The 71,056-nt window shown below is 55.8% G+C and overlaps 3 long non-coding RNA genes across 3 annotated transcripts; all 3 read right to left on the reverse strand.

The window, feature by feature from the left end:
* Positions 1 to 27,795: 27,795 nt before the first annotated feature.
* Positions 27,796 to 38,363, reverse strand: LOC135311016 (uncharacterized). The gene is made up of 5 exons (XR_010370917.1): positions 38,273 to 38,363; positions 37,905 to 38,014; positions 32,801 to 32,992; positions 32,433 to 32,542; positions 27,796 to 27,879 (listed from the first exon to the last, which is right to left on the reverse strand). It is a non-coding gene; the product is annotated as an uncharacterized LOC135311016 (long non-coding RNA).
* Positions 38,364 to 38,416: 53 nt separating this feature from the next.
* LOC135311022 (uncharacterized) lies at positions 38,417 to 43,500 on the reverse strand. The gene is made up of 3 exons (XR_010370925.1): positions 43,433 to 43,500; positions 43,065 to 43,174; positions 38,417 to 38,464 (listed from the first exon to the last, which is right to left on the reverse strand). It is a non-coding gene; the product is annotated as an uncharacterized LOC135311022 (long non-coding RNA).
* A 5,316-nt stretch (positions 43,501 to 48,816) lies between these two features.
* LOC135311017 (uncharacterized) lies at positions 48,817 to 59,244 on the reverse strand. Its single transcript, XR_010370918.1, has 3 exons — positions 59,093 to 59,244; positions 58,596 to 58,705; positions 48,817 to 49,032 (listed from the first exon to the last, which is right to left on the reverse strand). It is a non-coding gene; the product is annotated as an uncharacterized LOC135311017 (long non-coding RNA).
* Positions 59,245 to 71,056: the final 11,812 nt, after the last annotated feature.

Below are 71,056 nucleotides of genomic sequence, written 5' to 3' on the forward strand. Positions count from 1 at the left end.
GCCGAGCCCACGACTAGGGCCTCGCCGAGCCCTAGTAACGCTGCCGAGGCACCTGCCCGGCTCCTAAAGAACAAACAGAGCAACCGAGACCCGAGGAAGGTCGGAGACACCCAACACAAAACACACACGCTGCACAATAACGCACACAGCCTGGAACCGCCCTGCCCGCCACACGTTCCCGTCACGTTGAAGAGGAACCTGCTCCTTTTCCCTGCTCCCAAAGGGGACCGCTTCCCAGACAGCCCGCTCCGCTGCACCATCCTTAAAACCCCTCCCTCCCCCAACCCCTTCCTCAGCACCGTTGCCTCAACTTAGCTTTCAAGGGGCCCAGAGTCCCGGTCCACCCATCCTTCAGAAGAACAAGCGCACAGGCAGCCCACTGCATCGGTCCTCCAAGTCCCAGGTGCCTTTTCATCATCTAAACAAAAACAACAAAAATACACACACCGCCCCGTCAGTCAGCATCCCGTCACTCAACAAGGACCTACCCCCGCAACGTCCCCCACCTCACGCGCACCCGGCTGATCCGTGCCCATTCCGGACGAGGACGAACGCCACCCCCTGCGGCCCCTAGAGATACCACAGGACACACAAAGTTACCGTCGCTCTGCCAAAAAAGGAAGAACGAACCACACCAGCCCCGCACCCCTCCCCTCTGCGACCCAGCTCACCTCAAACGCGCATCCAGGCCCAAGGGCAGCCGCCGCACAACCTGCAGAACCAGAGACAAACGCTTCCATTGAGTGGCCGTACGACACCTTGCTCTCAAACAACAGCCTGGCCTTCAACCCCCTCACCTCTCGGACCTCTCGTCGGCACGCGGCGTCTCCCCTCCGAAGCCTGCGGGCGGCACCTGCAAGAACCCAAGCAAAAAAGGACCCGCTCAGGTGCTGCGGGAGTCTCAGGACACCCGCACCAACCGCCCCCATCTCAGACACGCACCTTTCCCTCGACAGCTCACCTGCCTGGCCCCCATCAGATACGGTTGCCATCTTGAGGCTCGCCCACCACCTGCAAGAGCCAAACGCACGTTGCTCACAACCACCTGCAACGCGGCACCTCAGGACGAATCGCTACGCTTCAGCCCACCCGTCACCGCTCACCCTGTGCGATTCCCCTCCGGTGCCCAGATCCCGCTCGGCTCCTCGCACGCGCCCAAAGAAAAATTACCACAATGGGCTCGTAGAGCCAACAGCCACATCTTCCCTCTAGCTACACCACACACCAACTCACCTGCTGACAGCGCCGCCCTCCATCACCCTGCACGACTCCTCCCTCGGCACCTGCCAAACCGATGTCAAACAAGTCACCTGCATGCACGGCCACAGCTGAACCACGACACGGGTCTCGATCGCATGTAGGAACACCCCCTTGAGAGCCCAACTAGGGCGGCTCCTAAACATAAGCACAATACATCAAACATTAAGCCCAGCACACAGACAAACCACAACACCCTTGACATGCTACCTGCTCAGCTAAGACTCCAGCTCCCTCTCCCAGACACCTACGGTTCTTCCCTGGGGGCCCAGCCCACAAAACCCAACAGGAATTACTTCCCTCACCCACCGACAACAGCCACTTGATCCAAGACGGCTGCAAAACTCCTCCCCGCTCAAAGCCTGGGCGCATCCCTAGATGCCAGCACCACCCACCTTGCCCTGACTCTCCATCCCCGGGCAGGGCGGCTCCAAGACACACACAGAACAACGCTACACAGAACGCTACAAGCAATGCACCCCGAAGGATGAGAGGCAGCTCTCGGAGAGAACGACGACACCCAGACGGAAACCCCCGTCCGGCAAGACCGCCTGCGGGACCCCGACGGTGACGTCGGCAGGCCCTACGGCAACACCAGAGAACGCCAACAGCTTCGTGGCCCGTGACAAGAGCTTCCTCTCACAACCGAGACGACAGACGCGCAACCAGCCCAGCTTCAAGACCTAACCGCCTACGGATGCAAGGAAGAAACGCCAGTCCCCAAAAAACTCACAGCCACAGAGCGGCGCCGCTCACGCGGCCGGGAACGACGCCGCCCAAGACGACCGTCCGAGACGCCAAAACGATCCACGCCTGAAGCTTGCGACGCCAAAAGAGAAGCGCCCGATGGGCGCCGAGCCCGTGACTAGGGCCTCGCCGGGCACTACCAACGCTGCCGAGGCACCTGCCCGGCTCCTAAAGAACAAAGAGAACAACCGAGACCCGAGGAAGGTCGGAGACACCCAACACAAAACACACACGCTGCACAATAACGCACACAGCCTGGAACCGCCCTGCCCGCCACACGTTCCCGTCACGTTGAAGAGGAACCTGCTCCTTTTCCCTGCTCCCAAAGGGGACCGCTTCCCAGACAGCCCGCTCCGCTGCACCATCCTTAAAACCCCTCCCTCCCCCAACCCCTTCCTCAGCACCGTTGCCTCAACTTAGCTTTCAAGGGGCCCAGAGTCCCGGTCCACCCATCCTTCAGAAGAACAAGCGCACAGGCAGCCCACTGCATCGGTCCTCCAAGTCCCAGGTGCCTTTTCATCATCTAAACAAAAACAACAAAAATACACACACCGCCCTGTCAGTCAGCATCCCATCACTCAACAAGGACCTACCCCGCAACGTCCCCCACCTCACGCGCACCCGGCTGATCCGTGCCCATTCCGGACGAGGACGAACGCCACCCCCTGCGGCCCCTAGAGATACCACAGGATACACAAAGTTACCGTCACTCTGCCAAAAAAGGAAGAACGAACCACACCAGCCCCGCGCCCCTCCCCTCTGCGACCCAGCTCACCTCAAACGCGCATCCAGGCCCAAGGGCAGCCGCCGCACAACCTGCAGAACCAGAGACAAACGCTTCCATTGAGTGGCCGTACGACAGACACCTTGCTCTCAAACAACAGCCTGGCCTTCAACCCCCTCACCTCTCGGACCTCTCGTCGGCACGCGGCGTCTCCCCTCTGAAGCCTGCGGGCGGCACCTGCAAGAACCCAAGCAAAAAAGGACCCGCTCAGGTGCTGCGGGACTCTCAGGACACCCGCACCAACCCCCCCCATCTCAGACACGCACCTTTCCCTCGACAGCTCACCTGCCTGGCCCCCATCAGATACGGTTGCCATCTTGAGGCTCGCCCACCACCTGCAAGAGCCAAACGCACGTTGCTCACAACCACCTGCAACGCGGCACCTCAGGACGAATCGCTACGCTTCAGCCCACCCGTCACCGCTCACCCTGTGCGATTCCCCTCCGGTGCCCAGATCCCGCTCGGCTCCTCGCACGCGCCCAAAGAAAAATTACCACAATGGGCTCGTAGAGCCAACAGCCACATCTTCCCTCTAGCTACACCACACACCCACTCACCTGCTGACAGCGCCGCCCTCCATCACCCTGCACAACTCCTCCCTCGGCACCTGCCAAACCGATGTCAAACAAGTCACCTGCACGCACGGCCACAGCTGAACCACGACACGGGTCTCGATCGCATGTAGGAACACCCCCTTGAGAGCCCAACTAGGGCGGCTCCTAAACATAAGCACAATACATCAAACATTAAGCCCAGCACACAGACAAACCACAACACCCTTGACATGCTACCTGCTCAGCTAAGACTCCAGCTCCCTCCCCCAGACACCTACGGTTCTTCCCTGGGGGCCCAGCCCACAAAACCCAACAGGAATTACTTCCCTCACCCACCGACAACAGCCACTTGATCCAAGACGGCTGCAAAACTCCTCCCCGCTCAAAGCCTGGGCGCATCCCTAGATGCCAGCACCACCCACCTTGCCCTGACTCTCCATCCCCGGGCAGGGCGGCTCCAAGACACACACAGAACAACGCTACGCAGAACGCTACAGGCAACGCACCCCGAAGGATGAGAGGCAGCTCTCGGAGAGAACGGCGACACCCAGACGGAAACCCCCGTCCGGCAAGACCGCCTGCGGGACCCCGACGGTGACGTCGGCAGGCCCTACGGCAACACCAGAGAACGCCAACAGCTTCGTGGCCCGTGACAAGAGCTTCCTCTCACAACCGAGACGACAGACGCGCAACCAGCCCAGCTTCAAGACCTAACCGCCTACGGATGCAAGGAAGAAACGCCAGTCCCCAAAAAACTCACAGCCACAGAGCGGCGCCGCTCACGCGGCCGGGAACGACGACGCCCAAGACGACCGTCCGAGACGCCAAAACGATCCACGCCTGAAGCTTGCAACGCCAAAAGAGAAGCGCCCGATGGGCGCCGAGCCCACGACTAGGGCCTCGCCGAGCCCTAGTAACGCTGCCGAGGCACCTGCCCGGCTCCTAAAGAACAAAGAGAGCAACCGAGACCCGAGGAAGGTCGGAGACACCCAACACAAAACACACACGCTGCACAATAACGCACACAGCCTGGAACCGCCCTGCCCGCCACACGTTCCCGTCACGTTGAAGAGGAACCTGCTCCTTTTCCCTGCTCCCAAAGGGGACCGCTTCCCAGACAGCCCGCTCCGCTGCACCATCCTTAAAACCCCTCCCTCCCCCAACCCCTTCCTCAGCACCGTTGCCTCAACTTAGCTTTCAAGGGGCCCAGAGTCCCGGTCCACCCATCCTTCAGAAGAACAAGCGCACAGGCAGCCCACTGCATCGGTCCTCCAAGTCCCAGGTGCCTTTTCATCATCTAAACAAAAACAACAAAAATACACACACCGCCCCGTCAGTCAGCATCCCGTCACTCAACAAGGACCTACCCCCGCAACGTCCCCCACCTCACGCGCACCCGGCTGATCCGTGCCCATTCCGGACGAGGACGAACGCCACCCCCTGCGGCCCCTAGAGATACCACAGGACACACAAAGTTACCGTCGCTCTGCCAAAAAAGGAAGAACGAACCACACCAGCCCCGCACCCCTCCCCTCTGCGACCCAGCTCACCTCAAACGCGCATCCAGGCCCAAGGGCAGCCGCCGCACAACCTGCAGAACCAGAGACAAACGCTTCCATTGAGTGGCCGTACGACACCTTGCTCTCAAACAACAGCCTGGCCTTCAACCCCCTCACCTCTCGGACCTCTCGTCGGCACGCGGCGTCTCCCCTCTGAAGCCTGCGGGCGGCACCTGCAAGAACCCAAGCAAAAAAGGACCCGCTCAGGTGCTGCGGGACTCTCAGGACACCCGCACCAACCGCCCCCATCTCAGACACGCACCTTTCCCTCGACAGCTCACCTGCCTGGCCTCCAGCAGATACGGTCGCCACCTTGAGGCTCGCCCACCACCTGCAAGAGCCAAACGCATGTTGCTCACAACCACCTGCAACGCGGCACCTCAGGACGAATCGCTACGCTTCAGCCCACCCGTCACCGCTCGCCCTGTGCGATTCCCCTCCGGTGCCCAGATCCCGCTCGGCTCCTCGCATGCGCCCAAATAAAAATTACCACAATGGGCTCGTAGAGCCAACAGCCACATCTTCCCTCTAGCTACACCACACACCAACTCACCTGCTGACAGCGCCGCCCTCCATCACCCTGCACGACTCCTCCCTCGGCACCTGCCAAACCGATGTCAAACAAGTCACCTGCACGCACGGCCACAGCTGAACCACGACACGGGTCTCGATCGCATGTAGGAACACCCCCTTGAGAGCCCAACTAGGGCGGCTCCTAAACATAAGCACAATACATCAAACATTAAGCCCAGCACACAGACTAGCCAGAACACCCTTGACATGCTACCTGCTCAGCTAAGACTCCAGCTCCCTCCCCCAGACACCTACGGTTCTTCCCTGGGGGCCCACAAAACCCAACAGGATTTCCTCCCCTCACCCACCGACAACAGCCAGTCGATCCAAGACGGCTGCAAAATTCCTTCCCCCCCTCCACCCCCCCCAAAAGCCTGGGCGCATCCCTAGATGCCAGCACCACCCACCTTGCCCTGACTCTCCATCCCCGGGCAGGGCGGCTCCAAGACAAACACAGAACAACGCTACGCAGAACGCTACAAGCAATGCACCCCGAAGGATGAGAGGCAGCTCTCGGAGAGAACGACGACACCCAGATGGAACCCCCCGTCCGGCAAGACCGCCTGCGGGACCCCGACGGTGACGTCGGCAGGCCCTACGGCAACACCAGAGAACGCCAACAGCTTCGTGGCCCGTGACAAGAGCTTCCTCTCACAACCGAGACGACAGACGCGCAACCAGCCCAGCTTCAAGACCTAACCGCCTACGGATGCAAGGAAGAAACGCCAGTCCCCAAAAAACTCACAGCCACAGAGCGGCGCCGCTCACGCGGCCAGGAACGACGCCGCCCAAGACGACCGTCCGAGACGCCAAAACGATCCACGCCTGAAGCTTGCGACGCCAAAAGAGAAGCGCCCGATGGGCGCCGAGCCCACGACTAGGGCCTCGCCGGGCACTACCAACGCTGCCGAGGCACCTGCCCGGCTCCTAAGGAACAAAGAGAGCAACCGAGACCCGAGGAAGGTCGGAGACACCCAACACAAAACACACACGCTGCACAATAACGCACACAGCCTGGAACCGCCCTGCCCGCCACACGTTCCCGTCACGTTGAAGAGGAACCTGCTCCTTTTCCCTGCTCCCAAAGGGGACCGCTTCCCAGACAGCCCGCTCCGCTGCACCATCCTTAAAACCCCTCCCTCCCCCAACCCCTTCCTCAGCACCGTTGCCTCAACTTAGCTTTCAAGGGGCCCAGAGTCCTGGTCCACCCATCCTTCAGAAGAACAAGCGCACAGGCAGCCCACTGCATCGGTCCTCCAAGTCCCAGGTGCCTTTTCATCATCTAAACAAAAACAACAAAAATACACACACCGCCCTGTCAGTCAGCATCCCATCACTCAACAAGGACCTACCCCCGCAACGTCCCCCACCTCACGCGCACCCGGCTGATCCGTGCCCATTCCGGACGAGGACGAACGCCACCCCCTGCGGCCCCTAGAGATACCACAGGACACACAAAGTTACCGTCGCTCTGCCAAAAAAGGAAGAACGAACCACACCAGCCCCGCGCCCCTCCCCTCTGCGACCCAGCTCACCTCAAACGCGCATCCAGGCCCAAGGGCAGCCGCCGCACAACCTGCAGAACCAGAGACAAACGCTTCCATTGAGTGGCCGTACGACACCTTGCTCTCAAACAACAGCCTGGCCTTCAACCCCCTCACCTCTCGGACCTCTCGTCGGCACGCGGCGTCTCCCCTCTGAAGCCTGCGGGCGGCACCTGCAAGAACCCAAGCAAAAAAGGACCCGCTCAGGTGCTGCGGGACTCTCAGGACACCCGCACCAACCGCCCCCATCTCAGACACGCACCTTTCCCTCGACAGCTCACCTGCCTGGCCTCCAGCAGATACGGTCGCCACCTTGAGGCTCGCCCACCACCTGCAAGAGCCAAACGCATGTTGCTCACAACCACCTGCAACGCGACACCTCAGGACGAATCGCTACGCTTCAGCCCACCCGTCACCGCTCGCCCTGTGCGATTCCCCTCCGGTGCCCAGATCCCGCTCGGCTCCTCGCATGCGCCCAAATAAAAATTACCACAATGGGCTCGTAGAGCCAACAGCCACATCTTCCCTCTAGCTACACCACACACCAACTCACCTGCTGACAGCGCCGCCCTCCATCACCCTGCACGACTCCTCCCTCGGCACCTGCCAAACCGATGTCAAACAAGTCACCTGCACGCACGGCCACAGCTGAACCACGACACAGGTCTCGATCGCATGTAGGAACACCCCCTTGAGAGCCCAACTAGGGCGGCTCCTAAACATAAGCACAATACATCAAACATTAAGCCCAGCACACAGACAAACCACAACACCCTTGACATGCTACCTGCTCAGCTAAGACTCCAGCTCCCTCTCCCAGACACCTACGGTTCTTCCCTGGGGGCCCAGCCCACAAAACCCAACAGGAATTACTTCCCTCACCCACCGACAACAGCCACTTGATCCAAGACGGCTGCAAAACTCCTCCCCGCTCAAAGCCTGGGCGCATCCCTAGATGCCAGCACCACCCACCTTGCCCTGACTCTACATCCCCGGGCAGGGCGGCTCCAAGACAAACACAGAACAACGCTACACAGAACGCTACAAGCAATGCACCCCGAAGGATGAGAGGCAGCTCTCGGAGAGAACGGCGACACCCAGACGGAAACCCCCGTCCGGCAAGACCGCCTGCGGGACCCCGACGGTGACGTCGGCAGGCCCTACAGCAACACCAGAGAACGCCAACAGCTTCGTGGCCCGTGACAAGAGCTTCCTCTCACAACCGAGACGACAGACGCGCAACCAGCCCAGCTTCAAGACCTAACCGCCTACGGATGCAAGGAAGAAACGCCAGTCCCCAAAAAACTCACAGCCACAGAGCGGCGCCGCTCACGCAGCCGGGAACGACGACGCCCAAGACGACCGTCCGAGACGCCAAAACGATCCACGCCTGAAGCTTGCAACGCCAAAAGAGAAGCGCCCGATGGGCGCCGAGCCCACGACTAGGGCCTCGCCGGGCCCTACTAACGCTGCCGAGGCACCTGCCCGGCTCCTAAAGAACAAAGAGAGCAACCGAGACCCGAGGAAGGTCGGAGACACCCAACACAAAACACACACGCTGCACAATAACGCACACAGCCTGGAACCGCCCTGCCCGCCACACGTTCCCGTCACGTTGAAGAGGAACCTGCTCCTTTTCCCTGCTCCCAAAGGGGACCGCTTCCCGGACAGCCCGCTCCGCTGCACCATCCTTAAAACCCCTCCCTCCCCCAACCCCTTCCTCAGCACCGTTGCCTCAACTTAGCTTTCAAGGGGCCCAGAGTCTCAGTCCACCCATCCTTCAGAAGAACAAGCGCACAGGCAGCCCACTGCATCGGTCCTCCAAGTCCCAGGTGCCTTTTCATCATCTAAACAAAAACAACAAAAATACACACACCGCCCCATCAGTCAGCATCCCGTCACTCAACAAGGACCTACCCCGCAACGTCCCCCACCTCACGCGCACCCGGCTGATCCGTGCCCATTCCGGACGAGGACGAACGCCATCCCCTGTGGCCCCTAGAGATACCACAGGACACACAAAGTTGCCGTCGCTCTGCCAAAAAAGGAAGAACGAACCACACCAGCCCCGCGCCCCTCCCCTCTGCGACCCAGCTCACCTCAAACGCGCATCCAGGCCCAAGGGCAGCCGCCGCACAACCTGCAGAACCAGAGACAAACGCTTCCATTGAGTGGCCGTACGACAGACACCTTGCTCTCAAACAACAGCCTGGCCTTCAACCCCCTCACCTCTCGGACCTCTCGTCGGCATGCGGCGTCTCCCCTCCGAAGCCTGCGGGCGGCACCTGCAAGAACCCAAGCAAAAAAGGACCCGCTCAGGTGCTGCGGGACTCTCAGGATACCCGCACCAACCGCCCCCATCTCAGACACGCACCTTTCCCTCGACAGCTCACCTGCCTGGCCTCCATCAGATACGGTCGCCACCTTGAGGCTCGCCCACCACCTGCAAGAGCCAAACGCACGTTGCTCACAACCACCTGCAACGCGACCCCTCGGGACGAATCACTACGCTTCAGCCCACCCGTCACCGCTCACCGTAGCCTTCGCTGAGGTCTCATCACCACACTGTGTCTCTCCCACAAAGCCTACATGGAGCATGTGCAAGAACTTAAGGAAGAAGATACATGCTACGATATTACCCACAACAGCAACCTACCCACGCCGAATACCGTTCTCACACATCTTTTCTTTGACAGCTTGCCTGCCCAGCCTCTGTCAGTTCCAGCTGCCACTTTGAGGCTCACCCATCACCTGTAACACACAAGTAACACAGGTCACTTTTACCTTCGCTATCAACACAACACCTCAGAAAGAACCGCTACTTCAGCACACCAATCACCTCTCACCTTGATCCACTCCCCTCCTGTGTCCAGCTCACACTTGGCTCATTCCTTACTGCCTTCTAACCCCCCAAAACACACTGCAGACTCATTCAGCCGTCAGTCACATCTTCCTTCTATATACCACACACCGTCCTACCTTCTTACAGCATTTCCCCAGCTTTCCTCTGTCACCCTGAAGAACTCCTCCGCCGCCTCTGGAAAAAAAGGACATGGTGGAAGTCACCTGGATGCACAGCAATAGCTTAACTGATCCATAGGTCTTGCTCCCATGTAGGAATACCATGTAGAGCCCAACTACCACCTGCCATTAAAGGACATACGTTAACTCAAACATTACACCCTATACACGTACAAACCTGAAGACCGTTAGGATGTACTCTCAGCTAGCACTCTAGCTGCCAGCTACAGTCATCCCCTTAACATCTACAAAATACTACTAAAGTTACTGACCTTTCCCATTGCTTTTGGCTCTCGGCTCTGCACAAGCCTACAGAGGGTTTTACAGAAGTCTATGGATATTAACTATCCACTTGTATCGCTCTTCTTTTCTTAAAGAAACAGCATATATAAATTCCCATACATAAATGCATACAGAACACTCACCCTAACCCCTACCGCATCTTATCAATACTCTTAACAGTTAATGTCAACACCTTCTAGATTACACAAGAGCGTTAATGAAAATAATTTTAAGATTCAATAAAGTTGAGAATTCCAATAATAAAAAGAAACATACTCAAAACTAAAAAGAAAAAAATAACAGAACAACATACTATCAAGCCATCTTACCACACCTGAACCTCCAATGCAGTATTAGATAAGGAAAAACATATAAGTTTAGACACAAATGATCTTTCAAATTTAAATGCCACCAACCCTTATTGAGTTCTAAAAGCCTTACCTCTCACAAGCATCTGCATTTCTTTAAATATCAAAACATACCTATCCAAAAATATTTAAACAGCTCAAAACTTACAATTAAGTGCAGGAACACCAAAGCACCCACACTGGAGAAACCCAGGAGGAAAGTGAGCTCCCTCACCAGAGGCTGTGGCTCATATACCCCGGGCCCTGCCCACCACCCCTCCCACAATCACCTGGGAAAGGGGAGGGGTGAACCACCACAGGGTATAAAGGCAGCTGAAGGAACAGCAGGGAGTTTTCTCGAGTGCTTTATGTTAACAGCATGGAAGAAGACAAAAAGAGTGGTTCTTACTGTAATTGTACTACTATTTGTTTTTCTTCACCTACGTGTATTGCATCAGCAATGTGGCCAGGTAAGAAATTAAACTTCATTTTCCTGGGATGTATACAGGGAAAAACCATGTCTGTCTTAATAATTTATATAGAAGAGCAGCTCCTGGATTATAACAGCACTATTATGACCATTAGTTGTATGTTTTACTTTTCTGTAAAACAGAAGAGTTATACAATTATGGTTCATTTCTAGCAAAACCACACATACTATCTATATACTAGCAGAGCTATAGTCTAGATATGACTGAATGGCAAAGTGAATTAAATCTCTGGCTCAAATGAGATTATTTTCTATAAATCACTGATAATTCAGAGTAATTTTGACACTCTGATTTCCTTAAGACACTGATAGCAGTCTCAAAGGACAAAAATTACAAAAGGGAAATACAGGAATGGTATCAAAAGTTATATGAAGTGTCCTAATGAGCATATAAGCAGCTAAATAAAGAATAAATGGGGAAGTGCAATAAAAACTCATTGAGACGTGTGTTGCTAAAAATAGATCCAGGCTATTGATTCTCCAAGAACCTCGAGAGAAGGTCAGAGCCACCCGTAGACGTTTTTGGGGTACCAGATACCAAAGAGAAACATACTATAAGACAGAAAACAAATTAATTACTGCGGAGTACAAAGATGGCTTTAGGAAAGGTCCTGGCAGAACAAGAGGCGTTGTCACAGGGATAGGAATAGTTTCTAATGGACCAGAGAAACTAAAGCAGTGGTGAGAATGCAGGAAGCTCAAAAGGGAATTGACCAAACTAACAGATATTCTCGGGGGAGCCGGAACAGGGGGGCGGCAAAGAATTAAGAAAAAAGTGATCGGGGTAACAGATACCGACTCAGGAATAGAGCTGGAGGGTAAAGAGGGGTGAAAAGTGCCCTTCTGAGCTAGAACAGGGTCCTGGGCTATCTCTATGAGGGGATGTCTCGTGGGAACTCAGCAAACGGAGCAGAGGAGTCCCGAGGGAGCCCAAGACACCAAAGCAGCCTTGGAGCTGGAGCCTGAGGAGAGTCTAGGAAAGGACTGTGACTAGGATAGAAGATGTCCTGAGGAAGGCAGAGAGACAGAAAAGTATTTGGGGATGTGACAATTACATCCAGAGGGCATCTGAGCTCAGTAAACGCAACGTGAGAAAGCCAGGGAACAAATGGAGGCACAAACAGAAGGAAGAAAGGACAGAATGACTGCTGTGCGCAGCATATACAGACTCGGGAAATCTTCAGATGGTGAGAGAGGGGCGCGAGTGCCGCGGCAAAGCTAAAAGTGCGCAGAATGCGACCTCAAAGGGACCGATAGGTGTGGCGGCACCCTGAGGGGTCGTGGATGAGGCGCAGAGACAAAAGAATGCTCTGGGAAATGAGGATACGGTCTGGAGGGGTGTGACCAAATTACAGATCTCCTCAGGAGCCGGGGACCGGCTGGAGGTACCGTAGTCAGCAGACGGTATGCTAAGAGTGCTCCGAGGCACAAGCAAACCCGAAGACTGGGTTCAGAGATAACAAGGGAAGACCAAAGTCCGCTACTGAGCTAAAACAGGGTTGTGGGACGCAAAGGGGCTCTCTGGACGCACGGCGACTGGGAGCGGAGGGGTCACGAAAGGCTTGCGGGGTAAGAGATTGAAAAGGAGAGTAAATGCTACCAAAATGCTGTGGAGCACAGGGAAGGTCTCGGGAGGCATCCTAGATGGCATAGAAAAGAAAAAGATTGCTCTTTTTTGGGAACAGATGTCTTGGAGAGGTGCGATTGCGACAACAATGTGCTGCTGGGGAACGTCTAAGACGGTGAGGTAAAAGGCCTATGAGGTAGAAGAAGACATTTTAAAAGCTGCGACACTAACAAAAGACAATAAATTATTCAAGTGTTAATACAGCCAATGGATAACATTAGGCAGAGGAGTTAAAAACTGATAGTAAAGAAATAGGGAAAAACATAAAACACCAAAGGCCAAGTGACTTGGAGATGTAGGGGAAAAAAAAAATCAAGTGTGGGATGTTAGAAAAACAAAGAGAAAAATGAAAAGACGGACAGGAAACTGAAACGGGAGCGGAAAGAAAGTTAAAATGCAGCAGTACTAATGAAAGACAAGAAATAATTCTGAGAAACAGCAAAGGGAATAAAAGTAGACAGAATATTTAGGAAGCAAGAGATTAGGAAAAGGAAGGGCAAAAATAGATAGGGACAGCCATCTAAAAGAGACAGCAAATTTTAAAAGCTGTGACACTAAGGGAAGAGAAGAAATAATTTTAAAAAGACAGCAAAGGGAGAAAAATTGGCATAGAAAAGGTTTAAAAAGCAAGGGGGATTATGGAAATAAAGATAAAATTTAAAACATAGGGACAGCAAACGGATGAAGCAAACTGGTGAAGTGATGGTGTTAAGGGAAGACATATACTTGAAAGAAAACAGAGCAAAATAAGCACAGGAAACGGGCTAAAGGAAGAAAGCTAAAAAAGTGACAGGGATTAGGGAAACCTAGAGCAAACTATTAATAATAGGGATGGAAAATAGAAAAATATTATAAAAGCAAAGGTACTGCTACTAAGGACAAGAAATAACTAAAACATAAAGACACCAGATAAAATTGTACAAAATTTTAGAGGAAAATACGATTCAAGAAATGAGGGAAAAAATTAATAGCAGCAACGGTCAAGTAAAATGGAAATGTAGAAAGTAAGTGGAAAAAGCAAGGTCATTAGTGAAATAGAAGAAATAACTTTTTTTAAACTTCCAAAGGAATGAGAGTTAACTTATAAATAACATTTAAAAAGGAAGGACTTATAGGAAAATACAAGAAAAAATTAAAATTAAAACAGAGACGGTAACCTAGAAGGGAGGTAGAAAGGAAATGGAAAAAGCCAGGGCGCTAAAGAGAGATGAGAAATAATTTTGCAAAGACAGCAAAGAGAACTGAGGTTGCTGTAGAAAGAAAGCCTAGCCAGCAGTGCGTATTAGGAAATAAAGACAATCTTATGCAATAAGGACAGTGACCCAAAACAGACGTGCAAAGGAAATGTAAAAAGCGAGAGCGCTATGGAAAACAATTGAGAAGTAACACCGGCGAACGAGACAAAAGTAGGAAAGTTTAAAAGCCGAGGGATTAAGAGACAATAACAACTAAAAAATAGTAATAGAAATAAAAGACAGACATAAAATTTTAAAAGCGATGGTGCTAAGGAAAGAGCTGAAAATGAACAAATGACCACAGTAAAGGTGATAATAGTACACAAAAAGAACAAAAAGAACAAAAAGGGTGGTTAGGGTACCACTGGAAAAAAATTAAAAGGGATTGAATAAGGAGTTCAGCTATCTCAAAGGGGGAAAAGCATTCTTCCTTGGGAATTTGCAGGGCTCGGGGAGGCGGCTTTAAGGGAGACTTGGAGGGGAAGGGATATAGCCAGGCTCACTAAAGAAGAGCCTAGGGGCGGCGTGCCGAGCTCGAGGGTGAAATCAATATCCCACCTTGAGCAGGTCTACCCCGATGCACGCAGCATAGATGCCGTAAGGCGGGAGATAGAAGCTGTTGTGCAGCGGGATAGCTTTGGTTTTCTTGCCGTCGCAGACATCGCAGAATCATAGAACGTTCTGGGTCAGAAGGGACCCACGAGGATTAGAGTCCAACTCCTTTCCCTGCACAGGACAACCCCAAATTCACCCCATGCCTCTGATGGTGTTGCCCTAGTGCTACTTGATTATTGTCAGGTTTGGCGCTGTGCCTGCTTCCCTGGGGAGCCTGTTCCGTGGCCCTCTGAGTGAAAAACCTTTTCCTAATACCCACCCTAAACCTCCCCTGGACCATCCTCCTGCCGTTCCCTCAGGTCCTATTGTTGGTCACCGGAGAAAAATGATCGGCACCTGCGCCTCCTCCACCCCTTGGGAGGAAGCTGCAGAGGGAGATGAGGTCTCCCTGTCTCTAGGCTTAATAAACCAAGTGACTTTAGCTGCTCCTAGTACGGTTTCTCACCAGATGCGGTGGGATGCCTCGTACAATTCGAGTGCTGCGATGGATGGCTCTAATCTCTTACGAAGGGTTAGGCAAGGAAGGAGATGTGGTGGGGTGGCTCTGTACGTTAGGTAGTGTTTTGGCTGTAGAGAGCTCAATGATTGGGAGGATGAGGTTGACGGCTTATGGGTAAGGATGAGGGGAAAGGCCAACAAGGCAGGTATCCAGCTGGGGGTCTGCTGTAGACCACCTGACTGCAATGAAGAAGTAGCTGAAGAATTCTACAGGCAGCTGGCAGAACTCTCCCAGTTGCTACCCCTTATTCTCATGGGGCACTTGAACTTACCAGATGTCTGCTGGAAAGAAAACGCAGCAGAGGAAACTGTCTAGGAGGTTCATGGAGCACGTGGAAGGTAACTTCCTGATGCAGCTGGTAAATGAGCCTACTGGGGAGGTGCCTCGACTGACCTGCTCTTTAGAAACAGAAGGACTGGTGGGAGATGGGGGGGTTGGAAGCCATTTTGCGCCTAGCGACTGCACCCTGATGGAATTCCTGATGCCTGGCAAAATAAGGAAGGGGGGCTGGCAAAATCTATACCGTGGACTTGTGGAGGGCAGGCTTTGGACTCTTCGGGACACTGGTTGAAAGGGTTGCTTGGGAAGAAGTCCTGAAGGGCTAAGGGGTCCTGGAAGGCTGGACGTTGAAGAAGGAAATCTGGAAGGTGCAGAACCAGGTTGTCCCTGTGTGCAGTAAGACAAACGGGCAGGAAGATGACAGGCCTGGCTGAACAGAGAGCTTTTGCGGTGGCTCGGGGGCGAAAGGAGAGTTTACTGCTTTTGAAGAATGGGTAGGCAAGTCAAGAACAGAACACAGAGCTTGTTATGCCAATCGGAGAGCAAACCAGGAAGGCAAAAGCCCAGCTAGAACTCAACTGGCCACTGTTATTAGAGATGACAAAACATGCTTTTACATATATGCTAACAGAAAGAGAGCCAAAGAGAATCTCCAGCCTCTACTGGGGCCGGGGTGGGGAATGCTGCCACTGAGGACTAGACTGAGGTACTTGATGCCTTCTTGGCCTCAGTCTCTAGTAGACTGGCTGTTTATCACCAGGGTAGTAATGGTTCACCTTCAGTGTGCTCACCAGGCATATACAGGATGAGCAGGGGATCAGGCCCAGACACTGCAGGTTCTGCCTGACCAACCCAGTCTCCTTCTATGACCAGGTGACCCACCTAGTGGATGAGGGAAGGGCCGTGGATGTTAGCTACCTGTACTTCAGTAAAGCCTTTGACACTCTCTCCCACAGCATTATCCTGGAGAAGCTGGTGGTTCCTAGCTTGGACAGGTGTACTCCTTGAGTACAAAACTAGCTGGATAGCTGAGCCCAAAGAGTAGTGGTGACAGAGGTTAAACCAAATTTGTGGCTGGTCATGAGCGCTGTTCCCCAGGGGGCAGCTTTAGGGCTAGCCTTGTTCCATGTCTTTATCAATGACCTGAATGAGGGGACAGTGTGCCTTCAGTAAGTTTGCAGATGATACCAAGTTGGGCGGGAGTGTTCATCTGCTTGAGGGTAGGAAGGCTCTGCAGAGGGATCTGGACAGGCTGGACCCATGGCCTGACGTCAACTCTATGAGAATTAACAAGGCTGAGTGCCGGGTCCTGTGCTCGGGTCACAACGACGCCATGCAATGCTACAGGCTTGGGGAAGAGCGGCTGGAAAACTGTGCGGCAGAGAAGGACCCGGGGGTGCTGGTTGACAGCCGGCTGAACGTGAGGCGGTGGTCTGCCTGGGGTGGCAGGGAGGCCGATGGAGTCCTGCCTTGTATCAGAACTGTTGTCAGCCTAAGGCATAGTATATCAGTTCAGTCAAAGGAGGTTTCTAAGTAAATGGATCAGCTTGAAACACAACACATCCTTTACAGCTTAAGTGAGTAGAACACTTAAACACTATTAACAGCTATTTATACTAAAAATCTGATCAAAATGGTACCACACTAAACATTCTTGCTGGTGTTAGAAAAAGCCTCATCCCTTCCTTATGGCACTGCTGCAGGGAGATAACCCTATGAGACTGCAGGGCAATGCTATAGCGTAACAAGAATCTATGCTTACCGATTCACCACCACAGCTACAGCTCTTTCACTGCTGCTGCACATCATGCTTACGCAATGAAGCCCAAAGTGTCAAACCTAAAGGAATAAAATCAGGGGAACACAGCTGCCCCTCTGAAGGCAGGCTGCCCGGGGTGAGGGGGGCAGCTGTGCGTCGGGGCACAGGGCAGCCAGGCAGACCAGATGCCAGCGGCTGACCTGCAAAGGAGTTGTGCGCTGCTGAGCCTTGGGCTTCGTTGGCTTGGCAGCGCCTCGCCTCTGCACTGCCAGGACCCTGCTCTGCTCATCCTGCACAAGCACAAGGCTTCAGCGAGCACGCAACAGGAGAGCAGGGTAAGTGAGGGCATGTCACCAAGAAAAAACCCACACAGGAGAAAACCTCATGCAGGAGGCCCATTTCAGTGGAAGGGAGGTCACAGACACACGCAGAGGGAGGGCGGGGGAGGAGGCGGACACTGCCGGACAGGGGCATGTCTGGGCAGACATGCCATGGGGAACGTGCATGGGGATGACTGACACCAGGGGGTCCCCCCAGGATAATCCACAACAGGCAACTCACCTGGGATAACCTGCAGCAGATGATCCGCTCCAGATAACTGACGCACTGCAGAAAACCCATTCCAGACAAGCCCCAGAAATGCCCTTCCAAATGCAGGTGTTTCACACCTAGTAATCTCCAAATTAGGATTTTCATGGTGTTTTTTTCTTTATAGGGTTGGGTTGGTCAATTATTGCTTTGGGGTGTTGGGTTTTTATGTTATCTTTGGGTTGTGTTGTTTTCCATTTTGCTGGGTTTCTTGGGGATTTGTGGGTTGGGTCCTTTTTTTTTTTCCCCATAATATAAAACTTGGGGTTGTTCTTCAAAAATACTGTATAAAGTGGGGGGGGGGGGTGTGTTTTTGAACCACAAAAATTGGTGATTTTCAGTTTGTTCTGTGGGTTTCTTCATTTGGAGTTTTTTGTAGGGTTTTTTTTGTGGTGTGTGTTTTGTCACTCCCCAGCCCACCTACCTGATGTGCGGAAAGCGGACTCCACAATCTGTAAGATTGTGAAGTAGGTATGTTTATTCAGCACGGGGGGTAGTCCCACCAAATCATGCATGCCTGTGTGATAGTTTGTCTTCCATTTATATAGTAAAGCATTACAGATACATACAATTTCCCAATACGCCTATAGATATGCATGACCTTTCCCCACGTCGTATTAAAATTAGCCAAAAAAGTAGTTTCCATAAATCTTTCCCAACTGAGCTTGCACAGTGCCTCCTCGTGGTGGTGATCGGGGGTAGTAAAGATGAAGGCTGCTGGCTCCTCTTCATCACCGCTAGTAACCTTTTGGTTTTGCGCAGACTCAGTTATCTCGACACTTGTCCAAACTACTGTTTTACCTGGTTCTTTAGACAATTTTCTATCCTTGTCAGGAATTTGTCCTTCGCAAGTGGATTCCAGGCCTCCTTGCTAATTATTTTACACAGCGGCTAGATAAGCGTTCCGCAACAATTAACTTTCAGCTGGATAAGCATTCAGAGATAGAACAGTTAACTTCTGGTTTTGCATCTTAAGAGCCCCTTCCCCCTTTCATACCCCCCAGCCATTTTCTTGCTTTCCAGCTGCACAAATCCACCTGGAGTTGACTCTTCCAGTTTTCTTTTCCCCAAAACTGTTTGGGTTTTTGTTTAGTGTTTTTCTCTTTGCTTTGGTTCCACCACCCCCCACCACTGCAGACCCAGACTCGAAAGGTTTGGGGTTCTTTTGTGCCCTGGCAGCAGCTCCCACTCCGCATATGCGGCCCCATAGGGGAAAATCCCCATTTGGGGGAATCAGGCCCACACTGGGATAGGAAAAGGAGAAGGCGAGAGGGGCAACATTTGAAAGCGCATTTGTATCTTCACTTGATGGGGGGAGTTGAGGGGGGTTGTCAAATTTATAAATCCTGTGTATAAATAGGGTTTCTTTGCATTTTAAAAACCTTAAATAGCATAGACATTTACACTTATGTGTCTACTTACACATCCATATGCTTATGGAATACATATATTTTACACATATCTATTTAGATATGTTTACTCTTGGCTATATTTACACTTACACAGAATAGCTATTTACACATACCTGTTTAGGCTTACATATCAATACATATATAGAACACCTATTTAGACTAGCTATCTGCTTACTTATACTTTTCTGACACTTTCATCTTTTTCAACTTCTCTATTTAGACATCTACTTACAATTACATGTATTTAGACTTATTTATTTCACTATATATATAATCTATATTTAGATTAGACATCTACTTAGACTATGTAACACACAGTAAGTGTAGATGCTCACTCTAGTCAGACTTCCTTCTATTTTTAATTCCTTCATAAATCCTTTTTCTTCATTTTAAACTCCTTTATTTTTTATTTTAAATATATGTAGACAGGCGAGTTACTTTTGTATTTTAAAATCCTGTATCTCAATGTAGAATTCTTTCTATCCTAAAATCCATTTATACATCTATAAAGTAATAATACTTTTCAATATATATAAAATAAGAGGTTTTCTCTAATTCAGTGCCTCACACCCACGTTGGCTTAAAATATTTTTCTTAATACACCCCTGAATTTTCAGGCGTTTTTGGGCTGCAACCCCCCTTTTTGAGGGGGGGAACCCCTAGATGACCCACACACACACTGACCTGCTCCTCTGATGCATTATCAGCTCCCCCAGTGACACTGGGGTGCCCTGCATGACATCATCACCCCCCCAGGACTCCCCCTATTTTATTATAGTAAGGTTGGACTAGGTGATCCCTGAGGTCCCCTCCAACCTGAGATTCTGTGATTCACCCCCAAGAAGGGCACTAAACAAGGGAATCTGCTCCAACCTGCAGCTCATTAAGAGTGTCATTTGCAAAGGTACACACACCCACTCCCCAAAAAAAGGGGAGCTCTGCTAAAATCTAAAAGGTGGGGCAGCCCCCCCAGCCCCTGTCCGCAGGCTAGCGGCCATCCCACGGCAAAGCAGGAGCGTGCCAGAGGACAGTGTCATGTCTCTCTCGGGCTCTGCTCGGCCATGCTCCCCCTCTGGGACGGGCTCCCCGGGGCGACAAACAGCCCCAACTCTCCCCACCAGGCAGCCCTCGCGGCCGCACCTGCGGGGCACCCGCTGGAGACAGAGCCGGGAGCCCCCAGGCAGAGGGATGGCCCCTTACCTTCACCACGCTTAACGACCAGCAGGCAAACCCGGGCCGGGGGGCATCTCTTGAGCATCACGAGACACTGAGAAGACATCTGAAAAACAGAAATCCCAAACTATATTTCAGCACGTGAATAAAATAGCACAGAAGAAAATGGAGGAACTCAGTCAGCACAAGGGATAGGAAGGAAATTGAGCCGCAGCAAGATTCTGGGCAAACGGGTCATGTCAAAACACAACACCTCCTTTAAAAGCTAGAGGGACTGGAACACTTGAAAACGGTATTAAGACTAACCGATACCATTTTGAACAGATTCTTCGCGTAACACTGAACGCTCTGGCTGGTGCTGGAAAACGTCTCATCCCTTCCTTACGGCACCGCTGCGGGGAGATAACCCTGTGAGGCTGCGGGGCAAAGTTGTACCGGAACCGGAACCTCCGCTTACAGATCCACCGCAGCAGCTACAGCCCTCGCCCTGCCGCCGCACGTCTTGCTGCCTGGCTCCATGAAGCCTGAAGCGAAGCGTGTCAAACTTGAAAGAGTAACGTAAAAAATTAAGAATAAATCTCAGTAATGCACTTTGTGCTGAGAAGGCGGGCGCGTGTTTACGCACATCCAATATGAGCGTCTAGGCTCTGAAAGCTTTCCATTTTCCTTCTGCGTTCATTTAACTCACACAGCCGTTCACACCCGCCATAAGATTATCTATCTCCAAAATACACAGCAGCAACGTGACTGGGGGGTTTTGGCGTGTTATGGAGTCGGGAGGGACGTCCGCCCAGCTGCCCCGCCCAAGAGATGCTGCTGAACTGCCAGGGAAACGCGCATCGAAAGCGAGACTGAAATAAAATACTTAAGAGCGCTCCCTCAAAATACTGGTGGGAAAAAACCGCCCCCACCCCAACATTCAGTCGCCCCTCACTAAATATTTACAACAAATACCTACCTGCTTAATTACACCTAATAAATCGTACGCTACATCTGCTTGGCAGTTACAGCTGAAACAGCGCAAGTCACATTGTTAATCAGACGATGTTAGCTTTTTTTAAACTTTCATTTATGACAGAGGAATCGGTGAGTGAAGAGATCCCCAATACAGTTTTACTTTTTTGCGGAAAAAAATAATACTACAACAAAAAACCACACAAATCAAATCCCCAGTGTTGCAATACATAGGGGAACCACATTTTTATGGTATCTCGACTGTTACAACTGAGAACCCAAGCACTACCAATGCCATCAACATTTGGAGTATGTGCTGTGCTTGGATCTCCGCAAGGACCATTGATTTTTTTATCTTAAAAAAAAAAAAAGCAGTACTTCGCAAGTCTTGTGCTGATGAGTTCTACTGACAAAGACATTGTCTCTAAGATGCACTCTGATGGCAAGTTCATAGAATGCAACCTCACTGAGTAAGAAATATCTCAATTTTTCAAGATCTCTTCCTAACAAAAGTCACACTGTGGGGCTTTCAGATGGGCCAGATTATGAATCCTTTCACAACAAGAAACACACCAGCTAACCAGGATATTCTTGCAGTGGCCAGGTGCCTCTTCATCATGTAAAAAAGAAAAAAACCCAGAGCCAGCAATAAGTATCACACGGGTCAACACAGATCTCTTCCAGAGCACCCCCCTCATCAAAACGAACATGCCCATCGGCTCACCTGCTCTGCACAGGTTCCAGCATCACACCCCGTTTCCGTCATCGCTTGTGGCACCAAATGTATCAACACACAGTAAACTACCGTTACGCTCGTGAGAAATCACCGCCCCGTGACTTCCTCGTTACTACCCAGCTCGCTTCTAATGCTCATACACCGTTCCAAAGACAGCCCACGTGTTACCTACAAAACTGAAGAGCTCGACGATGGACCACAGCATTCTCTGGTCTCAGATGCTGGCCGCTGCCCCACCTTCTCAGACCTCTCATAGGCACGCGGCAGCACCGCTCCGAGCCTGCCAGCGGCACCTGCAAAAAGCCAAGCGAAAAGGCACCTCCCGAGATGCTGCCCGATGCCACAGCCTGCCCGCACCGATCCCCGTCTCGCACCCCTTTCCCTCGACAGCCTCCCTCCCAGCCTACGCCACTTCCAGGTGCCGTGTCCAGCTCGCCCGCCGTCCGTAACACCCAAACAACACGCATTGCTTATAACTTCCCCAGCAACACAACACCTCAGAAAAGAGCTGCTACTTCAGCCCACCAATCACCACTCGCCTTGCTCGACTTGCCTCCTTTGCTCATTGCTACGCTACTTCAAACCCAAAACAAAAGACAAACGCAAGGAGCAACGGAGTCATAGAGCCATCGGTCACATCTTCCCTCTATATACACCACGCACCACCTCACCCGCTTACATCGGTCCCCTCAGTTCCCCTCCGTCGCCCTGCACGACTCGTCCCTCGGCATCTCCAAAACCAATACCAAACAAGTCGCCTGGTTGCACAGCAGTACCTTAACGGTTCCTGAAGACCGGCTATAACCTGCCATTAAAACAAACATATGACATCAAACATGAAGCCCTACGCACGTACAAGCTTGAACACCCTGCAGAGGTAATCTGCTCAGCTGAACTCTAGCTGCCTCTCCCAGATAGCTACGGTCACGGCCTCCGAGCCCACAAAATGTCACGGTGATTACGGTCCTCGCCCGCTGAGGAGGGCCACTCAATCCGAGATGACGGTACAACCTTTCCCCCAACAGCCTTGGCACAGCAACAGATGAACCCTAAGCTCTCATCGCTGTGCCACCTACCCGACTCTACAGGGCCAGCAAGGCGGTCCGAGACAAACTCAAACGCACACACCAACGCTATGAGAAACGCTACAAACTGCGCGCCTCCGAGACGAGAGAACGCTCTCGGCAAACAGAGAGACAACTGGACGGAAGAGCTCGTCCAGCAACAAGACCTGCGGAACCCTGACAGTGACGCAAGGAGGCCCTAACGCGATCCAAAAAGATTAGAAGAGCGTCAGGGCCCGTGACAAGAAGTTCCTCTCAAAACTGAGACGAAGGGTGCACAAGAAGCCCGGCTACAAGACCTAAGAATGTAAGGATGCAGGAAAGAAATTACACTCCTTGAAAATGGACAGCGACAGAGCAGAGCTGTTCACGCATCTGGGAACGACGCCGCAGACAACTGCCCAGAAACTCCTCAAACAACAGAGCGATCCACACTTTAAACTGTAACACGCAAAAAAAGAAGCACCCAAAGGGCGCCTGCCCCACAATTAGAACCTTGCCAGCCCCTCGGGATAGTGCTGTGCTCCTGAGAGTAAAGAGAACATCGTGACCTGAGAAAGGTCTAAGACGCCGAACACACACCACACAAACTACACAACACATGCAGCCCAGAACAGCCCTGCCCAGCACAAACTAGCACCATGCTGAAGAGGAACTCGCTCCCCTTACCTGCCCAAAGGGGACTGCTTCCTGGACAGCCCTCGCCCCTAGGGTACCTTTAAAACCCCTTCCTGCCATGGCCAACCCTGTCCCCACCCTACCCCGACCCCTTCCCCAGCACCCCTGCCTCAACTTAGCTTTCAGAGGGCCAGGAAGCTCAATCCATCCTCAAGAAGGAAGAGCACAGTCAGACCACTGGATTTGTCCTGCAGTCCCAGGTGCCTCCTCATCATCCAAAAAAAAAACCCCACACACAACCAAAAAAAAGGCTGGAGAGTGCTGTCGATCAGCATCACATCACAGACACTTCCCACAGCATTCCCCTCCTTACTCTACAGCAAGTCCAGAAAAGGCCACCACTGCTTTTAGAGGGCCTGGACACTCAATCCATCCTCAACAAGAAAAACACCAGCAGCCCACTAGATCAATCCTGCAGTTGCCAGGTGCCTCTTCACTCTCAGAAAAAAAAAAAACCAAACTCCCAACCCACAGACAACAAACAGTGCTGTCAGTCAGCAACACATCAGTCAACACGGACCTTTCCCATATCATCCCCACCTCACATATAGCCCGGGGTTCCGCTCAGCTGCTCTATGCCCCTTCCAGACTTAGACAGTTGTCATCACTTGCAGCCCCTAGAGATACCGTAAGACACAAAATCACCGCTCTCCCTGCAAGAAGTCACCAGCCCCATGCTCCTCCTCACTGCAACCCAGCTCACCTGAAATGCTCCTCAAATACCCTTCACTTGCATCTTCCCTTTAATCCTGCATAGGGACCTGCTGCCTTAGTGTGCTCTACTCAGCTCTCCTCTATCACACTGCACAGGTCAGACCAAAGGGAGGGCCAGAGGAGGAGGAGGAGGAGGACAACGAGCAGGTGCACAAGGGCAGGCAGAGGAAGAGGAGGAGGGGCCCGAGGAGGAAGATAGAGGGCCCAAGAGCAGGCCTGAGGGTGGGCTGAGGAGGAGGGGGAGGGGCCAGAGGGTGGGCCGATGAGGACAAGGAGGAGCCCAAGGGTGGGCACATGAGGACGAGAAGCAAGAAAAGGAGGAAGATAGCAGGGCCCAGGGCGAGCACAGGACAGTAGGAGGAGAGAAAAGCAGCATCCAGCTGAACGGGGCGGGGGGGGCGTGTGTGCGTGTAGTGAGAAGGCACGAGGCAGGGAACAGGACGGCCAGAGAAGGACAGGGAGCCTGACGGAGGTGGAGATAAAAGCAGCAGAGAGAGGGGAAGAGAGGCAGCAGAAAGAGGGGGGAAGAGCAGGACACAGACCAACAAAGAAGGAAGAGGAGCAGGCTGGAGACGCACAAAGAACCTGGGGCAGGCAGCACGACAGCGAGGGAGGAAAGAAGAATAGGGGCAGGAAGCTGGACCGAGCGCGATGGAGACAGACAAGACAAGCGACAAGAACAGGGCAGAAAGGGAAGAATGAAGCCACGGGGACAGGGAGCCGAGACAGCCAACAACGGAGGGAAGGGGCCGGGGAGGGAACACCACAAAACAAACCATGGGGCTACGTGGTACAGAGCACGAGAAGGCAGAGAATTAAGAATTAGGGACAGGGAGCCAGAGAAACAACAACAAAAAAAAACACCCAAAACAAAGGGAGATGGGGAGCAAAAGGAATCGCAATGCGTACAGAAAGGAGAGAGAAACAATTCTAAAACAGGGTCACGGGGAAGCCAGAGACAGCAAGATGGAGAAAGGACAAAAGCTACAGGCTACAGGGCAGAGAGGGAAGAATTAATGAATAGACACAGAGAGCTGGGCAGAAAGAGATGGAGAAAGGCTGAAGATCACACGGCCAACAGGGAAGAGAGAAGAGAGGGAGGAATTTTCAAAACAGGGGCAAGAAGCCAGAGAGAGGGAGAGAGGCGCAACAATAAAATGGGGACAAGCCACAGGGCGGCGAGGAGGGAATCGATGAATAAGAACAGGAGACCAAAGAGAACACAATGTAGAATGGAAAAAAGGAACAGCGGCCTACAGGGAAGGAGGAATTAAAGATCAGGCACTGGGAGGCAGACAGAGACACATGAAGAAACAAGTAGGAAAAAAAAAAAACAAAAAAACACACAACGGCAATGGGCTACAAAGACAGACAGAGAGGGAAGAAATAAAACATAGCAGCAAGGAGCTGGACAGAGAGAGATGAGGACAAACAAATAGCACGGGTCTACGTGACAGAGAACGTGGAATTAGAACACAGAGAGGGGGAGCTGGACAGAGAGAGAGGCCGAGAGAAAAATCTAGACGGGCTACGGCGGGCAGAGGCAGGAATTAAAACCTAGGGACAGGGAGCTGGACAGAGAGAGACAGAGATCACAGGGAACAGCGGCGGGTGCAGGAAGAACAGGAATTCGAGAATAGGGAAAGGGAGCTGGACAGAGAAGAACTCAGGCAGGCAAGTAACAGTAGCAGGGTACAGAGCAGAGCAGACGAACTAAAAAGCGCGGCGGGAGCGTTGAGGCAGACAGAGAGAGATTAAGAAAAAAGTCACGGGCTACGTGGCAAAGCAGGAGGAACTCAGAAACGGGGATGGCAACCAAGGGAGAGTGAGCTGGTGAAGGATAACGGGTATTCAAAGTGAGGGACGGGGAGCTGGGAAAAGCGAGGCAGAGAAAAACAGAATCACAGAGAGAATCACACAAAGCCAAAAAAGAAGAAACTGAACAACAGGAACAGGTGTAACCAAAGCGATGAAATCAACCAACCAGAGACGGTGTTCCATTACGGGAACACGGAGCGTACGAATCAGCGCATCTGTCGATCTGCATTTTAGTCCCTAGGCGATCGTTAATGTCAGCAGAACAACAGACAACGTGCTTCTGTCAGAAAAGGATGACAAAACGCGGTTTCGTGTAGCGCACTGAGAAAACTAGCCAAGACTGCCAAGATTAAGAGCCAAGAAGGTAAAAGGCAATTCTGGCAGGGGGAGATCGCGACCACCGACTCACGGACCACCACCGAGCCTGCGCAGTGATTTACATACGGAACGAGCCAGTTTGTACCGATCAGTAGACAGGACGATAATGAATATGTATGAATACGTAAAATTTTGATCTACAAATTCTACGGGAAAGGTGTGTGAGGTACGCACGCCAGGAGAAGCGATCCCCCGTGCATCTGGCGCCGTGAATAAAGAACGCCTGCTCTTTAATACTAAATCGGCGTTGAGGAGTTGTTTCCGATTTTACCGCGTTTTTCGGTAACACACGGAGTCAGACCAAGAGGGCCAGAGAAAGACAAAATACCGACAGGCTACAGAACAGAGCAGGAGGAATAAAAAAATAAAAACGGAGCCAGAGCCAGGCAGAGAGAGGCGGAGAAAGAAAAAGTAGCCACAGGCTACAGGACAGAGAGAGGGAGGCCTGAAAAGACGGGGAGGCAGGGAGCCACTCAGAGCGAGATGGAGAAAGAAGGGGCGGGGGGGCGCCAAAAAAAAAAAAAAAAAAAATTTTGCAGCAGGTAAGGAAAGAGAGGGGGCCAGGGGGGAGAGACAGGGAGGGCCCAGGACGCACAAGAGAGGCAACGGGGCCCCAGTGGCCCAGGACTCACCGCGACTCTCGCTCTCAGCGCTGCTGGCACAATTTAGCCGTTCAGATGCTTCTTTCCCCTCCTCTCCGCCCTGCCTCTTCTGCAGCTCCAGACTCTAGGCCGTTCTCCACCTAAAGAGGATACATGGGTGTCTTACCGCTCTTACGAGATGAGGCTTCCTAGGCACGTAGCCTAGCTCGCTCGTGCACTACACGCCCGTACCCAACTCCCGGTTACGCGTACAGACCCTGCGGTGCACGTTGGTGGCCTGGCCCGCTGCGGGCTACGAAGGGGGATCCTCCCTCCCTCACCTGCAGGGACAGGCTCTCTCTTGCCTGCGGCAGGAAGGCAGCTGGCAGCCAGAGCGCCTTCAGTTTCTTCTGCTTTACCTTTCGTTGGCGTCTCCAGCTTCAGCCGAGGCAGCTCCTGTCCACAGCCGGGAAGGGCTCTGTGTGTCCCTTTTCGCCCCCGCGCTGCGAGGATGGCAACGCCGGGCAGAGAGAAGCCACGCAAGCCTGAGACGGCTGCAGTCAACGGCATCCCCGGGGGAAGGACAGACAACCACGTCCTCAGCACGGTCTCTGGGAGAGGGAAAGAAGAAACAGCGACCGTCATTACCGTCGATCGACCCTGGCCAAAGCCCCTCCTTGCGCAGGGGCTTCTGGACACACCGCCCCTTCCCCGCGCTACTGCTAAGGGCCCCTGCGCCGAGGGGGAATCCAGTGCGCTCGAGGGCCGGCTCGCTGCCTTCACGACAGGGCCTGGGGGCGGCCAAGGGCTACGCAGCACGCTTCAGGGGAGGTGCCGGGGCTGGGGGCAGGCGCACGGGGCAAGGGGGGGGGGCCAGGGGAGGCTGAGCGGGAGCTCCGGTGAGCCGGGGAGGCGGCGGCCATCATCTGCGCCCTGGGCAGGGGGAAAAGGTCCTCCTCCTTTCCCTCTTCCCTTCTGTCAGCTCCCGGGGAACTCACCGCTTCTCGGGGAGCGGCCGCACCTGGAAGCCCCCAGAAATCAACACGAATCCAACCCCAAAAATACACCGCGCCTACCGTACGCGGCACGGCCGCCCGGCACCCGAGCGCCGGAACACCGCGCCTCCCGCCGCGCCCCGGTGAGCCACGTGACAGGGCCGGCAGCCACTGCGCCAGGACTACAGCTCCCGCCATGCTCTGCGCCACAACACGGCCGCCCGGCAGCCCCCCGCCGCAAGGACTACAGCTCCCGGCATGCTCTGCGCCACAACATGGCCGCCCGGCAGCCGCGCGCCACAAGGACTACAGCTCCCGGCACGCTCTGCGCCACAACATGGCCGCCCGCCCAGCCGCCACACGCACCACCACAGCTCCCGCCACGCCGCGAGCCCGCCCTCCCCGCTCTCTCACCCTGCGGGGCACCGTCCCTCCCGCCGATGCACCCGGAAGCCCCACCGAGCCCTCAGCACAGCCTCGCTCTCCCCACCGCCCGCTCCGACCCGCCGCTGCCCCGCCGCAGCCCTCCTCGGGGCTTGACCCGGCACGCAGCAGCCCCCCACCCAGCCCCCACTCACCTCCTCCCTCGCTACACTCGCAGCCCGCTGACGCTCGGCCACAGCTCCGCTCCGCTCCGCCCTCGGCTCACACTGGCCCCCCGGAGCAGGGCACCACCCCTTTTCCAGGGAGGAGCCGGCACCGCCAGCCCCACTGCCCGCACCTGGGGCTCCTCCAGCCAGACCCCGCCCACAGCTGAGGCGCAGCAGCAACGGGGGGCCCCCTCCCCTCACCCCCACAGTGCACCACCTCCTCCCCCGGGCTCCATCACAGCCCCTTGCCCCACGCCAAGGGAGCGCAAACGCAGCCCTCAGGCCAAAGGAGAGGGCAGGTGTTTGTGCAGGCGCGCACGTAACAAGTCCCAGGAGCGATTCGTGGCTCAGGGTCCCCAACGCTCCCCCTGCCCCAAGGCCACCTCGGCCGCCGTTGCCGCAGCCGCACGGAGCTGGTGGTGGCTGGGATAGTGCTCATTTTCTCCACAGTAGCTAGGAAGGGATACGTTTTGGATTTATGCTCAAAACACCGTTAATAATGTAGAGATGTTTTGGTTCTTGCTGAGCACTGCTTCCACAGTCAGGGCCTCTTCTGGTTCTCTCAGTGCCCCACCAGCAAGTAGGCTGGGACAGCTGGGAAAGCTTTCCCAGCTAACTGACCAAAGGGATATTCCATACCATTTGACATCATGCTCAGCACACGCAGCTGGGGGAAGAAGGGGGAGTCCTTGGGGCGGGGGGGGGGGGGGGGGGGGGGGCTACGGCATTTCTCTCCCTAAGTAACCATGACACATGACAGAGCCCTGCTTTCCCAGAGGTGGCTCAACACCTGCCCGCCGAAAAGGAGGAGTGAATTCATTCCTTGCTTTGCTTCCACGCACAGCTTTTGCTTTACCTATTAAACAGTCTTGATCTCAGCCCATGATTTTTCTCACTTTTACCCTTCCAGCTCTCTCCCCCAGCCCACTGAGGGTGGAGCGAGCAAGCAGCTCCCTGGTGCAGAGTTGCCAGCTGGGGCTAAACCACGGCACGCGCTTGTCCGCGTTTGGCAGGGAAGGGACCGTCCGTCGCCTGGCTCCTGGAGCGACAGGCTGCTGGGCAGAGGGGGGGGCCACCAAAGGTGAGGAGCAGGGCACAGGACAGTAGGAAGAGAGAAGAGAAGAGCGGCAGCCGGCTGGACGGGGGCGGGGGGGCGTGTGTGCGTGTAGTGAGAAGGCACGAGGCAGGGAACAGGACGGCCAGAGAAGGACAGGGAGCCTGACGGAGGTGGAGATACAAGCAGCAGAGAGAGGGGAAGAGAGGCAGCAGAAAGAGGGGGGAAGAGCAGGACACAGACCAACAAAGAAGGAAGAGGAGCAGGCTGGAGACGCACAAAGAACCTGGGGCAGGCAGCACGACAGCGAGGGAGGAAAGAAGAATAGGGGCAGGAAGCTGGACCGAGCGCGATGGAGACAGACAAGACAAGCGACAAGAACAGGGCAGAAAGGGAAGAATGAAGCCACGGGGACAGGGAGCCGAGACAGCCAACAACGGAGGGAAGGGGCCGGGGAGGGAACACCACAAAACAAACCATGGGGCTACGTGGTACAGAGCACGAGAAGGCAGAGAATTAAGAATTAGGGACAGGGAGCCAGAGAAACAACAACAAAAAAAAACACCCAAAACAAAGGGAGATGGGGAGCAAAAGGAATCGCAATGCGTACAGAAAGGAGAGAGAAACAATTCTAAAACAGGGTCACGGGGAAGCCAGAGACAGCAAGATGGAGAAAGGACAAAAGCTACAGGCTACAGGGCAGAGAGGGAAGAATTAATGAATAGACACAGAGAGCTGGGCAGAAAGAGATGGAGAAAGGCTGAAGATCACACGGCCAACAGGGAAGAGAGAAGAGAGGGAGGAATTTTCAAAACAGGGGCAAGAAGCCAGAGAGAGGGAGAGAGGCGCAACAATAAAATGGGGACAGGCCACAGGGCGGCGAGGAGGGAATCGATGAATAAGAACAGGAGACCAAAGAGAACACAATGTAGAATGGAAAAAAGGAACAGCGGCCTACAGGGAAGGAGGAATTAAAGATCAGGCACTGGGAGGCAGACAGAGACACATGAAGAAACAAGTAGGAAAAAAAAAAAAAAAAAACACACAACGGCAATGGGCTACAAAGACAGACAGAGAGGGAAGAAATAAAACATAGCAGCAAGGAGCTGGACAGAGAGAGATGAGGACAAACAAATAGCACGGGTCTACGTGACAGAGAACGTGGAATTAGAACACAGAGAGGGGGAGCTGGACAGAGAGAGAGGCCGAGAGAAAAATCTAGACGGGCTACGGCGGGCAGAGGCAGGAATTAAAACCTAGGGACAGGGAGCTGGACAGAGAGAGACAGAGATCACAGGGAACAGCGGCGGGTGCAGGAAGAACAGGAATTCAAGAATAGGGAAAGGGAGCTGGACAGAGAAGAACTCAGGCAGGCAAGTAACAGTAGCAGGGTACAGAGCAGAGCAGACGAACTAAAAAGCGCGGCGGGAGCGTTGAGGCAGACAGAGAGAGATTAAGAAAAAAGTCACGGGCTACGTGGCAAAGCAGGAGGAACTCAGAAACGGGGATGGCAACCAAGGGAGAGTGAGCTGGTGAAGGATAACGGGTATTCAAAGTGAGGGACGGGGAGCTGGGAAAAGCGAGGCAGAGAAAAACAGAATCACAGAGAGAATCACACAAAGCCAAAAAAGAAGAAACTGAACAACAGGAACAGGTGTAACCAAAGCGATGAAATCAACCAACCAGAGACGGTGTTCCATTACGGGAACACGGAGCGTACGAATCAGCGCATCTGTCGATCTGCATTTTAGTCCCTAGGCGATCGTTAATGTCAGCAGAACAACAGACAACGTGCTTCTGTCAGAAAAGGATGACAAAACGCGGTTTCGTGTAGCGGACTGAGAAAACTAGCCAAGACTGCCAAGATTAAGAGCCAAGAAGGTAAAAGGCAATTCTGGCAGGGGGAGATCGCGACCACCGACTCACGGACCACCACCGAGCCTGCGCAGTGATTTACATACGGAACGAGCCAGTTTGTACCGATCAGTAGACAGGACGATAATGAATATGTATGAATACGTAAAATTTTGATCTACAAATTCTACGGGAAAGGTGTGTGAGGTACGCACGCCAGGAGAAGCGATCCCCCGTGCATCTGGCGCCGTGAATAAAGAACGCCTGCTCTTTAATACTAAATCGGCGTTGAGGAGTTGTTTCCGATTTTACCGCGTTTTTCGGTAACACACGGAGTCAGACCAAGAGGGCCAGAGAAAGACAAATACCGACAGGCTACAGAACAGAGCAGGAGGAATAAAAAAATAAAAACGGAGCCAGAGCCAGGCAGAGAGAGGCGGAGAAAGAACAAGTAGCCACAGGCTACAGGACAGAGAGAGGGAGGCCTGAAAAGACGGGGAGGCAGGGAGCCACTCAGAGCGAGATGGAGAAAGAAGGGGCGGGGGGGCGCCAAAAAAAAAAAAAAAAAAATTTTGCAGCAGGTAAGGAAAGAGAGGGGGCCAGGGGGGAGAGACAGGGAGGGCCCAGGACGCACAAGAGAGGCAACGGGGCCCCAGTGGCCCAGGACTCACCGCGACTCTCGCTCTCAGCGCTGCTGGCACAATTTAGCCGTTCAGATGCTTCTTTCCCCTCCTCTCCGCCCTGCCTCTTCTGCAGCTCCAGACTCTAGGCCGTCCTCCACCTAAAGAGGATACATGGGTGTCTTACCGCTCTTACGAGATGAGGCTTCCTAGGCACGTAGCCTAGCTCGCTCGTGCACTACACGCCCGTACCCAACTCCCGGTTACGCGTACAGACCCTGCGGTGCACGTTGGTGGCCTGGCCCGCTGCGGGCTACGAAGGGGGATCCTCCCTCCCTCACCTGCAGGGACAGGCTCTCTCTTGCCTGCGGCAGGAAGGCAGCTGGCAGCCAGAGCGCCTTCAGTTTCTTCTGCTTTACCTTTCGTTGGCGTCTCCAGCTTCAGCCGAGGCAGCTCCTGTCCACAGCCGGGAAGGGCTCTGTGTGTCCCTTTTCGCCCCCGCGCTGCGAGGATGGCAACACCGGGCAGAGAGAAGCCACGCGAGCCTGAGACGGCTGCAGTCAACGGCATCCCCGGGGGAAGGACAGACAACCACGTCCTCAGCACGGTCTCTGGGAGAGGGAAAGAAGAAACAGCGACCGTCATTACCGTCGATCGACCCTGGCCAAAGCCCCTCCTTGCGCAGGGGCTTCTGGACACACCGCCCCTTCCCCGCGCTACTGCTAAGGGCCCCTGCGCCGAGGGGGAATCCAGTGCGCTCGAGGGCCGGCTCGCTGCCTTCACGACAGGGCCTGGGGGCGGCCAAGGGCTACGCAGCACGCTTCAGGGGAGGTGCCGGGGCTGGGGGCAGGCGCACGGGGCAAGGGGGGGCCAGGGGAGGCTGAGCGGGAGCTCCGGTGAGCCGGGGAGGCGGCGGCCATCATCTGCGCCCTGGGCAGGGGGAAAAGGTCCTCCTCCTTTCCCTCTTCCCTTCTGTCAGCTCCCGGGGAACTCACCGCTTCTCGGGGAGCGGCCGCACCTGGAAGCCCCCAGAAATCAACACGAATCCAACCCCAAAAATACACCGCGCCTACCGTACGCGGCACGGCCGCCCGGCACCCGAGCGCCGGAACACCGCGCCTCCCGCCGCGCCCCGGTGAGCCACGTGACAGGGCCGGCAGCCACTGCGCCAGGACTACCGCTCCCGGCACGCTCTGCGCCACAACACGGCCGCCCGGCAGCCCCCCGCCGCAAGGACTACAGCTCCCGGCATGCTCTGCGCCACAACACGGCCGCCCGGCAGCCCCCCGCCGCAAGGACTACAGCTCCCGGCATGCTCTGCGCCACAACACGGCCGCACGGCAGCCCCCCGCCACAAGGACTACAGCTCCCGGCATGCTCTGCGCCACAACACGGCCGCACGGCAGCCCCCCGCCGCAAGGACTACAGCTCCCGGCATGCTCTGCGCCACAACACGGCCGCCCGGCAGCCCCCCGCCGCAAGGACTACAGCTCCCGGCACGCTCTGCGCCACAACACGGCCGCCCGGCAGCCCCCCACCACAAGGACTACAGCTCCCGGCACGCTCTGCGCCACAACACGGCCGCCCGGCAGCCCCCCGCCGCAAGGACTACAGCTCCCGGCATGCTCTGCGCCACAACATGGCCGCCCGGCAGCCGCGCGCCACAAGGACTACAGCTCCCGGCACGCTCTGCGCCACAACATGGCCGCCCGCCCAGCCGGCAGACGCACCACCACAGCTCCCGCCACACCGCGAGCCCGCCCTCCCCGCTCTCTCACCCTGCGGGGCACCGTCCCTCCCGCCGATGCACCCGGAAGCCCCACCGAGCCCTCAGCACAGCCTCGCTCTCCCCACCGCCCGCTCCGACCCGCCGCTGCCCCGCCGCAGCCCTCCTCGGGGCTTGACCCGGCACGCAGCGGCCCCCCACCCAGCCCCCGCTCACCTCCTCCCTCGCTACACTCGCAGCCCGCTGACGCTCGGCCACAGCTCCGCTCCGCTCCGCCCTCGGCTCACACTGGCCCCCCGGAGCAGGGCACCACCCCTTTTCCAGGGAGGAGCCGGCACCGCCAGCCCCACTGCCCGCACCTGGGGCTCCTCCAGCCAGACCCCGCCCACAGCTGAGGCGCAGCAGCAACGGGGGGCCCCCTCCCCTCACCCCCACAGTGCACCACCTCCTCCCCCGGGCTCCATCACAGCCCCTTGCCCCACGCCAAGGGAGCGCAAACGCAGCCCTCAGGCCAAAGGAGAGGGCAGCTGTTGGTGCAGGCGCGCACGTAACAAGTCCCAGGAGCGATTCGTGGCTCAGGGTCCCCAACGCTCCCCCTGCCCCAAGGCCACCTCGGCCGCCGTTGCCGCAGCCGCACGGAGCTGGTGGTGGCTGGGATAGTGCTCATTTTCTCCACAGTAGCTAGGAAGGGATACGTTTTGGATTTATGCTCAAAACACCGTTAATAATGTAGAGATGTTTTGGTTCTTGCTGAGCACTGCTTCCACAGTCAGGGCCTCTTCTGGTTCTCTCAGTGCCCCACCAGCAAGTAGGCTGGGACAGCTGGGAAAGCTTTCCCAGCTAACTGACCAAAGGGATATTCCATACCATTTGACATCATGCTCAGCACACGCAGCTGGGGGAAGAAGGGGGAGTCCTTGGGGGGGGGGGGGGGCTACGGCATTTCTCTCCCTAAGTAACCATGACACATGACAGAGCCCTGCTTTCCCAGAGGTGGCTCAACACCTGCCCGCCGAAAAGGAGGAGTGAATTCATTCCTTGCTTTGCTTCCACGCACAGCTTTTGCTTTACCTATTAAACAGTCTTGATCTCAGCCCATGATTTTTCTCACTTTTACCCTTCCAGCTCTCTCCCCCAGCCCACTGAGGGTGGAGCGAGCAAGCAGCTCCCTGGTGCAGAGTTGCCAGCTGGGGCTAAACCACGGCACGCGCTTGTCCGCGTTTGGCAGGAAAGGGACCGTCCGTCGCCCGGCTCCTGGAGCGACGGGCTGCTGGGCAGAGGGGGAGGCCGCCAAAGGTGAGGAGCAGGGCACAGGACAGTAGGAAGAGAGAAGAGAAGAGCGGCAGCCGGCTGGACGGGGGCGGGGGGGCGTGTGTGCGTGTAGTGAGAAGGCACGAGGCAGGGAACAGGACGGCCAGAGAAGGACAGGGAGCCTGACGGAGGTGGAGATACAAGCAGCAGAGAGAGGGGAAGAGAGGCAGCAGAAAGAGGGGGGAAGAGCAGGACACAGACCAACAAAGAAGGAAGAGGAGCAGGCTGGAGACGCACAAAGAACCTGGGGCAGGCAGCACGACAGCGAGGGAGGAAAGAAGAATAGGGGCAGGAAGCTGGACCGAGCGCGATGGAGACAGACAAGACAAGCGACAAGAACAGGGCAGAAAGGGAAGAATGAAGCCACGGGGACAGGGAGCCGAGACAGCCAACAACGGAGGGAAAGGGCCGGGGAGGGAACACCACAAAACAAACCATGGGGCTACGTGGTACAGAGCACGAGAAGGCAGAGAATTAAGAATTAGGGACAGGGAGCCAGAGAAACAACAACAAAAAAAAACACCCAAAACAAAGGGAGATGGGGAGCAAAAGGAATCGCAATGCGTACAGAAAGGAGAGAGAAACAATTCTAAAACAGGGTCACGGGGAAGCCAGAGACAGCAAGATGGAGAAAGGACAAAAGCTACAGGCTACAGGGCAGAGAGGGAAGAATTAATGAATAGACACAGAGAGCTGGGCAGAAAGAGATGGAGAAAGGCTGAAGATCACACGGCCAACAGGGAAGAGAGAAGAGAGGGAGGAATTTTCAAAACAGGGGCAAGAAGCCAGAGAGAGGGAGAGAGGCGCAACAATAAAATGGGGACAGGCCACAGGGCGGCGAGGAGGGAATCGATGAATAAGAACAGGAGACCAAAGAGAACACAATGTAGAATGGAAAAAAGGAACAGCGGCCTACAGGGAAGGAGGAATTAAAGATCAGGCACTGGGAGGCAGACAGAGACACATGAAGAAACAAGTAGGAAAAAAAAAAAAAAAAAACACACAACGGCAATGGGCTACAAAGACAGACAGAGAGGGAAGAAATAAAACATAGCAGCAAGGAGCTGGACAGAGAGAGATGAGGACAAACAAATAGCACGGGTCTACGTGACAGAGAACGTGGAATTAGAACACAGAGAGGGGGAGCTGGACAGAGAGAGAGGCCGAGAGAAAAATCTAGACGGGCTACGGCGGGCAGAGGCAGGAATTAAAACCTAGGGACAGGGAGCTGGACAGAGGGAGACGGAGATCACAGGGAACAGCGGCGGGTGCAGGAAGAACAGGAATTCAAGAATAGGGAAAGGGAGCTGGACAGAGAAGAACTCAGGCAGGCAAGTAACAGTAGCAGGGTACAGAGCAGAGCAGACGAACTAAAAAGCGCGGCGGGAGCGTTGAGGCAGACAGAGAGAGATTAAGAAAAAAGTCACGGGCTACGTGGCAAAGCAGGAGGAACTCAGAAACGGGGATGGCAACCAAGGGAGAGTGAGCTGGTGAAGGATAACGGGTATTCAAAGTGAGGGACGGGGAGCTGGGAAAAGCGAGGCAGAGAAAAACAGAATCACAGAGAGAATCACACAAAGCCAAAAAAGAAGAAACTGAACAACAGGAACAGGTGTAACCAAAGCGATGAAATCAACCAACCAGAGACGGTGTTCCATTACGGGAACACGGAGCGTACGAATCAGCGCATCTGTCGATCTGCATTTTAGTCCCTAGGCGATCGTTAATGTCAGCAGAACAACAGACAACGTGCTTCTGTCAGAAAAGGATGACAAAACGCGGTTTCGTGTAGCGGACTGAGAAAACTAGCCAAGACTGCCAAGATTAAGAGCCAAGAAGGTAAAAGGCAATTCTGGCAGGGGGAGATCGCGACCACCGACTCACGGACCACCACCGAGCCTGCGCAGTGATTTACATACGGAACGAGCCAGTTTGTACCGATCAGTAGACAGGACGATAATGAATATGTATGAATACGTAAAATTTTGATCTACAAATTCTACGGGAAAGGTGTGTGAGGTACGCACGCCAGGAGAAGCGATCCCCCGTGCATCTGGCGCCGTGAATAAAGAACGCCTGCTCTTTAATACTAAATCGGCGTTGAGGAGTTGTTTCCGATTTTACCGCGTTTTTCGGTAACACACGGAGTCAGACCAAGAGGGCCAGAGAAAGACAAATACCGACAGGCTACAGAACAGAGCAGGAGGAATAAAAAAATAAAAACGGAGCCAGAGCCAGGCAGAGAGAGGCGGAGAAAGAACAAGTAGCCACAGGCTACAGGACAGAGAGAGGGAGGCCTGAAAAGACGGGGAGGCAGGGGAGCCACTCAGAGCGAGATGGAGAAAGAAGGGGCGGGGGGGCGCCAAAAAAAAAAAAAAAAAAAAATTTTGCAGCAGGTAAGGAAAGAGAGGGGGCCAGGGGGGAGAGACAGGGAGGGCCCAGGACGCACAAGAGAGGCAACGGGGCCCCAGTGGCCCAGGACTCACCGCGACTCTCGCTCTCAGCGCTGCTGGCACAATTTAGCCGTTCAGATGCTTCTTTCCCCTCCTCTCCGCCCTGCCTCTTCTGCAGCTCCAGACTCTAGGCCGTTCTCCACCTAAAGAGGATACATGGGTGTCTTACCGCTCTTACGAGATGAGGCTTCCTAGGCACGTAGCCTAGCTCGCTCGTGCACTACACGCCCGTACCCAACTCCCGGTTACGCGTACAGACCCTGCGGTGCACGTTGGTGGCCTGGCCCGCTGCGGGCTACGAAGGGGGATCCTCCCTCCCTCACCTGCAGGGACAGGCTCTCTCTTGCCTGCGGCAGGAAGGCAGCTGGCAGCCAGAGCGCCTTCAGTTTCTTCTGCTTTACCTTTCGTTGGCGTCTCCAGCTTCAGCCGAGGCAGCTCCTGTCCACAGCCGGGAAGGGCTCTGTGTGTCCCTTTTCGCCCCCGCGCTGCGAGGATGGCAACGCCGGGCAGAGAGAAGCCACGCAAGCCTGAGACGGCTGCAGTCAACGGCATCCCCGGGGGAAGGACAGACAACCACGTCCTCAGCACGGTCTCTGGGAGAGGGAAAGAAGAAACAGCGACCGTCATTACCGTCGATCGACCCTGGCCAAAGCCCCTCCTTGCGCAGGGGCTTCTGGACACACCGCCCCTTCCCCGCGCTACTGCTAAGGGCCCCTGCGCCGAGGGGGAATCCAGTGCGCTCGAGGGCCGGCTCGCTGCCTTCACGACAGGGCCTGGGGGCGGCCAAGGGCTACGCAGCACGCTTCAGGGGAGGTGCCGGGGCTGGGGGCAGGCGCACGGGGCAAGGGGGGGCCAGGGGAGGCTGAGCGGGAGCTCCGGTGAGCCGGGGAGGCGGCGGCCATCATCTGCGCCCTGGGCAGGGGGAAAAGGTCCTCCTCCTTTCCCTCTTCCCTTCTGTCAGCTCCCGGGGAACTCACCGCTTCTCGGGGAGCGGCCGCACCTGGAAGCCCCCAGAAATCAACACGAATCCAACCCCAAAAATACACCGCGCCTACCGTACGCGGCACGGCCGCCCGGCACCCGAGCGCCGGAACACCGCGCCTCCCGCCGCGCCCCGGCGAGCCACGTGACAGGGCCGGCAGCCACTGCGCCAGGACTACAGCTCCCGGCACGCTCTGCGCCACAACACGGCCGCCCGGCAGCCCCCCGCCACAAGGACTACAGCTCCCGGCATGCTCTGCGCCACAACACGGCCGCCCGGCAGCCCCCCGCCGCAAGGACTACAGCTCCCGGCACGCTCTGCGCCACAACACGGCCGCCCGGCAGCCCCCCGCCGCAAGGACTACAGCTCCCGGCACGCTCTGCGCCACAACATGGCCGCCCGCCCAGCCGCCACACGCACCACCACAGCTCCCGCCACGCCGCGAGCCCGCCCTCCCCGCTCTCTCACCCTGCGGGGCACCGTCCCTCCCGCCGATGCACCCGGAAGCCCCACCGAGCCCTCAGCACAGCCTCGCTCTCCCCACCGCCCGCTCCGACCCGCCGCTGCCCCGCCGCAGCCCTCCTCGGGGCTTGACCCGGCACGCAGCGGCCCCCCACCCAGCCCCCGCTCACCTCCTCCCTCGCTACACTCGCAGCCCGCTGACGCTCGGCCACAGCTCCGCTCCGCCCCGCCCTCGGCTCGCACTGGCCCCCCGGAGCAGGGCACCACCCCTTTTCCAGGGAGGAGCCGGCACCGCCAGCCCCACTGCCCGCACCTGGGGCTCCTCCAGCCAGACCCCGCCCACAGCTGAGGCGCAGCAGCAACGGGGGGCCCCCTCCCCTCACCCCCACAGTGCACCACCTCCTCCCCCGGGCTCCATCACAGACCCTTGCCCCACGCCAAGGGAGCGCAAACGCAGCCCTCAGGCCAAAGGAGAGGGCAGGTGTTGGTGCAGGCGCGCACGTAACAAGTCCCAGGAGCGATTCGTGGCTCAGGGTCCCCAACGCTCCCCCTGCCCCAAGGCCACCTCGGCCGCCGTTGCCGCAGCCGCACGGAGCTGGTGGTGGCTGGGATAGTGCTCATTTTCTCCACAGTAGCTAGGAAGGGATACGTTTTGGATTTATGCTCAAAACCCCGTTAATAATGTAGAGATGTTTTGGTTCTTGCTGAGCACTGCTTCCACAGTCAGGGCCTCTTCTGGTTCTCTCAGTGCCCCACCAGCAAGTAGGCTGGGACAGCTGGGAAAGCTTTCCCAGCTAACTGACCAAAGGGATATTCCATACCATTTGACATCATGCTCAGCACACGCAGCTGGGGGAAGAAGGGGGAGTCCTTGGGGGGGGGGGGGCTACGGCATTTCTCTCCCTAAGTAACCATGACACATGACAGAGCCCTGCTTTCCCAGAGGTGGCTCAACACCTGCCCGCCGAAAAGGAGGAGTGAATTAATTCCTTGCTTTGCTTCCACGCACAGCTTTTGCTTTACCTATTAAACAGTCTTGATCTCAGCCCATGATTTTTCTCACTTTTACCCTTCCAGCTCTCTCCCCCAGCCCACTGAGGGTGGAGCGAGCAAGCAGCTCCCTGGTGCAGAGTTGCCAGCTGGGGCTAAACCACGGCACGCGCTTGTCCGCGTTTGGCAGGAAAGGGACCGTCCGTCGCCCGGCTCCTGGAGCGACGGGCTGCTGGGCAGAGGGGGAGGCCGCCAAAGGTGAGGAGCAGGGCACAGGACAGTAGGAAGAGAGAAGAGAAGAGCGGCAGCCGGCTGGACGGGGGCGGGGGGGCGTGTGTGCGTGTAGTGAGAAGGCACGAGGCAGGGAACAGGACGGCCAGAGAAGGACAGGGAGCCTGACGGAGGTGGAGATACAAGCAGCAGAGAGAGGGGAAGAGAGGCAGCAGAAAGAGGGGGGAAGAGCAGGACACAGACCAACAAAGAAGGAAGAGGAGCAGGCTGGAGACGCACAAAGAACCTGGGGCAGGCAGCACGACAGCGAGGGAGGAAAGAAGAATAGGGGCAGGAAGCTGGACCGAGCGCGATGGAGACAGACAAGACAAGCGACAAGAACTGGGCAGAAAGGGAAGAATGAAGCCACGGGGACAGGGAGCCGAGACAGCCAACAACGGAGGGAAGGGGCCGGGGAGGGAACACCACAAAACAAACCATGGGGCTACGTGGTACAGAGCACGAGACGGCAGAGAATTAAGAATTAGGGACAGGGAGCCAGAGAAACAACAACAAAAAAAAACACCCAAAACAAAGGGAGATGGGGAGCAAAAGGAATCGCAATGCGTACAGAAAGGAGAGAGAAACAATTCTAAAACAGGGTCACGGGGAAGCCAGAGACAGCAAGATGGAGAAAGGACAAAAGCTACAGGCTACAGGGCAGAGAGGGAAGAATTAATGAATAGACACAGAGAGCTGGGCAGAAAGAGATGGAGAAAGGCTGAAGATCACACGGCCAACAGGGAAGAGAGAAGAGAGGGAGGAATTTTCAAAACAGGGGCAAGAAGCCAGAGAGAGGGAGAGAGGCGCAACAATAAAATGGGGACAGGCCACAGGGCGGCGAGGAGGGAATCGATGAATAAGAACAGGAGACCAAAGAGAACACAATGTAGAATGGAAAAAAGGAACAGCGGCCTACAGGGAAGGAGGAATTAAAGATCAGGCACTGGGAGGCAGACAGAGACACATGAAGAAACAAGTAGGAAAAAAAAAAAAAAAAACCACACAACGGCAATGGGCTACAAAGACAGACAGAGAGGGAAGAAATAAAACATAGCAGCAAGGAGCTGGACAGAGAGAGATGAGGACAAACAAATAGCACGGGTCTACGTGACAGAGAACGTGGAATTAGAACACAGAGAGGGGGAGCTGGACAGAGAGAGAGGCCGAGAGAAAAATCTAGACGGGCTACGGCGGGCAGAGGCAGGAATTAAAACCTAGGGACAGGGAGCTGGACAGAGAGAGACAGAGATCACAGGGAACAGCGGCGGGTGCAGGAAGAACAGGAATTCAAGAATAGGGAAAGGGAGCTGGACAGAGAAGAACTCAGGCAGGCAAGTAACAGTAGCAGGGTACAGAGCAGAGCAGACGAACTAAAAAGCGCGGCGGGAGCGTTGAGGCAGACAGAGAGAGATTAAGAAAAAAGTCACGGGCTACGTGGCAAAGCAGGAGGAACTCAGAAACGGGGATGGCAACCAAGGGAGAGTGAGCTGGTGAAGGATAACGGGTATTCAAAGTGAGGGACGGGGAGCTGGGAAAAGCGAGGCAGAGAAAAACAGAATCACAGAGAGAATCACACAAAGCCAAAAAAGAAGAAACTGAACAACAGGAACAGGTGTAACCAAAGCGATGAAATCAACCAACCAGAGACGGTGTTCCATTACGGGAACACGGAGCGTACGAATCAGCGCATCTGTCGATCTGCATTTTAGTCCCTAGGCGATCGTTAATGTCAGCAGAACAACAGACAACGTGCTTCTGTCAGAAAAGGATGACAAAACGCGGTTTCGTGTAGCGGACTGAGAAAACTAGCCAAGACTGCCAAGATTAAGAGCCAAGAAGGTAAAAGGCAATTCTGGCAGGGGGAGATCGCGACCACCGACTCACGGACCACCACCGAGCCTGCGCAGTGATTTACATACGGAACGAGCCAGTTTGTACCGATCAGTAGACAGGACGATAATGAATATGTATGAATACGTAAAATTTTGATCTACAAATTCTACGGGAAAGGTGTGTGAGGTACGCACGCCAGGAGAAGCGATCCCCCGTGCATCTGGCGCCGTGAATAAAGAACGCCTGCTCTTTAATACTAAATCGGCGTTGAGGAGTTGTTTCCGATTTTACCGCGTTTTTCGGTAACACACGGAGTCAGACCAAGAGGGCCAGAGAAAGACAAAATACCGACAGGCTACAGAACAGAGCAGGAGGAATAAAAAAATAAAAACGGAGCCAGAGCCAGGCAGAGAGAGGCGGAGAAAGAACAAGTAGCCACAGGCTACAGGACAGAGAGAGGGAGGCCTGAAAAGACGGGGAGGCAGGGAGCCACTCAGAGCGAGATGGAGAAAGAAGGGGCGGGGGGGCGCCAAAAAAAAAAAAAAAAAAAAATTTTGCAGCAGGTAAGGAAAGAGAGGGGGCCAGGGGGGAGAGACAGGGAGGGCCCAGGACGCACAAGAGAGGCAACGGGGCCCCAGTGGCCCAGGACTCACCGCGACTCTCGCTCTCAGCGCTGCTGGCACAATTTAGCCGTTCAGATGCTTCTTTCCCCTCCTCTCCGCCCTGCCTCTTCTGCAGCTCCAGACTCTAGGCCGTTCTCCACCTAAAGAGGATACATGGGTGTCTTACCGCTCTTACGAGATGAGGCTTCCTAGGCACGTAGCCTAGCTCGCTCGTGCACTACACGCCCGTACCCAACTCCCGGTTACGCGTACAGACCCTGCGGTGCACGTTGGTGGCCTGGCCCGCTGCGGGCTACGAAGGGGGATCCTCCCTCCCTCACCTGCAGGGACAGGCTCTCTCTTGCCTGCGGCAGGAAGGCAGCTGGCAGCCAGAGCGCCTTCAGTTTCTTCTGCTTTACCTTTCGTTGGCGTCTCCAGCTTCAGCCGAGGCAGCTCCTGTCCACAGCCGGGAAGGGCTCTGTGTGTCCCTTTTCGCCCCCGCGCTGCGAGGATGGCAACGCCGGGCAGAGAGAAGCCACGCAAGCCTGAGACGGCTGCAGTCAACGGCATCCCCGGGGGAAGGACAGACAACCACGTCCTCAGCACGGTCTCTGGGAGAGGGAAAGAAGAAACAGCGACCGTCATTACCGTCGATCGACCCTGGCCAAAGCCCCTCCTTGCGCAGGGGCTTCTGGACACACCGCCCCTTCCCCGCGCTACTGCTAAGGGCCCCTGCGCCGAGGGGGAATCCAGTGCGCTCGAGGGCCGGCTCGCTGCCTTCACGACAGGGCCTGGGGGCGGCCAAGGGCTACGCAGCACGCTTCAGGGGAGGTGCCGGGGCTGGGGGCAGGCGCACGGGGCAAGGGGGGGCCAGGGGAGGCTGAGCGGGAGCTCCGGTGAGCCGGGGAGGCGGCGGCCATCATCTGCGCCCTGGGCAGGGGGAAAAGGTCCTCCTCCTTTCCCTCTTCCCTTCTGTCAGCTCCCGGGGAACTCACCGCTTCTCGGGGAGCGGCCGCACCTGGAAGCCCCCAGAAATCAACACGAATCCAACCCCAAAAATACACCGCGCCTACCGTACGCGGCACGGCCGCCCGGCACCCGAGCGCCGGAACACCGCGCCTCCCGCCGCGCCCCGGCGAGCCACGTGACAGGGCCGGCAGCCACTGCGCCAGGACTACCGCTCCCGGCACGCTCTGCGCCACAACACGGCCGCCCGGCAGCCCCCCGCCGCAAGGACTACAGCTCCCGGCACGCTCTGCGCCACAACACGGCCGCCCGGCAGCCCCCCGTCACAAGGACTACAGCTCCCGGCATGCTCTGCGCCACAACACGGCCGCCCGGCAGCCCCCCGCCGCAAGGACTACAGCTCCCGGCACGCTCTGCGCCACAACATGGCCGCCCGGCAGCCCCCCGCCGCAAGGACTACAGCTCCCGGCACGCTCTGCGCCACAACATGGCCGCCCGGCAGCCCCCCGCCGCAAGGACTACAGCTCCCGGCACGCTCTGCGCCACAACATGGCCGCCCGGCAGCCCCCCGCCGCAAGGACTACAGCTCCCGGCACGCTCTGCGCCACAACACGGCCGCCCGGCAGCCCCCCGCCGCAAGGACTACAGCTCCCGCCATGCTCTGCGCCACAACATGGCCGCCCGCCCAGCCGCCACACGCACCACCACAGCTCCCGCCACGCCGCGAGCCCGCCCTCCCCGCTCTCTCACCCTGCGGGGCACCGCCCCTCCCGCCGATGCACCCGGAAGCCCCACCGAGCCCTCAGCACAGCCTCGCTCTCCCCACCGCCCGCTCCGACCCGCCGCTGCCCCGCCGCAGCCCTCCTCGGGGCTTGACCCGGCACGCAGCGGCCCCCCACCCAGCCCCCGCTCACCTCCTCCCTCGCTACACTCGCAGCCCGCTGACGCTCGGCCACAGCTCCGCCCCGCCCCGCCCTCGGCTCACACTGGCCCCCCGGAGCAGGGCACCACCCCTTTTCCAGGGAGGAGCCGGCACCGCCAGCCCCACTGCCCGCACCTGGGGCTCCTCCAGCCAGACCCCGCCCACAGCTGAGGCGCAGCAGCAACGGGGGGCCCCCTCCCCTCACCCCCACAGTGCACCACCTCCTCCCCCGGGCTCCATCACAGCCCCTTGCCCCACGCCAAGGGAGCGCAAACGCAGCCCTCAGGCCAAAGGAGAGGGCAGGTGTTGGTGCAGGCGCGCACGTAACAAGTCCCAGGAGCGATTCGTGGCTCAGGGTCCCCAACGCTCCCCCTGCCCCAAGGCCACCTCGGCCGCCGTTGCCGCAGCCGCACGGAGCTGGTGGTGGCTGGGATAGTGCTCATTTTCTCCACAGTAGCTAGGAAGGGATACGTTTTGGATTTATGCTCAAAACCCCGTTAATAATGTAGAGATGTTTTGGTTCTTGCTGAGCACTGCTTCCACAGTCAGGGCCTCTTCTGGTTCTCTCAGTGCCCCACCAGCAAGTAGGCTGGGACAGCTGGGAAAGCTTTCCCAGCTAACTGACCAAAGGGATATTCCATACCATTTGACATCATGCTCAGCACACGCAGCTGGGGGAAGAAGGGGGAGTCCTTGGGGGGGGGGGGGCTACGGCATTTCTCTCCCTAAGTAACCATGACACATGACAGAGCCCTGCTTTCCCAGAGGTGGCTCAACACCTGCCCGCCGAAAAGGAGGAGTGAATTCATTCCTTGCTTTGCTTCCACGCACAGCTTTTGCTTTACCTATTAAACAGTCTTGATCTCAGCCCATGATTTTTCTCACTTTTACCCTTCCAGCTCTCTCCCCCAGCCCACTGAGGGTGGAGCGAGCAAGCAGCTCCCTGGTGCAGAGTTGCCAGCTGGGGCTAAACCACGGCACGCGCTTGTCCGCGTTTGGCAGGAAAGGGACCGTCCGTCGCCTGGCTCCTGGAGCGACGGGCTGCTGGGCAGAGGGGGAGGCCACCAAAGGTGAGGAGCAGGGCACAGGACAGTAGGAAGAGAGAAGAGAAGAGCGGCAGCCAGCTGGACGGGGGCGGGGGGGCGTGTGTGCGTGTAGTGAGAAGGCACGAGGCAGGGAACAGGACGGCCAGAGAAGGACAGGGAGCCTGACGGAGGTGGAGATACAAGCAGCAGAGAGAGGGGAAGAGAGGCAGCAGAAAGAGGGGGGAAGAGCAGGACACAGACCAACAAAGAAGGAAGAGGAGCAGGCTGGAGACGCACAAAGAACCTGGGGCAGGCAGCACGACAGCGAGGGAGGAAAGAAGAATAGGGGCAGGAAGCTGGACCGAGCGCGATGGAGACAGACAAGACAAGCGACAAGAACTGGGCAGAAAGGGAAGAATGAAGCCACGGGGACAGGGAGCCGAGACAGCCAACAACGGAGGGAAGGGGCCGGGGAGGGAACACCACAAAACAAACCATGGGGCTACGTGGTACAGAGCACGAGACGGCAGAGAATTAAGAATTAGGGACAGGGAGCCAGAGAAACAACAACAAAAAAAAACACCCAAAACAAAGGGAGATGGGGAGCAAAAGGAATCGCAATGCGTACAGAAAGGAGAGAGAAACAATTCTAAAACAGGGTCACGGGGAAGCCAGAGACAGCAAGATGGAGAAAGGACAAAAGCTACAGGCTACAGGGCAGAGAGGGAAGAATTAATGAATAGACACAGAGAGCTGGGCAGAAAGAGATGGAGAAAGGCTGAAGATCACACGGCCAACAGGGAAGAGAGAAGAGAGGGAGGAATTTTCAAAACAGGGGCAAGAAGCCAGAGAGAGGGAGAGAGGCGCAACAATAAAATGGGGACAGGCCACAGGGCGGCGAGGAGGGAATCGATGAATAAGAACAGGAGACCAAAGAGAACACAATGTAGAATGGAAAAAAGGAACAGCGGCCTACAGGGAAGGAGGAATTAAAGATCAGGCACTGGGAGGCAGACAGAGACACATGAAGAAACAAGTAGGAAAAAAAAAAAAAAAAACCACACAACGGCAATGGGCTACAAAGACAGACAGAGAGGGAAGAAATAAAACATAGCAGCAAGGAGCTGGACAGAGAGAGATGAGGACAAACAAATAGCACGGGTCTACGTGACAGAGAACGTGGAATTAGAACACAGAGAGGGGGAGCTGGACAGAGAGAGAGGCCGAGAGAAAAATCTAGACGGGCTACGGCGGGCAGAGGCAGGAATTAAAACCTAGGGACAGGGAGCTGGACAGAGAGAGACAGAGATCACAGGGAACAGCGGCGGGTGCAGGAAGAACAGGAATTCAAGAATAGGGAAAGGGAGCTGGACAGAGAAGAACTCAGGCAGGCAAGTAACAGTAGCAGGGTACAGAGCAGAGCAGACGAACTAAAAAGCGCGGCGGGAGCGTTGAGGCAGACAGAGAGAGATTAAGAAAAAAGTCACGGGCTACGTGGCAAAGCAGGAGGAACTCAGAAACGGGGATGGCAACCAAGGGAGAGTGAGCTGGTGAAGGATAACGGGTATTCAAAGTGAGGGACGGGGAGCTGGGAAAAGCGAGGCAGAGAAAAACAGAATCACAGAGAGAATCACACAAAGCCAAAAAAGAAGAAACTGAACAACAGGAACAGGTGTAACCAAAGCGATGAAATCAACCAACCAGAGACGGTGTTCCATTACGGGAACACGGAGCGTACGAATCAGCGCATCTGTCGATCTGCATTTTAGTCCCTAGGCGATCGTTAATGTCAGCAGAACAACAGACAACGTGCTTCTGTCAGAAAAGGATGACAAAACGCGGTTTCGTGTAGCGCACTGAGAAAACTAGCCAAGACTGCCAAGATTAAGAGCCAAGAAGGTAAAAGGCAATTCTGGCAGGGGGAGATCGCGACCACCGACTCACGGACCACCACCGAGCCTGCGCAGTGATTTACATACGGAACGAGCCAGTTTGTACCGATCAGTAGACAGGACGATAATGAATATGTATGAATACGTAAAATTTTGATCTACAAATTCTACGGGAAAGGTGTGTGAGGTACGCACGCCAGGAGAAGCGATCCCCCGTGCATCTGGCGCCGTGAATAAAGAACGCCTGCTCTTTAATACTAAATCGGCGTTGAGGAGTTGTTTCCGATTTTACCGCGTTTTTCGGTAACACACGGAGTCAGACCAAGAGGGCCAGAGAAAGACAAAATACCGACAGGCTACAGAACAGAGCAGGAGGAATAAAAAAATAAAAACGGAGCCAGAGCCAGGCAGAGAGAGGCGGAGAAAGAACAAGTAGCCACAGGCTACAGGACAGAGAGAGGGAGGCCTGAAAAGACGGGGAGGCAGGGAGCCACTCAGAGCGAGATGGAGAAAGAAGGGGCGGGGGGGCGCCAAAAAAAAAAAAAAAAAAAAATTTTGCAGCAGGTAAGGAAAGAGAGGGGGCCAGGGGGGAGAGACAGGGAGGGCCCAGGACGCACAAGAGAGGCAACGGGGCCCCAGTGGCCCAGGACTCACCGCGACTCTCGCTCTCAGCGCTGCTGGCACAATTTAGCCGTTCAGATGCTTCTTTCCCCTCCTCTCCGCCCTGCCTCTTCTGCAGCTCCAGACTCTAGGCCATCCTCCACCTAAAGAGGATACACGGGTGTCTTACCGCTCTTACGAGATGAGGCTTCCTAGGCACGTAGCCTAGCTCGCTCGTGCACTACACGCCCGTACCCAACTCCCGGTTACGCGTACAGACCCTGCGGTGCACGTTGGTGGCCTGGCCCGCTGCGGGCTACGAAGGGGGATCCTCCCTCCCTCACCTGCAGGGACAGGCTCTCTCTTGCCTGCGGCAGGAAGGCAGCTGGCAGCCAGAGCGCCTTCAGTTTCTTCTGCTTTACCTTTCGTTGGCGTCTCCAGCTTCAGCCGAGGCAGCTCCTGTCCACAGCCGGGAAGGGCTCTGTGTGTCCCTTTTCGCCCCCGCGCTGCGAGGATGGCAACGCCGGGCAGAGAGAAGCCACGCAAGCCTGAGACGGCTGCAGTCAACGGCATCCCCGGGGGAAGGACAGACAACCACGTCCTCAGCACGGTCTCTGGGAGAGGGAAAGAAGAAACAGCGACCGTCATTACCGTCGATCGACCCTGGCCAAAGCCCCTCCTTGCGCAGGGGCTTCTGGACACACCGCCCCTTCCCCGCGCTACTGCTAAGGGCCCCTGCGCCGAGGGGGAATCCAGTGCGCTCGAGGGCCGGCTCGCTGCCTTCACGACAGGGCCTGGGGGCGGCCAAGGGCTACGCAGCACGCTTCAGGGGAGGTGCCGGGGCTGGGGGCAGGCGCACGGGGCAAGGGGGGGCCAGGGGAGGCTGAGCGGGAGCTCCGGTGAGCCGGGGAGGCGGCGGCCATCATCTGCGCCCTGGGCAGGGGGAAAAGGTCCTCCTCCTTTCCCTCTTCCCTTCTGTCAGCTCCCGGGGAACTCACCGCTTCTCGGGGAGCGGCCGCACCTGGAAGCCCCCAGAAATCAACACGAATCCAACCCCAAAAATACACCGCGCCTACCGTACGCGGCACGGCCGCCCGGCACCCGAGCGCCGGAACACCGCGCCTCCCGCCGCGCCCCGGCGAGCCACGTGACAGGGCCGGCAGCCACTGCGCCAGGACTACAGCTCCCGGCACGCTCTGCGGCACAACACGGCCGCCCGGCAGCCCCCCGCCGCAAGGACTACAGCTCCCGGCATGCTCTGCGCCACAACATGGCCGCCCGGCAGCCCCCCGCCGCAAGGACTACAGCTCCCGGCACGCTCTGCGCCACAACATGGCCGCCCGCCCAGCCGCCACACGCACCACCACAGCTCCCGCCACGCCGCGAGCCCGCCCTCCCCGCTCTCTCACCCTGCGGGGCACCGTCCCTCCCGCCGATGCACCCGGAAGCCCCACCGAGCCCTCAGCACAGCCTCGCTCTCCCCACCGCCCGCTCCGACCCGCCGCTGCCCCGCCGCAGCCCTCCTCGGGGCTTGACCCGGCACGCAGCGGCCCCCCACCCAGCCCCCGCTCACCTCCTCCCTCGCTACACTCGCAGCCCGCTGACGCTCGGCCACAGCTCCGCTCCCCTCCGCCCTCGGCTCACACTGGCCCCCCGGAGCAGGGCACCACCCCTTTTCCAGGGAGGAGCCGGCACCGCCAGCCCCACTGCCCGCACCTGGGGCTCCTCCAGCCAGACCCCGCCCACAGCTGAGGCGCAGCAGCAACGGGGGGCCCCCTCCCCTCACCCCCACAGTGCACCACCTCCTCCCCCGGGCTCCATCACAGCCCCTTGCCCCACGCCAAGGGAGCGCAAACGCAGCCCTCAGGCCAAAGGAGAGGGCAGGTGTTGGTGCAGGCGCGCACGTAACAAGTCCCAGGAGCGATTCGTGGCTCAGGGTCCCCAACGCTCCCCCTGCCCCAAGGCCACCTCGGCCGCCGTTGCCGCAGCCGCACGGAGCTGGTGGTGGCTGGGATAGTGCTCATTTTCTCCACAGTAGCTAGGAAGGGATACGTTTTGGATTTATGCTCAAAACACCGTTAATAATGTAGAGATGTTTTGGTTCTTGCTGAGCACTGCTTCCACAGTCAGGGCCTCTTCTGGTTCTCTCAGTGCCCCACCAGCAAGTAGGCTGGGACAGCTGGGAAAGCTTTCCCAGCTAACTGACCAAAGGGATATTCCATACCATTTGACATCATGCTCAGCACACGCAGCTGGGGGAAGAAGGGGGAGTCCTTGGGGGGGGGGGGGCTACGGCATTTCTCTCCCTAAGTAACCATGACACATGACAGAGCCCTGCTTTCCCAGAGGTGGCTCAACACCTGCCCGCCGAAAAGGAGGAGTGAATTAATTCCTTGCTTTGCTTCCACGCACAGCTTTTGCTTTACCTATTAAACAGTCTTGATCTCAGCCCATGATTTTTCTCACTTTTACCCTTCCAGCTCTCTCCCCCAGCCCACTGAGGGTGGAGCGAGCAAGCAGCTCCCTGGTGCAGAGTTGCCAGCTGGGGCTAAACCACGGCACGCGCTTGTCCGCGTTTGGCAGGAAAGGGACCGTCCGTCGCCCGGCTCCTGGAGCGACGGGCTGCTGGGCAGAGGGGGAGGCCGCCAAAGGTGAGGAGCAGGGCACAGGACATTAGGAAGAGAGAAGAGAAGAGAAGAGCGGCAGCCGGCTGGACGGGGGCGGGGGGGCGTGTGTGCGTGTAGTGAGAAGGCACGAGGCAGGGAACAGGACGGCCAGAGAAGGACAGGGAGCCTGACGGAGGTGGAGATACAAGCAGCAGAGAGAGGGGAAGAGAGGCAGCAGAAAGAGGGGGGAAGAGCAGGACACAGACCAACAAAGAAGGAAGAGGAGCAGGCTGGAGACGCACAAAGAACCTGGGGCAGGCAGCACGACAGCGAGGGAGGAAAGAAGAATAGGGGCAGGAAGCTGGACCGAGCGCGATGGAGACAGACAAGACAAGCGACAAGAACAGGGCAGAAAGGGAAGAATGAAGCCACGGGGACAGGGAGCCGAGACAGCCAACAACGGAGGGAAGGGGCCGGGGAGGGAACACCACAAAACAAACCATGGGGCTACGTGGTACAGAGCACGAGACGGCAGAGAATTAAGAATTAGGGACAGGGAGCCAGAGAAACAACAACAAAAAAAAACACCCAAAACAAAGGGAGATGGGGAGCAAAAGGAATCGCAATGCGTACAGAAAGGAGAGAGAAACAATTCTAAAACAGGGTCACGGGGAAGCCAGAGACAGCAAGATGGAGAAAGGACAAAAGCTACAGGCTACAGGGCAGAGAGGGAAGAATTAATGAATAGACACAGAGAGCTGGGCAGAAAGAGATGGAGAAAGGCTGAAGATCACACGGCCAACAGGGAAGAGAGAAGAGAGGGAGGAATTTTCAAAACAGGGGCAAGAAGCCAGAGAGAGGGAGAGAGGCGCAACAATAAAATGGGGACAGGCCACAGGGCGGCGAGGAGGGAATCGATGAATAAGAACAGGAGACCAAAGAGAACACGATGTAGAATGGAAAAAAGGAACAGCGGCCTACAGGGAAGGAGGAATTAAAGATCAGGCACTGGGAGGCAGACAGAGACACATGAAGAAACAAGTAGGAAAAAAAAAAAAAACACACAACGGCAATGGGCTACAAAGACAGACAGAGAGGGAAGAAATAAAACATAGCAGCAAGGAGCTGGACAGAGAGAGATGAGGACAAACAAATAGCACGGGTCTACGTGACAGAGAACGTGGAATTAGAACACAGAGAGGGGGAGCTGGACAGAGAGAGAGGCCGAGAGAAAAATCTAGACGGGCTACGGCGGGCAGAGGCAGGAATTAAAACCTAGGGACAGGGAGCTGGACAGAGAGAGACAGAGATCACAGGGAACAGCGGCGGGTGCAGGAAGAACAGGAATTCAAGAATAGGGAAAGGGAGCTGGACAGAGAAGAACTCAGGCAGGCAAGTAACAGTAGCAGGGTACAGAGCAGAGCAGACGAACTAAAAAGCGCGGCGGGAGCGTTGAGGCAGACAGAGAGAGATTAAGAAAAAAGTCACGGGCTACGTGGCAAAGCAGGAGGAACTCAGAAACGGGGATGGCAACCAAGGGAGAGTGAGCTGGTGAAGGATAACGGGTATTCAAAGTGAGGGACGGGGAGCTGGGAAAAGCGAGGCAGAGAAAAACAGAATCACAGAGAGAATCACACAAAGCCAAAAAAGAAGAAACTGAACAACAGGAACAGGTGTAACCAAAGCGATGAAATCAACCAACCAGAGACGGTGTTCCATTACGGGAACACGGAGCGTACGAATCAGCGCATCTGTCGATCTGCATTTTAGTCCCTAGGCGATCGTTAATGTCAGCAGAACAACAGACAACGTGCTTCTGTCAGAAAAGGATGACAAAACGCGGTTTCGTGTAGCGCACTGAGAAAACTAGCCAAGACTGCCAAGATTAAGAGCCAAGAAGGTAAAAGGCAATTCTGGCAGGGGGAGATCGCGACCACCGACTCACGGACCACCACCGAGCCTGCGCAGTGATTTACATACGGAACGAGCAAGTTTGTACCAATCAGTAGACAGGACGATAATGAATATGTATGAATACGTAAAATTTTGATCTACAAATTCTACGGGAAAGGTGTGTGAGGTACGCACGCCAGGAGAAGCGATCCCCCGTGCATCTGGCGCCGTGAATAAAGAACGCCTGCTCTTTAATACTAGATTGGTGTTGAATAGATATTTCCGATTTTACCGTGTTTTTTGGTAACAGTTTTGGCACCCCAGATGGGAACCTGCTTTTGAATCTCGACGGATCCGCAGGACCGTGGGACCTGCAGTCAGCCCCAAGGAATTCTTGGGGAGAGCTTCCGATCCCCAGGCCAGAGAATTCTGAGAAAGATCCCCTGGACTGAAGTAAACAAGGCATTCGTTTAAGAAGAAACTTAGGTAGAATAATATGTGGCGTTAGCTTCCCACATAGGACAGGATAGTGGGTTTGAGTCCCACAGGCCTGCCCGTAAGGCGCGGCGAAAGCCACGCAGGGTTGGGGCCAAGAGGTACCTCGGTTGGTAAGTCTCTGCTAGGCGAAAGCCTGTGGAGCAGGACCCGAGGGTAGGGGGGTCTTCAACAGGGGGTTGAAGTCTCCAGGGATATCTAGCAGGGGGCTACAGATCCCAGTGGCGGATTCCCAGTGAGACCTCTAACGGGGGTTGGAGTCCCTCTGACTACTATTTGTGATAGTGCACTATCACAACTGCTAGTCGACTGGGAGATGGGAGCATTTCTGAGTAAGAAACCTATCCCACAGAGAACACCTTTGGGATGTACTTTGAAGCACTGGAAAGACATCGGGGGTGATGACCCACTAACTCGGAAACCATTAATTGAATATTGCAATCATTGGTGCCCAACGTATCAATTGGAAGGTGGGCACGAATGGCCAGAACAGGAGACATTGCAATATCATACCATCTTGCAATTAATGTTGTTTTGTAAAAAGGGAAGGCAAATGGGAAGAAGTGGCATATGTTGATTTGTTCTTTACACTGTGGAATCATCCAGCGTGGCAGAAACAGCGTGAGATATGTCCACAGGATTCTACAGCAATGTTTCTGAAAAGAGGAAAATGTGGTGAGAACTTGAAGTGTTGCTCTACTTGTGATACTGGATACTTCACTTGATGGAACTGACAAGAAAATAGTATTGAATACAGCCAGAAGGCAGGTGCAGGGAGCACATGCTAACAGGAATTTACAGAGAACAACGAATAAGAATTTTCCATCTACAAATCCCGAGTGGGACCCTAATCAGCCAGGACCCAGGGGAATGTTGACTAGATGTCAGAGACAGATGTTATTTGGAGTAAGACATGCAATGCCAAAAGCCATAAGTTTTGACCCATTTATTAAGTGAGACAAGAATTAAAGGAGTCCCCTTCAGCCTTTATGGAAAGACTGAAGGTGACCACCAGAAAATATACTCATTTGAACCCAGAAAAACACAGAAAAAGCAATTCAGTTGGTCTCTATATTCATAAGACAATCAGCCCCAGATTGGGGGGGGTGGGGGGGGGAGTAAAAAAACCTTCAGAAACTAGAAGAACCTGAATCCAGAGATCTGGGTAAAATGCTTGAAGTAGCTTGGCATGAAGGAGACCAGAGGAATCAACCCTAGCTGAACACCTGGTTACACTGAAGCTAGGGAATGAAGAAATAGAATTTTTGGTAGATACGGGAGCCACTTCTTTGGTATTGAATACACGTAAAGAGAAAGTTGATCATAAACCAGTAGGTGTTGTTAGTGCGACAGGGCAAAGAAAAATTAGCCTTTCTTAGAGCCATTAAAGTTTGAATTGGAGAAGCAATGGGCAACTCACCAGTTTCTGTATATGCCTGAATGTCCACTGCCTCTGTTATGATGAGATCTATTAAGTAAATTAGATGCTCAAGTAACTTTTAAAGATGGAGAGATTAAATTACTAATACCAGAACAGAATCAAAAGCCACAGAGGCGAGAGCGTTTATGTTACAGGATTCCTCCAGGGAGGAACAGGTTCCCGAAGAAGTGGAAAACGTAGTAATTCCTTTGGTTTGAGCGAGCGGAGCTCCGGAGCGACCTAAGCGGGCAGAGCCGGTAAAAGTAACCTTAAAGCCTGGAGCCAAGCCGGTAAGGCAAAAACAATACCGTATTAAGCGAGAGGCTCGAAAAGGATTAGAGAAGTTAATTATAAATTTGTTTCAGAATATGAGCTCTTAGTAGAATGTGAATCAGAATATAGTACTCCTGTGCCGCCAGTAAAGAAATCTAGAGGCAAAGAGTATTAGCTGGTTCACGATTTAAGGGCTATATCTCAGGTGGTCCAAGATCTACATCCGGTAGTAGCTAATCCATACACTTTACTGACCTCTTTTAAAGGAGGAGCATAAATGGTTTACTGTACTAGATTTGAAGGATGCCTTCTTTTGCATACCTCCAGGCATAAAAAGTCAAAGCCTATTTGCTTTGGAATGGGAAAGCCCCACCACAGAATGAAAGACACAGCTAACATGGACCGTACTTCCACAAGGATTTAAAATTAGTCCTACGATATTTGGGACTCAGCTGGCAAGAAAAAAAATTAGAAATATAGAAATGTATAGAAAAAACAGAACCCAGGGAGAGGCATACTGTTACAGAATGCAGACGACATTCTGATAGTGGCAGAAAGTAAAGAATAATGTTTTGAAATTTTTAAATTTTCTGGGCCAAGGAAGATGCGGAGTTTCCAGAAACAAAACCCAAATAGGAGAAGAAGCAGCCATTTATTTAGGATTTGAAATATCTCAGAGACAAAGACAATTAGAAAGTGAAAAGAAAGAAACTATTTGTCAAATTCCCGAACCTTGCGGCCCGAAGGAACTGAGAGCTTTTCTGAAAATAGTGAAATAGCGTCAGCTCTGGATTCTGAACTACAGACTGTATGTAAAACCATTATATGAGGCACTGAAAGAATCAAAGGATAAATATTTAACCTGGACGCCCGGATGCCAAACGGCATTCAAAGAACTGAAAAGAGCCTCAGTGATGGCCCCTGCATTAGGCCTACCCGATTTCGCTAAACCTTTTGAGCTGTTTGTCCACGAAAGACAACATTTAGCCCTTGGAGTGCTGACACAGCGACTGGGAACCTGGAAGAGACCCGTGGGCTACTTCTCCAAACAACTCGACCACGTGAGTAAAAGATGGCCTGGATGTTTACGGGCAGTGGCAACAGCAGCGCTGCCGATCCAGGAAGCCCCAAAGTTAACAATGGGACAAAAGATGACAGTATGTGTCCCGCACATAGCGGTGACTGTTTTAGAACAAAAGGGGGGTCGTTGGCTATCCCTTAGCAGAATGTTGAAATATCAAGTTGTTCTGTTAGAACAAGACCATGTGGAATCGAAGACTACTGCTATACTGAATCCTGTATGTTTTTAACAACAGAAAACCTTACGGACAATTTCGAACACGATCGCTTGCTAACTATTGAACAAGTCTATTCCAGCAGACCAGGCCTGAGACACAAACCTCTGGGAAAATCCTGATCTGGAGTTGTTTACAGATGGAAGCAGCTCTGGGCGAGAAGAGAATGGCCGGATATGCTGTCGTTATCACCGCCGAGGGAATGGAGTCAGGGGCGCTGCCTGCGAACACCTCAGCACAGAAAGCAGTATTGGTAGCGTTGAAGCGAGCTCTGCGAATGGCAGAAGGACGAAGGATAAATATCTAGACTGATTCCAAACATGCATTTGGTGTGATCCACGATCATGGAGCTACTGGGAAGGAAAAAGGACTGCCATCAGCCCAAGAATCATTGATACAGCATAAAGAAGACATTCTCCAACTTCCGGAAGACGTGCAGAAACCAAAAGAAGTGGCGGTAAAGCGTTGCAAAGCTCATCGATTCGGCCAGACGGCTGTAAACATAAGCAAACGATTGACAGATAAAGCTGCAAAGAGGACTGCAGAGCAAGGTATCCTTGCACTAGTACCAGTAAAACAGATCGGAATTCCAAAGTTGAAACCGAGATTATTATAATAAATTGGATGAGCAATTAGCAGAACAATTGGAAGCATCACAAAACACAGAGAGATGGTAGGTAACACCAGAAAAACAAGTAATAATAATAACAACCCCACAAGTTATGACAGAACTTGCAAAAGAAAAGCATGAGCAAACACATTAGGGTGTAGATGCTACGGTTTTGAGTTTAAAAGCATCTGTAGCGTGTGTAGGCATGACAAGAATAATTAAACCCATGGTAGCTAAGTGTCCAATCTGTCCTAGAAATAATCCCCTGAACCAAAGGAAACCACCTTTAGGAGTAACAAAACAAAAAATTCTCGCGGAAATTATTAGCAAATTAAGTTCTCTGAGTTACCCAGACAAAATAGATATAGCAGTATTTGTTAGTGATGATGGACAAATTTTCTAGTTGGCCAGAAGCTTTCTCGTGCTGCACCAACAAAGCTAGAGTAGTAGTTAAAATGTTGCTGAAAGAAATAATACCAAGATTTAGAGTGCCAACAGGAATGTCCTCTGGGAGAGGACCACATTTTTTTGCAGAGGTAGTTCAACAAATTAATAAAATTTTGGGTATAAAATGGAACCTGCATATGCCCTAGAGACCACAATCAAGTGAAAACTTTGAGAAGATGAACCAAACACTGAACTGACATAGTGGAATATTATTGATCTAAGATGGAAGTATTGAGAAAATGATTATTTCAAAACTTCCAAAGGGGGGAAATGTAACCAAAGCGATGAAATCAACCAACCAGAGACGGTGTTCCATTACGGGAACACGGAGCGTACGAATCAGCGCATCTGTCGATCTGCATTTTAGTCCCTAGGCGATCGTTAATGTCAGCAGAACAACAGACAACGTGCTTCTGTCAGAAAAGGATGACAAAACGCGGTTTCGTGTAGCGCACTGAGAAAACTAGCCAAGACTGCCAAGATTAAGAGCCAAGAAGGTAAAAGGCAATTCTGGCAGGGGGAGATCGCGACCACCGACTCACGGACCACCACCGAGCCTGCGCAGTGATTTACATACGGAACGAGCCAGTTTGTACCGATCAGTAGACAGGACGATAATGAATATGTATGAATACGTAAAATTTTGATCTACAAATTCTACGGGAAAGGTGTGTGAGGTACGCACGCCAGGAGAAGCGATCCCCCGTGCATCTGGCGCCGTGAATAAAGAACGCCTGCTCTTTAATACTAAATCGGCGTTGAGGAGTTGTTTCCGATTTTACCGCGTTTTTCGGTAACACACAGAGTCAGACCAAGAGGGCCAGAGAAAGACAAAATACCGACAGGCTACAGGACAGAGCAGGAGGAATAAAAAAATAAAAATGGAGCCAGAGCCAGGCAGAGAGAGGCGGAGAAAGAACAAGTAGCCACAGGCTACAGGACAGAGAGAGGGAGGACTGAAAAGACGGGGAGGCAGGGAGCCACTCAGAGCGAGATGGAGAAAGAGGGGGGGGGGTGCAAAAAAAAAAACTAAAAAAAATTTTGCAGCAGGTAAGGAAAGAGAGGGGGCCGGGGGAGAGACAGGGAGGGCCCAGGATGCACAAGAGAGGCAACGGGGCCCCAGTGGCCCAGGACTCACCGCGACTCTCGCTCTCAGCGCTGCTGGCACAATTTAGCCGTTCAGATGCTTCTTTCCCCTCCTCTCCGCCCTGCCTCTTCTGCAGCTCCAGACTCTAGGCCGTCCTCCACCTGAAGAGAATACAAGGGTGTCTCACAGCTCTTACGAGATGAGGCTTCCTAGGCACGTAGCGTAGCCTAGCTCGCTCGTGCCGGAGCTGGGGGCAGGAGCACGGGGCAAGGGGGGCCAGGGGAGGCTGAGGGGGAGCTCTGGTGAGCTGGGGAGTCGGCTATCTTCTGCACCCTGGGCAGGGGGAAAAGGTCATCCTCCTCCTCCTCCTCCTTTCCCTCTTCCCTTCTATCAGCTCCCGGGTAACTCCTGGGGCTGCCCTCACCCGCTCGCCTTTAGCATACCAGAAGCCTGCCTCGGCAGGTCGTTTGAAGCTTCCCATCCCACCAGCCCCAGTAGTGCAGGCACACAAGGAGACACCCCTGCACCCACCAAAGGGGCTCGCTCACCTCGCCGGCAGCCCTAGGCCTCACCCGACACAGGGAATCGTGTCCGACACACCACCACGCTGCAGCAGGAGCGGAGGAGGCCTTTCCTTACCAGGAAGCAGCAACGAGCACGGCGGCATCACCTCGCAGGCACCGCAGCATCGCAGGGCTGTCACCTGCGGAGAGAGCAATGGGGATCACAGGGACGCCACCGCGCGTGCGCGGCTCCCGGGCTCAGTACCCAACTCTGGTCGCTGGGCAGCAGCATTATCTGAATTACTCTTCTCGATTAATACCATCCAGAAACCGTAACTTGGCTGCATCCACAGAGCTTCTATTCCTCTGCACCTTTCCCCCTCGCAGCCCCAGCAGCACCGTTCATTGCCTCTGCACCAAACAGCAAAGCGTCTCGAGCATTTCAGTCCTTTCCTCTCGACTGCTTAAAAAAATCTGGTGCTTGCTACTGTCCATGCCACTGCCCGCCCCCCCCCATGCCCGAGGGAGGAGAAGCAGCACAGCAAACCTGGGGAACAAGGTTGGGTCCCCCACCCCCGCAGAATAAGCCCCAGGAACTGCTTGTAGGCATGTGGCATCAGGGTTGTGATAGGGTTTTGTTTTGGTTTTCTTTTTTTTCCCTGCCTTCTTTACATAATGTATTAATTGGGGTTGCTTTTCCAAACTACTGAGTTCTGTGGGGACTTTTTGTGCTTTTACCCTACAAAAAATGGTCATTTTCACTTTCGGTTTTGTGCATGAGAATGGTTGGTGGGTGCTTTTAGGTGGTTGTTCCTTCCCCACCACCACCCTTTTTTTCCCTTTCCAGCTGCACAAATCCAGCTGGAGTTGGCTTTCCCAGAAGCCCCAAGTTGTTTTCTTTCCACCAGAATTCTTTCTGTTTTTTTCACCCCCCATTGCAGACCCAGAGTCAGGGGGTTTGAGGTATTTTTGTGCCCAGGCAGCAGCTCCCAGGCTGCATAAGCAGCCCCACAGGGGGAAGTCCCCGTTTGAGGGAATCGGCCCCAAATTGGGATGGGAAAGTGAAGACAAGGGAAAAAAAAACCTGAATAACCTGAAAAAGAACACCTACTCCAGCCCACCAAGCACCGGTCACCTTGCCTGACTCACCTCCAGGGCCCAGATCACGCTCGGCTCATCGCTTAGCGCCCTCAGATCACAAAAAAAAAGAGTAAAACCCATAATGGAGCCCTATAGCCATCAGTCACATCTTCCCTCCCGTACTACACAGACTCACCTTCTTCCAGCGCTCCCCTGGGCTCTCCTCCGTTGCCCTGCACGACTCATCCACCTGCACCTGGAAAAACAGTGTTACTGAACAAGTCACCTGGAGGCACAGCAACAGCTTAACCATTCCACAGCTCTTGCGCCCCCGTAGGAATACCATCTAGAGCCCAACTACAGCCTGCCGTTAAAGGAAATGCGTTAAATCAAACGTTAAGCCCTCGCACGTACAAGCCGGAACAGCAAACCCACGGCACGCTCGCGCACCCAGGGCGCAGCCCGACGGAGGTCCACGGGCACCTCGCCGGTCTGATGCGGAGCCGCCCAGCATCCCTGAGAGCACAGCTGCAGGCGCAACAGCAGTGTCACCTACACCCATCTCAGCGCGCAGCGCTTCTGAAGCTTTAAGCTGAAAGCCCTACCTTGACCCTTGGCCACACTAGAAGCGAGCCGTGGCTAGGACTCCACAGAAACACAGCAACACAAATTGCACACCCACAGCGGCGACAGCCTTGCAGCTATTTAGACCAGGAACAACAGAGAAAAGTAAAACAGCTTCATCACCCGCACAGGAAAAGCAGCAGACGGAGACAAAGGGTCAGCATTCACAGCCCTTACAGAACACAGGCGTTCTCTCTCCTTCCACTCCTAAACCCATCCCCACTTAGGTCTAAATATCGCAGCCCTGCTGGGGCAATATCGAGAGCGGGGAACAAGAGCCCTGCCGCCGGCCGTTTGTGCGGCAGGACACAAAAACAGAGGGACATGTTTTGCCACACACAACCCTGAATCTCCTGAAAATTTATGTTTACCAAAAATAGCCATTTGGAACATATTCCCAAAAACATTCGGCAATGAAACGCTTACGTGCTTGACACCCGCACATTTTTGGGGAACTTGCTATTTGCTTCCTGGTTTTGCTGGTCTTCCCTCAGAAGTTCTACCTGCAGCCAAGTTATTCCCACCCGCCCGACCGGTTCAACCATTCACCTTCCTGGTATTACCAGCACATTGACACAGGCGAGGAACTTAACTGCTCTTCTAAAACTATCCAAATGACAATCACAGCCCTGAAAGAGGAGTGGAAGAGAAGAAAAGGAGAGATCAGGCAGCAAAGATGCCCTGCAGGCTGCTGCCAGCCAACACTGCACTCTTTTGTTAAAGCCACCCCACCCCCCCAAACGCAAAAAAAAAGCCCCATGACTTTGTGGAGTGCGGTTTTTTTTTCTTTTCCGCAGTCCTTCTGGAGCTCATCCCTGTCTCAGCATCTTGTCTTGTCAGAGCATGAAGATGCAGATGATCTGTATCCCGACGACATCTGCATGGGATGAATACATTTTCAGAAATAGACCAGATCTGTGAGACTCCTGTCACCTTTGTGGTTTTAATAATCATAACTCAATTTTGTCGACTGACACACTTGTGAGAACTAACTTTGAAACTTAGCCTCTCCTTGGGGAAAAAAACGTGTTAGACACCAAATGAAACTGATTCAGAGCTCCGAACCACGATGGAGCCGATAGAGCTGCTGTGACTTAGTTTGTATGATTAATTAATTGGTTAATAACTATCCTAAGCAGCACAGAAAGAAGAGCTGGACCCAAAGAGGGTGCGCTACGCTGGATCCAAAAAGCACCCTTCCTCCAGAGACCCGCCTCAGGTGGCGAGTTCGCTCTGGTGCATGCCGGCCTCCCGAACTTCGGGGTCCGATGTGACCGGACCCCCACCTCCGGGGAGGGTCCGCGTACCCTGCCCAACCCCTGCTTTCCCCTGCAGCCCCCAATGCCCCCACCCCACCCCAACCCCCCAGCCTGCACAAGCAGCCAAACCGGCTTCTGCTTTTGGCCCCCAAACCAGCTCACTTTGGGACCGTTTCTGAGCCAAAAAGCCCAGCTGCTGAGCCTGTTCTCAAGTCCCAAAAATGCAGCACTCGACCTCTGCTCCTCAGTCCCAAACCACACGACTTAGTCCCCTCGGTCAGGCCCTCAAAACGCACGACTCGATCTGTTTCAGGGCCCCGGCGTCAGCCACAGGAGCCTGCTCTCACGGCCCAGGAACAGAAGAGCTGCGCTCTCCCCGCTCAGGGACCAAACCAGCTGAGCCTGGCTGCGTCCCGGCCCCCTCCGCAGTCCCCACGGGCAACGCTCAGGGCCGCGGAGAGCGCAGCCACCCCGCAGCCCCGCACCCCCACGGCCCACGCGGGCACTGTCGGGGAGGCCTCGGGAACTGAACTGCGCGGGCCCGGCCCCGCACCCCGGCGGGGCAGCCCAGCGCCGGCCCGGCAGCGCTTTCCTCCTGCTCTCGCAGGCCTCGTTTCCCCGGCACCGCCGGGCCCGCACCCCAACCCCACAGGGGGCCGGGCCCAGCCCGCCTCCAGCAAACCGCGGCGGCAGCAGCCGGGGTCCCTGCCTGCCTCGCGGGCAAGGGGGGACCCGCCCGGCACCGCAGGGGCCCCCGCCGGGGTCGCCGCCGCCGCCCGACCCCGACGAGGAGCAGCCGAGAGCCGGGTGGGGCTGCCCCTACTTCCCCACGGCCGGGCACGGGCTCGGCCCCAAAACCCAACCACCGACCCACGACAGCGCTCGGCCCGGGGCCGCTGCTGCCCGCAACCCCCCCCCCCCCCGGGGACTCCGCGGACCGGGAGACCCCACAGCCGAAACCCGCCGACCCACAGCGCGCCCAGCCACGCACGCGGCTCCTCACCTGCCCCCCGGCGCGGCTCCGGCTGCCCCACGGCCCGGCACGGAGCCGAACCCGGCCACCGGACCATCCGCCGCCCCCCCGCAACCCCCGGACGCTCCGGGCCGGTTCTCGTCCCTTTTCGCTCCGACGCCTCGAGCCGAGCCGGCCCCGCTCCTCCGAGCTACCGGCGGTGCCCGCTCTGCTGCTCGGGGCCGGGCCCTGTTCTCACCCAGCCGCGAGAAGCCGCCCCGGGGTCTCCTCGGTGCGTCCAGCCCCGTGCCGTGCCGGAGCGGGGAGAGCCGGGTACGAGCGCGGAGCCCTGGGGCAGGGGTTGCCCCAGTGCCGCCGACGGTGTGGGGGTGTGTGTCGTCGTCCCCCGCCCCACGCGGGGGGCGCACACACGGTACACCCGCGGGCAGGGGCATCCCCGGGGAGCCGTGCGGCCGGGCTGCGCCGTAGGAGGGGAAGGTGATGTTGGTTTCCCATTTTCCCCGCAGCCTGATCCTCCCCCCTCCCCCGTACTGAGTTGCCCCCCCCGCCCACCCCTTCCCGCGCGTTACAGCCCGCGAAAAAGCTTTTAACAACCCCATCGACAACACTCCCTTTATCCCTCTTCCAGCAGCAGCAGCAGCGAGAGATTAAGCCAACTGCAGCAGAGAGGAGGAAGGCAAGGAGAGCCTTTTCAAGCAAGGGCAGGACAAAAATGCACGGCGTGGACAGGCACAGGAGAGGCTGCGTTATCTGGAAAGCACAACACCTACCCAAGGGCAGAAAATAAGGAACGAATCGTTTGCAAGGAGCTGCAGCAGACAGATCACCTTTTTCTTTATTGCTCTCCTGCCCTTTGTTATCCAAAGCGATAGGCTTCACCACCGGGCAGAAAATAGCTGCCTAGATTTACACGGACAACCAGAAACAATCAAGCCACCCAGGAAAAAGTTCACAGCAGAGGTATAACACATCAGCAGCTAAAACATTTGTTACGCAGGCACAACCAGGCACTAAACAAAGGCTTTCCAACATTGGAGATCTAGAACAGGTAGACATTAGCACAGAAGCGCAAGGGGCTCCGTCACCCTGCGCAAATCTCCCCGTGCCTACACACGCACACGTTCAGAAGTTTTTTATCAGAAAACGCCTGACTGAGCCATTTGCCACAGTCACGAGACTCACGACATGACACACGAGGTGGGCCCAGAGTTTTAAGGCAAAAATACCTCCCCCGCCCCCCACCCGAGATCTTTCAGGCTCCAGACCTGCCATCTCCCCGCACCAAACCTCCCCGGCCAAAGGGTTTCAGGTGGCCCAAAACACAGTACACAGAAAATAAACGGGGAAAGCCCTACATTGTGCAAAAGCGAACGATGCCCGACCAGGGCTTCTCTGCGGGGCCCGAGCTCGGCACGGAGCCCCCCCCCGGCACGAGCCCGGCCCCGGGGCCGGCACGGAGGAGCCAGCCCCCCCCCGGCACGAGCCCGGCACGGAGGAGCCAGCACCCCCCCGGCACGAGCCCGGCCCCGGGGCCGGCACGGAGGAGCCAGCCCCCTCCTCCCCCGCCCGGCCCCGGGGCCGGCGCGACGGAGCTCCCCCCGCCCGGCACCGAGCCCGGCCCGGGCCGGCGACGGAGGCCCCCCCCGCCCGGCCCAGGGTCGGGCCCGCACGGAGCCCCCCCCACCCCCGGCCCACACGGAGCCCCCACCGCTGCCCGAACTCACCCACCAGCGCTCTCCGGCCCCCGGCTACGGCCGCGCTGCTCTCTCAGGCGGCTGCCGCAGACGAGGATCGGGAGCCGCCAGGCCTCCAGGAGTCCCGAGGGGATGCCGGCCACCGCAGGGGATGGCTGCCTGCGGCCGGACTGCCGCGGCGCTCCCCGCCCAGCTCCGAGCAGTCTCCGCCGGCCACGGGCTTCCCACGCCGGGCCGCAGAGGGGCCCCGGCACCGCAAAGAGACCCCTCGCGACCCGGCCGCCCCACGCACCTCTCCCACCTCCGCTCCGCCGCGCACGCGCCACCGGAAGCCCGGGCCCCGCGGGGCGGCCCTTAGAGGGCGGCCGGAAGGACCGGCCCCCACCGGCCCCGCCCCCGCGCCGGACCGCCCCCGCGCCCAGCCGGTGAGCGCCAGCGCCCCCTGCTGGCCGGGCCGCGCTCAGCTCGCGAGGGCGCCGAGGGCCGGGCGGGGCGGGACGCGCCGGCTCGGGGCCGGCTCCTTTCGGGGCGAGCGGGCGAGCGAGAGACCCCTGCGGGCCCCGGTCACGGCCGGGCAGAGCCGCGCGCCCTCCGGGAGCGGCTGAACGGGGCTGCCGCTCGTGACACGTACCGAGCCGTCCGCGACGGGAGCGAGCAGAGGAGGAAGGGGCCGGCGGCCGCGGGGCCCTGCCCGCAGGCACGGGGGGGGGGTGCGGGCTGGGGCCCGTGGGGCCGCCCTGCTGGGCCGCTGCCCTGCGCCGCACCGCGCTGGGGGCTGGGGCCCGACCGGCGCCGGGGGACCGGGGGCAGCCACGAGCAGGGGGCCTGAGCTTAGCCACGGCCTGCAAAACACCCCGCAGCGTGAGACGCTGCGAGGCCAAGGTGGTCCTTGGCAATGGGGGCGCCTGGGCTCGGCCTCCGCCGTACCCGTCCTGGGTCTGCGTGGCGTTCCAGGGGAACGGTGTTCTCCTTGTGCGGAAGGTGGGCTGGCCGTTCGGCCGTGCCCCGGCCGTTACCGATACTGCCAGAGGCGCTCGCACGCTCTGGCCCGTTACTGCTGCGGTACCGCGCCGTAGCCGAAAGAAGAGGTGTTGTGTTTTCTCACAGAAAAGCCTCCTACGGTCAGTGGAAGAAATAACCTCCTTCCGTGGCACTGACTCTTTTCGTCCAGTCCATAGCCGGCTTTCAGCTTTTGTCTTTACAGCATTCAGTTTGCTTTCTGCCAAGCTTTCTACCTGCTGTGAAACATTTGGATGTTTTTTTCCTGTTGCTTTTTTTCCCCCCTACTTGCTCCACAACTCCCACACCAACCACCCAGCGCGGCTCGCCTTTCAGCCCCCAGACCCAGGAGCCTTGCCCTGGGACGGCCCGTACATGTCAGCAGAGTTGTTCCAGCTCTCACCCTGTCCCTACCCAGCTGAGGACGTCTGTGTCCGTGGCAGACACCCAGACACTGCCCCTGCAGCGTGGCAGTCCCCTGCCCCGTCAGTGAAAACTGCGGCAATATCGGCTAAGTTTAAAAGCGTCGGCAGGAGGTGCAGAATACGTAAATAAAGCGGCGGTTGGCTGCCGGGTACGGGTGCGATATAAATACATTTTGTTTACAGGCCTTCGTGCCTATTCAGCGTTGAACGGCACCGCAGCCCACCCACCCCGGGGCTCACGGGGCTCGGAGAAGGGTCTCTCCAAGGGCACAACCTAAGGCAGCGCAGGAAGCCCAGCTGCCACGCTCCCAGTCGCTACGGGACGCTTGCTTACAGCTACACCGACGAGGGTGCGGATGAGGCTGGAACTAGCAGAAATGCTGACTCTTCTGGCCTTTTATTTGCGGAAGGCACAGCGCGCGAGCCTCGGCGGCTCACAGGAGAAGCGTGCGGCGCTGCCGGACTCTCATTCTCAGCTCACGTACTACTGCCAAAGCTCCTGCCCTGTGCTGTGCCAGATGCCGGCTGGCGTGAGCACCTGGGCTCCTGAGGGACCCCCTTGTCCTGAGAGCCAGAGGTACTCGCTTCCCTTTGCATGAGGCCTGTAGGAGATAGACCCTGCAATTTAAAAAATCTGTATCAAACGTGGCAGACTCAAAGGGGGGCATTTTAAAAAAGGCAGGTTTGTTTTCTTTTTTAACTTTACGATCTACAGCCTAGCAAAGAGCTCCCTTTCAGTGTCAGTCGCTTGGCCTTCTCCCCTACTGACGAGGTCCCAGCCTCCCGGTGAGATCTCGCTGGAGATATTCTCAGTTTCCCTCAGGTACGGGGCTGCCCTGGCCCGAGGCCAGCGAAGAAGCTGACTTTGCCCGTGCCTGAATCAGCAACACGTCCAGCAGGCGACTTGCAGAGCCCAGGGAACCCTCGTAAAGAGGTCTGGGGGTGGGCCGCGCCACATCTGCGGCATCGGCCGTGGGAAAGGACCGGCGCAGTAAAGCAGGTGGGTGAAACCGCGGTCCGCGCCAGTACGTGCTGCTGCCTGGGGCATGGCTTTGCTGCAGGTCAAGTCAGATGCTCTCTGTAAGAGTCAGTCAGGGCAAAGGCCGCAGCAGATGTCTTTTCTGCTCATTTTAACAAAGGCTGGACGGAGCCCATAGAGGAAGGCACTACGCGTCTTGCTGGGTCTGTTTGCCTGCCTTCTCGTAAGCCGTCGCGGAAACTTGCACGAGCAAAGCCTGTGCAAGCTGATGACAGCCACGCACGGTTGAAGAGGGAGCAGACGGTGAGAGCAGAGGTGCGCGCTCAGGCTGTGCGCTGGAAGCTAATGCTAATGCTGCAAAATAAAGAGTGGATTTTCTTTTTTGGGTTTAGGTGAGCGCTAAACATGACATGTGCGTGTGTGCGTGTGTCTCTCGCAGGTTTTTGTCATACACCCCACCCCCCCGCCCCAAAAAAACCACCCGCACATGCCACGCGTTAAACAGTGGTTTTCCATTGTACTTAGACGTGCTTACATAGGTGTGTTGGTTTTTTTCTTTTTTAATGCAGAAACAGCAATACGATAGATTTAATACAGCTAGCAATTAGATGGGTGTAGCTTTAGAGCATCGGCTGTTTACAAAGCAACTGCACACCTTCTTTAACTCACAGTTTAAACAGGTAAACTTGCAGTGCATCACACGTGCTTTGTACAGTCACGGTCCACACGGCAGGCCAGATGCTTCCCCCTGCCTTGTCCTTGTTCCCCCGACTCCGACGGGACCGCCGAGGCCACCCTGGGGACAGCGCCGCTTTCTAGCAGCTGGGTTGCTTGCCTGGACGCCCCACAGACAAACAGTCATTTCCCCACTGAACCTCTTCTCAAATATTTTCCTAGCCCTGCAGGCCCCAGGTCCTTTGGTTCATATTTCCTTTTTTCCGGGCTTGATGCACAGGACCGACGATTTCCAGAAACAGAAACAGAGGCTGATTCAGTCCAGGCTAAACATTCTCTGACCTAAACCAAACTGCCTTCGAAGAGATAGCTGTACTGTAGGCACCACCTCGGGAACAGAAGTTGCCCTGTCATTAAAAAAAAAAAAAAAAAAAAAGCAGGAAAACAAGGCGTTTCAGGCTGAGGAGGCTGAACGGTGTGCTGGGGGCGGTGGGGGGCTGGAAAGAAACAGTTCAGACGATTAGAGCGAGCTTGGCGTTGCAAAGCGTGCCATTATTTTTAATTCGGCAGTCAGAAGAAAATAGATTCTGACACTGATTTCCTGCGTGCTGCGGGAGTTCTCTCCTCAGCATTCCTGTGCACCATTTTACTTTTGTGTCCCGTCCGCTTCGCTTTTGCGCTGTAGCTCTCCGGTTCTAGCTACGCTTCCCACCACCCCCATTACGCTTTGACAAGCCCAGCTCTCACTGTGCTTCCCTTCCCTTCCCTTCCCGTATGCGCGTGCAGGGAAAAGCCCGCGCGTCTGCCACTACAGGACACGCTCTGGGGGGCAGGAGAGATGACGACGCTCCCTGACAGAGGACACAGCTGAGGGGCGGTCCGCCGGGGCTGGGGAGATGGCAGCACCTTCCCTCAGCTGCCCCATCCGAGCACAGGTGCAGGTGCGCACTGAGGAGAGACAAGCAGGCAGGAGCGGCAGAGCGAGAGAGAAAATAAAATTCACGGGTGGGTGCTACTTGCGTCTCATTTTTAGCGCAAGACATTAATTCTCAGCACATTCTTGGAGCTGCCCCTTTGGGACTCACGGAGAAGAGGGAGGTTGGCCACGCGGTGCAGCCCAGCTCTGCTTCCCCTAAATGGTTTTACTGTTCAGGTGTTGCCCTAATCTGGCCGGTACCCCTGCAAAGAGTTTGGGATTTCTGCTGCCTCTCCGGGCCAGCCACAGACCCCGACTTCATCGCAGCGAATGACCCTGCACTCGTCAGAGCGGTTGCCGAGTCACATCCCGCTGCCTTCCCTGCAGAACTGGAGACCCTTTTTCAGCCCTTGCCCCCTCTTCTCTCAGCTCGTCGCCCATCCCTTTATCAGTGCCGGCACCGATCCTGCCTCCAGCTCGCCCTGTCCCCACCTGCGAGCGCCCAACAGGAGCTAAATGTCTCCTCAAGGATGCACGGAAGAGACGCGCAGGTAACCCAGCACAGACCCCCTGCAAACATCTTCTTTCCATTTGCTTTCCTCTCCTGACACGAAGGGATGACTTAGGAAAAGCGTACTGCTCGCATTTCACCTGCACCGCTTCTACTTTCACTCTCGCTCTCCTTGGCAGTAATTAATAGCGGTGGCGGGGGGGGCTGGGGCATTCCCCCAAAGCGGCTGCGGTTACATCCGGGCGGTTGTGGCACTCCATTAGCTCTGTAGTTTTTAAATCTAAATCTTCTGGAATTGTTAGTTCTGGTCAGGAATCACCCGTACCTGCAAATTTTCTTAATAGCTACGCTTGACCCCAGCCACTGTTTAACAGCTCACCTTTATTTCTCTTCATTTAAGAACCCAAAGCTTCGTTTACTGCTTGGGTTGGAAGCAGGAGCTGTCGCTGCCTCCGAACTTTCTAACAGCCCTGTTACAATTTCAGTACTACCCGCTCCCAATTTAGCTTTCCGGGTCGATTTTCATTCTAGATTCTAAAATTTCCTTATTTTGTTTCTGATCAGGAGTCATTAATGCCTGCAGTTGATTTAATAACGGCTGCATTTAGATTGAGCTATTAATGACTCGCAACTCTATTTATGGCATAAAAAAGGGCTGCCTTTATATTTTTTTTAATTACAGATTAGGAATAATGACTGCCTGGTTTGTTCAGTAATAGCTGCGATTAAATTGAGTCACGACTCCTCCCTAAATAATATGTGTTTATTTGCACTCCTACAATTTAACCTCCCCTTCACCGGTCAGGGGCACCGACAAGTGCCCGCGCGTACCTCCGCGCCCCCTGCGCCGGCTCCCCAGGGAGCAGCCTCGTACCCTGACCAGAGTCTGCAGCGGCCCGTTGTCGGCCCAGCTCCTCGCCCTCGAGCGGCGGATCCGCTGCTGCCCAGAGGGGACGGAAACGGCGCGGGGTAAATGATAATGTGAAATGATAAACGAATAAAATGATCTCACAAGGGGGAAGAAAACCAGCAAAGCAAAAACCAAACCCCAAACAGAACACCATACCACTAAACCGCCTCACCGCCCCCTCAGCGCCCAAAACAGCATCCCGGGAGGAAAAAAGCAAAGCAGGCCACAAGGGACCTTTCTAGTACAGCTGCTGCCAAAGAGCGCCAAGCTCTGGAAGCCTTACCTCAGGCAACGCCTCCGCTTCTCTAAGCGCCAGAGCACGCCTGCCCGGGGGGCTGAGACAGCCCCAGAGCTGCGACCGCCCGAGGGAACACGGGAGCCCCGGCGCCAGAGGAGCCCGGGGGCAGCGAGAGCTGCCCGAGCCCCGGCTGGGGCTCTTCGACCCCCGGGCCCCGCCCCCGCCCTTCCCACAGCGCCCCGCGAAAGGGGCGGGCCGAGCCCCCCGAGGGGGGAAGGCCCCGGGAGCCGTACGGGAGCCGCCTGGAGTTCCCGGCGCGGGAGGGGGGGGGGAGAGAAAACACCCAAACCGAGCCCCCCCCCCCGAGCGGAGCAAACACAGGCTCGGGCCGTTGCCGGGGGGCGGGGCCTGTCGCTACGGGGAGAGAGCCGGCACCGCCCCCCGGGCCGTTGCCAGGGGGCGGGGCCTGTCGCTAAGGGGAGAGAGCCGGCACCGCCCCCCGGTCCGTTGCCAGGGGGCGGGGCCTGTCGCTAAGGGGAGAGAGCCGGCACCGCCCCCCGGTCCGTTGCCAGGGGGCGGGGCCTGTCGCTAAGGGGAGAGAGCCGGCACCGCCCCCCGGGCCGTTGCTAGGGGGCTGGGCCTGTCGCTAAGGGGAGAGAGCCGGCACCGCCACCCGGGCCATTGCCAGGGGGCGGGGCCTGTCGCTAAGGGGAGAGAGCCGGCACC

The sequence above is a fragment of the Phalacrocorax carbo genome, unplaced genomic scaffold (assembly GCF_963921805.1).
Source record: "Phalacrocorax carbo unplaced genomic scaffold, bPhaCar2.1 SCAFFOLD_60, whole genome shotgun sequence".
Taxonomy (NCBI): Eukaryota; Metazoa; Chordata; class Aves; order Suliformes; family Phalacrocoracidae; genus Phalacrocorax; species Phalacrocorax carbo.